The 72089-nt window shown below is 46.3% G+C and overlaps 2 protein-coding genes across 2 annotated transcripts; one reads left to right on the top strand and one right to left on the bottom strand.

Moving 5' to 3' along the window:
- Positions 1-33629: 33629 nt before the first annotated feature.
- On the bottom strand, positions 33630-53340 carry LOC130107762 (trypsin-like). The gene is made up of 5 exons (XM_056274499.1): positions 53286-53340; positions 46450-46609; positions 40915-41056; positions 34751-35017; positions 33630-33800 (listed from the first exon to the last, which is right to left on the bottom strand). Exons 1-5 carry the CDS (start codon positions 53338-53340, stop codon positions 33630-33632), a joined length of 795 nt encoding a protein of 264 aa, XP_056130474.1.
- A 5254-nt stretch (positions 53341-58594) lies between these two features.
- LOC130107845 (trypsin-3-like) lies at positions 58595-61116 on the top strand. The gene is made up of 5 exons (XM_056274622.1): positions 58595-58655; positions 58891-59041; positions 60005-60146; positions 60462-60719; positions 60964-61116. The coding sequence occupies exons 1-5, from the start codon at positions 58595-58597 to the stop codon at positions 61114-61116; spliced, it is 765 nt and encodes a 254-aa protein (XP_056130597.1).
- Positions 61117-72089: the final 10973 nt, after the last annotated feature.

The following is a 72089-nucleotide window of genomic DNA, read 5'->3' as shown; positions in this document are numbered from 1 at the left end:
GAAAGCTTCAGCACGTACGAGGATCGTTTTGCACAGTTTATCGAAGCCAACGGGATTGAGGAGGGGAAGCAACGGGCTGTGTTCCTATCCGTGGTGGGTGCAAAGATTTTCACTTTACTGACTGACTTGGTAGCGCCAAAGAAGCCATCGGAAACGCCATTAGCTGATATTTTTAAAGCATTGAGGGACTTTTATGTGCCAAAGAAGAATGTCCTGAGCGAACGTTATAGCTTCCATGCCCGCAAGCAACACAGTGGTGAGTCTCTAGCTGAGTATGTTGCCGCGCTAAAAGGGTTAGCAGCCTCTTGCGCATTTGGCGCGACGCTAGAAGAACAACTGAGGGATCAGCTAGTATATGGTATCAGTAGTAAAGAGCTGAGAACTAAGCTGTTGAGTGCTGCTTATGGACAAGAGGTAAACTGGGCTAAAGTGATGGACACGGTGAACAATTTTGAGTGCACATCCACGAGTCTTAGAGCGTTCCAGCAAGCTCCGCTGAGAACAGACATTGTGAGAGCCAGCAGCTACAAAGGAAGCGCCAGTGCGCGCGGAAACGCGGCACACGACATGAAAAAGGGCGCCAGGGACACGGCGTGCTACCGGTGCCTCGGAGAGGGACATCAAGCAGCGACATGCAGGTACAACGAGTTCCAGTGCAGAGCCTGCAACCGGAAGGGCCATCTGGAGAGGGCGTGCAGGTCCACTGCATCATCGGAGTCGGAGACGGCCAACCACGGCGGCAGCTCCAGACGGGGACCTAGGACGAGCAGGAGGGCCACTCCTGCAGAGAGGCAGACTCGCTACATCACCAGGGAGGAGTCTCCCCACGAGCAGCAAAGTGCATCGGAGGAAGAGACTGATTATGAGGACTACAGGGCCTCCAACAAAACCCACAAGCTGACCATCATCGAGGTAACAGGGACTGAAAAAGACTTGGGGTTGTTTTCCGTTACCGGTAGGCCTAAAAATGATAATGAATATGTCAGACCATTTATGGTCATGGTGAGATGTAATGGTGTAAAGATCAAAATGGAGGTGGATACAGGCGCAACCATGAGTATCATAAATGAGAAACTGTACAGACAGAGGTTTAGCAAGTGTCAACTAATGCCATGTGATGTAAGTTTAAAAACTTATTCTTCTGAACCGATTCCATTGTTGGGTAAATTCCAAGTGAAAGTACAGTGTGGGGAGCAAACAGAACAGCTATCTTTGTTAGTGTGTAAGGGACATGGGCCAACACTGATGGGTAGAAACTGGATCCAGTTCTTAAAGTTAGACTGGCCTAGAGTGAACCATGTACCAGTGGTAGTAGATCCACTGACTGAGATGTATCAGAAATACTTCCAGGTGTTTGAGAGAGACAGGGGGGTCATTTCAGGAGTAAAAGCAAGGTTACAGGTGGTTAGCGACGCCACGCCCAAGTTTTGCAAAGCAAGATCAGTGCCTTATGCACTGACTACAGCAGTAGAACAGCAGCTAGACAGACTGCAAGAAAAAGGAGTATGGACCCCGGTAGAATATAGTGAATGGGCTACTCCCATAGTATGTATCCCCAAAACAAATAGAGAAGTCAGAATATGCGGGGATTATAAAGTGACAATAAACCCATGGCTAGAGGTAGACAAATATCCTCTGCCAAAGACACAAGACCTGTTTGCTAAACTAGCAGGTGGCAGGTATTTCACCAAGTTAGACCTCACACAAGCATATCAGCAAGTAGAGCTGGATGATGAATCCAAGCAGTACCTAACTATAAACACACCTAAGGGGCTGTATCATCTAAACAGGTTGCCATATGGAGTAGCAAGCTCCCCAGCAATATTCCAACGCATCATGGATCAGGTATTACAGGGGCTGCCAAGGGTGGTGTGCTATTTAGATGATATACTCATCACAGGGACAACAAAAGCCAAACACTGGGAAAATGTAGAACGAGTGCTGGAGCGGTTACAAGATAGAGGTGTAAGGGTGAACAAAGACAAGTGTGCCTTCTGCCAGCCACGTGTTACATATTTAGGGCACAAAATAGACAAGGAAGGGTTACACCCCATAGAAGAGAAGGTAACAGCCATAGCAAATGCTCCCACCCCAAAGAATGTCACAGAACTGAGAGCATTCTTAGCCCTACTGACATATTATGGGAAGTTTATGGACAACTTATTCACTATCATAAAGCCTATGACTGAGTTGTTACAGAAAGACAAGCCATGGGTATGGTCTACTAAGTGCCAGGAAGCCTTTGAGAAGGCCAAGAGCCAGTTAACATCAGACACAGTGCTGACTCACTTTGACTCCCAGCTACCACTATTACTAGCGTGTGATGCAAGTGCTTATGGGTTAGGAGCAGTGATAGCACATAGAATGGCAGATGGTAGTGAACGTCCAATCGCATATGCCTCACGCACGCTTAGCAAGACTGAGATCAACTACACTCAAATTGAGAAAGAAGCACTAGGCATCATTTTTGGGATACAAAAATTTAGGGACTACTTATATGGAAGGAAATTCATATTAGTGACGGATCATAAGCCTTTAGTAAAGATTCTAGGGCCAACAACAGGGGTGCCAGCGTTAGCCGCTGCCCGCCTGCAGAGATGGGCATTACTCCTCTCTGCCTATCAGTATGACATAGTCTACAAACCCTCCTTACAGCATGCAAATGCAGATGGTCTGTTCAGGCTCCCAGTACAGAGAGAAGCACCAACGAGTAACCCAGAGTACAGAGTGTCTTGGTTAGAAGCAATGCCAGTCTCAGCCAAAGATATTAAAATCCAAACAGATAAAGACAGGGTGCTCACAAAAGTTAGGCATTTTATACAGACAGGATGGCCTAAACATGTAGCAGATGAAGAATTAAAGCCATACTGGAACAGACGTGACGAGCTCACAGTGGAAGCCGACTGTGTGTTATGGGGTTTACGGGTAATCATACCCATGATACTGAGACCTACACTCTTGAAAGAGTTGCATGCAGAGCATTTGGGCATTGTGAAGACAAAAGCAGTAGCCAGAAGCCATTTTTGGTGGCCACGCTTAGATCAGGAAATAGAAAATATGGTAAACAATTGTATTTTATGCCAAGCAAACAGACACCTGCCCACCAAAGCGCCCGTACGCCCATGGAAATGGCCAGAGCAGCCATGGGAACGAATCCGCATCGATTTTGCAGAAAAAGGGAAACAGCAGTTTCTTTTGATCAGTGATGCATACTCGCGCTGGCCAGAGGTCAAGCTTATGACCAGGACTACAGCTACAGCCCTAGTAGATGCAATGAGGGGCCTCTTTGCAGCGTGGGGGCTCCCCCAAGTGGTCGTTTCAGATAATGGCCCACAGCTAGTGTCAAGGGAGTTTGAAACCTTCTTAGAACAAAATGGTGTCAAACACATCAAGTCCGCTCCTTACAATCCAGCTTCCAATGGACAGGCAGAAAGGTTGGTCCAGACTTTTAAACAGTCTTTAGAGAAGCAGAAGGAATATGGGTATCCAGTGCAACAGTGCATTGATAGTTTTTTGTTTAGTTATAGGAACACTCCATCAACAACCACAGGGAAAACCCCAGCTGAGCTCTTTCTGAAAAGACAGGTTCGAACCAGGTTGTCGCTGATAAAGCCAAAATTCTCAGCACAGATGCAAGAGAAATACACAAAGGTTACAGGCAGTCCTAGAACCCTCCAGCCCAATCAGAAGGTGAAGGTTAGGGATTTTCGGGGAGGGGATGGGAAGAAATGGAAACCAGGGGTGATAGAGCGAGCTCTAGGGCCAGTAACTTACTTAGTCAAGGTAGAGGGGCAAACCCTCAAGAAACACATTGACCAGTTGATCACAGATAAGACCACAGACAACACAGGAGACCCAGAATTTGACATTGCAGAACATGTGTATGTCAGGGCTCCAGAAACAGAGGTGGTACCCAGTGGTGAACTGGAAAGAGACGAAGCATCTGCCGCTACGGAAGCACCACGCACCAGACCACAGCGAAACAGGCGAGCACCTGATAGGTTAACTTTATAATCTGCTTAGGAGAAACATTGATTGTAAACAACTGTTCATTGAGTGTTGACTGTAATAGGAAAAAGAATGTCACTGCTGTGGGTGGAAAACGGGTTTTATTTTTTTTGTTGTTGTTCAGATGAAAATATGAGAGGTTTAAAGTTTCTGGGGAGGAATGTGGTGTATTGATAAATGTTCTATCATTCACTGTGGATACGGAACTACTTATTGTTTACATGTTGTTGACCGGATGTAACCCCGCCCAGAAAGGATATAAATATTAGGTGCAAAAGCGCCAAAACCCAGAACTGCGCTCTCCAATGCCTTGACAGTCAGGTGGACATGTACAGCCGAGAGATATGAATAAAAGCTCCTTTACATAAAGTCATCTCCGGGTACTTTGTCCATAAGAACACAACAAATAATATTTTGTATCTGGGGGTGAGTAGCTGATTTGACGTTATACATGTTTTGTAATTCTTGTGGGATAAAACATTTGAAAATCAATAAAATATATTTACACACACACAAAAGATATCAGACGAAAAATAGGAAACAGCAAAGCGTCCAGTCACCTTCCACAGAGGCTACTCACCACCGGTCCCGGAGTGATAGTTGTTCAAGAAACAATCGGCGCAGGGGTTGTGTGTAGCAGACTTTTCTGAAGAAACGAAGATGCTTCAGCGGAAGAAAGAAAAATCAATTTCTGTCCATTCTTGCCGGTGACGTGGGGTTTGGCAGGGAAACACATTCTGTTTGTAAAGCCAGCATTTCTCTGCTGAGACTTGACGGTCGAGTTCGCGGCTCTTTTCTTCGAGACCTCCACGCTGTAGCCCGGGTAGATGTGTTTATCGGACCCACTGAAACTGAGGGATCCCGCCTCCCTCGCCATCTTCAGAATGTGGTAGTGGGGAATGTTGTATACCCCTACTTTTACTTGAGTATAACTTCTACTGAAGAGGCATGAGACGGAGGAGTATTATGTGAGCATATGTAACGCGTGAATGGGCAGATAGTGTGGGCAGATGTATTCTTGTCAGCACCCCTGAATCAGCATAACAAATAAACCCAATAAATCGGCTTCAAGGCACACAAGGGAAGCGTGATGGTATCTTAGAAGGGACAAACTTAATTGGCCAATACATAACATATCCCTCCCCCTTTACTTTTGATGTTCCCTTAACAAAAATAAAATATTTTACTCTGTATATACTTTCTTTGAAGTCTCTGCTTTAAATAAACTCTATTACAAACCCCAATTCCAATGAAGTTGGGACGTTGTGTAAAACGTAAATAAAAACAGAATACAATGATTTGCAAATCCTTTTCGACCTATATTCAATTGAATACACTACAAAGACAAAATATTTAATGTTCAAACTAATAAACTTTATTGTTTTTTTTGTTGTTGCAAATATTCACTCATTTTGAATTTGATGCCTGCAACACGTTCCAAAAAAGCTGGGACAGGGGCATGTTTACCACTGTGTTACATCACCTTTCTTTTTAACAACACTCAATAAGCGTTTGGGAACTGAGGACACTAATTGTTGAAGCTTTGTAGGTGGAATTCTTTCCCATTCTTGCTTGATGTACGACTTCAGTTGCTCAACAGTCCGGGGTCTCCATGGAATGTTCCAAACAGGTGTTTTTTTTAGCATTCCTCAACTTTCTCAGTCTTTTGTTGCCCCTGTCCCAGCTTTCTTGGAACGTGTTGTAGGCATCAAATTCAAAATGAGTGAATATTTGCAAAAAACAATTAACTTTATCAGTTTGAACATTAAATATCTTGTCTTTGTAGTGTATTCAATTGAATATAGGTCGAAAGGATTTGCAAATCATTGTATTCTGTTTTTATTCACGTTTTACACAACGTCCCATCTTCATTGGAATTGGGATTTGTACTATGTCACAGTCTCTATTGTTTAGTCTGCTTTCCTATACTTTATGTCATACTGGTGAGTGGACAATAACAGAGCCCATCTCTGCATGCGACTGGCTGCCAGTGACGGTATGCCAGTGTGGGGACCAAAGATAGAGGTGAGTGGTCGATGGTCAGTCAGTAGCATACATTTCCTGCCAAAAAGATACTGATGGAATTTCTGCACTCCAAATATTATAGACAGTGCTTCACGGTCAATCTGTGCATACCTGCTTTCTGCCTGGCTCAAGGTCCCCGATGTGAAGGCAATTGGTCGCTTCCCCTGATGGTAAGATGTGTGACACTACTGCACCCACACTATATGGCGAGGCGTCACACACCAACTGAAGTGGTAGTTTGGGGTCGAAATGAGTGAGCGTCTTTGATTCAGAGAGGGCCAACTTGACCTCTCTGAAAGCTGCCTCACATTTGTCTGTCCACTTCCATATCTTGCTTTTGTTTAAAAGCTCATGCAGTGGCTTCAACTTATTGGTTAGGTTAGGCACAAACTTTGCATAGTATGTCAGCAGGCCCAGGAATGATCTCAGTTGATTCACATTCTTCGGGGATGGTGCATCCACAATAGTCTTCACCTTTGATGATGCCTTGTGGAGTCCGTTACTGTCAATTACATGGCCCAGGTACTCAACAGAAAATCTGAAAAACTCACTCCTCAGACCATAATCTTCCAGTCTTTGTAGTGAATTGCATCCAGGTTCCTTAAGTGGGACTGCTCATCTGGACCTGTGATAATCCAGATAGCACTGGACCCCTGGTAGCCCACTCAGAATTTGGTCCATTGCTCTTTGGAACAGTGCAGGAGCAGAAGTAATCCCAAAAGGGAGCATTTGGTACCTGTACAGCCCTTTGTGTGTCACTATGGTCAACAGTTCCTGTGACTCTGGATACACATGCATCTGCAGATATGCCTGACATAAGTCTATCTTACTAAACGTCTGTCCTCCAGCCAAACCTGAAAAGAGGTCATCGGTGAGGGGTAAAGGCTACTGTTCAGCAGTCAAGACAGGGTTCACAGTGACTTTAAAATCGCTGCAGATCCTTAAAGACCCGTCCTTTTTCATGACTGGCACAATTGGTGTAGCCCATTCACTTGTCCTCACTGGTTCCGATACTCCACTCTTCACTAATCTGTCTAATTCTGCCTCTACCTTGGGTCTGGTGGCATACGGGACAGGTCTAGCTTTTAGACACTTTGGTGTGCTTCCTAGACTGACTGTCAGCTTAGCTGTAATGTCTTTCATGCTGCCGAGTTCTCTATCAAAAACCTTGGAGTGCTTCTTCAAGATCTCCTGTAGGGGGCCTGTGCCTTCGTCATTAACCAGGAACACATCCTGCCAGTTCAGTCTGAGCTTTTCCGGCCATCTGTGACCTAGCAGGGCTGGACAGTTTCCTTTAATGATTTAGAGTGGAAGAATCATTTTGTGTTTGTTGTGTTCCACTGTCACGTCCACAACTCCTAACACTGAACAGCCTCACCTGTGTGCATTCTTAATCTCAACTTTGTCATTCGTAGAGCAAGGTGCTGCAGCTTCTCCTTATAGACAGCTTCTGATACCATGGATACACGTGTACTGGTGTCTACTTGCATCCGCACTGCTTGGTTCTCCAGCAGTGAGGAGTATGTTGGGGGCTTGCACCAATACAGATGTTCTAGCATGTATTTCCGCTCTACTTCTATGACCTTCACTTGATCATACACCTGCATTCTAGCACGTGCTGCATATTGAGACCTTTCATTGCCTCCAAATGCTGTATCTTTCTCTGCTTTTCCGCCAGAGACTTTTGTAGAGCTGCGTGCTCTTCTTTCTGTTGAGCTTTAATTTTAGCTTCCTTTTCTTCTCTCCGTATTCTCTGTTTTACCTCTCTTCTGCTACTTGTTCTAAACAACACTTTACAACTGTTGCCTCTTGATGAGCTATCTTCCTTTTACCTTCTGCCTCTAGGTGCTGTATTTCCAATTGTTCTCTTTGTTGTTCTTGTAACAATTTCAGAACAGCTTGGCTTGCAGCAGCATCAGTGGCAGCTTCTTGTCCTTTTACAGAATCAGGAATTGGGAAGTGGTAACAATTTACTGTCATTTTCTCACATGTATTTGCATACACAAATGTGTTTCTCCCAGCCCACACCAGTGAGACACAAAAAAACACACATCCTAAATTTCCCAAAAATGACACCACCAAAAACATACAAAAAAAGAAAGCAAAAACACACACACACACACACAAACAGTTAAAAACACAGTCCACTCAGTGCAGTGCAGTGCAGTCCAAAAAAAATCCTCTGTCCAGAGAACAAACTTCAGCCAGGATGACTGTCGGAACTGCCGGTCTGCATGGGCTAGCAGTTAGCTTAGCCTGTCCCGCTTCCGCATCCTGTCAGACCGCCCTCGGTGTTTCCTCCCCATGCACAGCTTCCGCAGGGGCCGTGGTCCCTGGGCCCAACGTACGAAGCAGACCAGGCTCTCCCAGCCGATCCAACGCTAGCTCCTCCCCCGCACTCCACATGATGACACAGACGCAGACCAAAACACTATACAGTCGACACTAGGCGAGGCCGCCGCCAGACCATCTTGGTGTTTCCTCTTGGGTACAGCTCTGGGCAGGGCCATATAGCTCCAGAAAGAGCTGTAAACTCTATCAGCCAATCCAACGCCAGCTCTCTTAGCCACCAAACTAAAAAAAAAAAATCATGAACAAAATAAAAAACTTCACACAAAGACACAAACATAGATGCAGACGTGGATAAAAGATACTGCACAGGCTGGGTATATAACCTGGAGAGAGATGCCCAGCAGTGCCAGTGGGCCATTGTTGGCAGCCAGAGAGAGAGAGAGTTTCACCCTCCTTGAAACCTGTGCTATTGTTTTTCAGTTTCTTTTTTTCGGTCTAATCTGAGTTATTTTGTTGTTTGTTACCTAATCCTGGTTAGTTAAGAGCCAGCGTCTTCAGTTGATCTTTTGTTGCATATTTTGGCTTATGGTTACTATTGTTTTGTTAATAAACTCGTTTGTTTTTACACTTGGTTCCGCCTCCCACCTTTCTTATTTCCCCGGGATACTTCTGTTTGTTACTTCCCCTCACCCCCTGGACCTTTAATGGGGAAAATAACAAATTGGGGGCTCATCCGCGATTATTATTTTTTGAATGAGAGGGTTCGGAAGTGGATTATTTGGGTGTGTAAATCGTTGCTGTGTGCAGCTTGTCTCTGGTGGCGGGTGCAGTGAGTATTATAATTATTGTTTAGGCTTGGTTTGGTGTTTTAGACAGCTTCCCTGGTTAGAATAGGTGAATGTCCAGCTGGGCTGTGATCAGTCTTTCCATCGGACACTCTAATTGTTTTACCTTTCTTGTTTTAGGAGTAATCCTGGGCACGGACAAAGTTCCCTGACAGAGGTAAGCATTTTGGGGCTCAGGCCGCCGAAGTTCAACCTTTGAAGTAGTCCCAAGCCTGGCACACTAATCGTGCTTTGTTTCCAGCTGGCCGTATTTGCCACTGGTGGATGTGACTTTGTTGAAATTGTTGTGTGAGTTAATAAAGTGACTGGTCGAGTGGCTGTAGCTTTGATCATAGCAGAGGCTAATTTACATTTAGCCCGTGTATGGTAATAGTTTGTTCTTTTAGCTATGGTGACGTTTGATTTACACGTGTTTGCAGCTAATCCTACGCTATCTCAGCTGGATGACTGTAGGAAAAAAGATCTATGTGAGATTGCTGCACATTGTGGCGTCTCTGTCTCAGGAAAAGGGACCTGAAAGCAGTGCTTATAGAGGCATTAATTGTTAAAGGGGTTCTATGCTTACCGGTGTCTCTTGGTTAAGTAGCTGGTGAGGCCACACTGTTTTCGGCTGAAGACCGCTCTGTTTCTCCGGTGGAAGAGCCAGCCGAGCAAATGCCAGTTAGCTTTATTCCTGGCTCCCGTGGTGTGGCGGAGGACAAACCGGTTGCACTGCCACCCTTTGATCCTTTTTCTGTTGAGTCCACTCCTGGTTCTAAGCTGGATGAATCATCAGAATCAGAATACTTTATTTATCCCTGAGGGGACATTGTGTTCTATTACAGACACTCATGCTCTAACTAAAAACTAACAAGATACAAGATAAGAAAATATAAAATAGAAACAGAAACAAACAGAAATAAAAGATAAATAAGAAATAGAAATAAGAACAAAATATATCAACAAGCATGGTGCACATATCACCCTATCTATACCGCACTACCGCAGCACACAACAAGCAGCACAAACAAAACTTGACAGGGCCAATCCAATTACCATTAACTCAGAGTGTCTGACAGTCTGAGTCTAAGGGTGGAGTTGTAAAGTTTGATGGCCACAGGCAGGAATTACCTCCTGTGGCGCTCTGTGGTGCTTTTCAGCAGGATGAGTCTATTACTAAAAGTACTCCTGTGCCCAACCAGCATGTCATGGAGTGGGTGGGAGACATTGTCCATGATGGCACGTAATTTCAACAGCGTCCTCCTCTCAGAAACCGCTGCCAGAGAATCCAGTTCCACCCCCACAATGTCACCGGCCTTGCAGATCAGTTTATTGAGCCTGTTTGCATCCACTACCCTCAACCTGCTGCCCCAACACACAACAGCAAACAGGAGAGCACTGGCCACCACATACTCATACCATATCCTGAGCATTGTCTGGCAGATGTTGAAGGACCTCAGCCCCCTCAAAAAGTAGAGACGGCTCTGTCCCTTCTTGTAGAGGGCATCAGTGTTCTTAGCCCAGTCCAGTTTATTGTCTATGTACACCCCCAGGTACTTATAGTATTCCACAGTGTCCACACTGACCCCCTGGATGAAGACAGAGGTCACTGGTGTCATGTCTCTCCTCAGGTCAACAACCAGCTCCTTTGTCTTAGTCGCGTTGAACTGCAGATTGTTCTGCTCACACCACGTGACAAAGTTTCCCACCACAGCCCTGTACTCAGCCTCCTCACCATTACTGATGCATCCGACTATAGCAGAGTCATAAGAGAACTTCTGAAGATGGCAGAACTCTGTGTGGTAGTTGAAGTCCATGGTGTAGAGGGTGAAAAGGAAGGGAGACAGGACTGTCCCCTGCGGAGCCCCAGTGTTGCTGACCACTCCGTCTGACACACAGTGTTGCAAGTGTACATACTGTGGTGCGGGAGCACAGTTAAAAGTCCATCTTGCTCGCCTCCAGTTGGAAAGGGAGGAAAAGGGGAGGGAGAGGGAATTTCAGCTTTGCAGGGAGTTAGAATTGAAGAAATTAGAGGCAGAGAGAGCTATTAAAATGCGACAGTTAAGAGTTGCAGTCAGGTTCTGGCTTTGCTGTTGCTGGTAAGTTGCCGACGTCAAGCTCTAAGCAAACATATCCCTTTGGTCCCTTTGTTCCGTGAGGCTGAGGTTGAAACTTACTTCAGTGCATTTCAGCGCATAGCCACAGAATTAAGCTGGCCGCAGGATGTGTGGGCTATATTGCTGCACTGTAGATTAACTGGTAAAGCTCTGTAAGCTTCCTCCTCACTTTCTGCCAGAGATAGCATCATGTATGAAAAACTCAAGAGTGCTATTCTGCGAGCATATATGAGTTAGTGCCAGAGGCGTACCAACAGCGTTTCAGAGGTCTCAGGAAAAACCATAATCAGACATACACTGACTTTGCATGGGAAAAAAGCCTTCTTTTTGAGGGATGGTGTTCGGCTTGTAAGGCTAATGATATAGCTCCCTTAAAAGAGCTGGTGTTGTTGGAAGAATTTACAAACTGTGTGCCTAACCATATCATCACCTATTTAAATGTACTAAAACTGTCCATCCTGCATCAGGCTGCGGTGTTGGCAGATGAATTTGCGCTCACACAAAAACATCATTGTGCAGCGTAATATTTCCTCCCCCTGTGATTCCTCCTCACAGAATACTAACTTGCATGTTACCCAGGCTTCACGTGTCAGTACCCCTCCTCCAAATCCTAAGGTGGAGAAACAGTGTTTCTTTTGTCATACGCCTGGACATTTAGTTGCTGACTGTGAGGCCTTAAAATGTAAGCAGCAGGCGCAGTCTCAAAACAACCAAAAGGGGTGGGATTGCCTCTGATGCGAGCAGCTACTGTTTTCAGTAGCTGTTTGTGCCTCTTTACCAATCAAGGACGTTGATTTCATCATGGGGAATGACATAGCAGAAGGGAAAGTCTACCCCACACCTGAGGTCATGGATGTTCCCATGTCTGTGACAGAGCTTGATGACTTGGCACCGAAAAATCCTGATGTGTTTGGTGTCAGTGTATTAACTAGAGCTCAGGCCTGGAGACAGCCGGAAAAGATTGATCTGGCTGATTTGGTGTTTGTTTCAGCCTTGTCTGAGGACAAATTGTCAAAGTTGTCCTCTACTAGTGAGCCAGTGAGTGATCAGTCCGAAGCACCTGAGAATGCAAAGACCGACACTGCTCCAAATGTGACTGACACGTGAAGCACTTACCCAAGCCCAGAAGAGTGACCCTTCTCTGACAAAGTGTTTTGCTTCTGTTATCAAAGGTGTCGATAAGTGTAGTAGAAACCAGTCATACTCACTAGATGATGGTTTGCTGGTGCGCACGTGGTTTCCTCGGGGAGGGGGGGGGGCTGTTGCAGATGACATAGGAGAGGACTGGAGTTCAGTTCATCAGATTGTGGTTCCAGCTGGCTATAGGCAACATGTGCTAACATTAACACATCCTGAAGCATTTCTTTTGGCCAGGGATGAAAGCTGATGTTGCACGTTTTTGCAGAACATGTTACACCTGCCAGCTTGCAGGCAAACCAAATCAAATAATTCCCTCAGCCCCTTTGCATCCATTTCCAGCTGTTGGACCCCCTTTGAACATGTTATTGTAGACTTTGTTGGTCCCCTGCCCAGAACGAAGTCTGGTAACCAGTTCCTACTGACTGTGATGTGTGTTTCGATCCGGTTTCCTGAAGCAGTTCCCTTAAGGAAAATTACCACTTCAGCTGTTAATGGAGCTCTAACAAAGTTCTTTACCACCTTTGGGTTACCACGTGTTGTACAAACCGATCAAGGTACAAACCTTCTGTCTAAGACATTCAAACAAACACTGCAATCTTTGGGCATTTCACACGCAGTAAGTAGTGCTTACCATCCTGAGTCACAGGGTGTACTAGAGCGCTGGCACCAGACTCTAAAGTCTATGCTGCAGATGTACTCTTATGAGACAGGGAAAGATTGGGATAAAGGTTTGCCATTCATGCTCTTTGCCATCCGTGATGCAAAACAATAGTCTCTAGGGTTCAGTCCAGCTGAATTCGTTTTTGGCCATAATGTGTGTGGTCCATTAAAGGTGTTACAGGAGCAGTTCATGTCTAGTTCATGCCCCAAGCCTAATGTGTTGAATTTGGTTTCTCAGTACAGAGCATGATTGCATAATGTAACATTGCTGGCGAGAGAGGCCCTTTCCACCTCCCAGGATAACATGAAGAGGCGATTTGACCGTAAGGCAGTGGCATGTCAGTTCCATCCTGGTGACCAAGTACTCGTCTTGTTGCCAGTGCCTGGATCTGCCCTCACTGCACGATTTCTAGGTCCATATGGGGTGGAAAGAAAAGTGTCCGGTAAAGATTATGTTATTCTCACTCCTGAATGTAGGAGGAAAACACAGTTATGTCGTGTCAACATGCTTAAGCCTTACTTCCCCAGAGACACTCCTGGGGTGACACGGAAGAGTCCTGAAATGTTTGTTTCCATAGTGTATGTGGGTGACTTACCGGATGATGGACTCAACCTGCCCTCTGGTGGCCAACAGAGTGGAAGGCGTATCAACTCTGTGTTTCTGTCTGATGTTGACTCCCATCTGTCTTACCTTATCAAGCAGCATGCCTACTGTTGTTCTGCTGATAAACGTCAGGTAATGAAAGCAGAAGTTGATTATCTGATTAAAAATGGGTTAGCTATGCCTAGTCACAGCCCCTGGAGTTCTCCGTGTCTGTTGGCTCTTAAAGCTGGCGGGACACCCCGTTTCTGCACTTAATTTAGGAAGGTGAATGCAGTTACGGTGCCAGACTCTTTTCCACTGCCCCGCATGGAAGACTGTATTGATAACATCGGTCCCGCTACTGTCATCACCAAACTAGATCTCCTAAAACGGTATGGCAAGTTCGGTTAACCCCCAGCGCATCAGATATCTCAGCTTTTGTGACCCCGACCACTTCATGCAGTACACTGTAATGGCATTTGGCTTGAAAAACGCTCCTGCTACGTTCCAGCGTTTGACGCACAGAATGTTGGGTGATGCTCCCCATTGCAACGTTTATACCTTGATGATGTAGTCGTGTATTCGAATGACTGGTCAGACCATATTTCTAGTCTGAAAACAGAGTTTCAAAGGCTTAAGGACGCAAACCTGACTCTCAGTCTCTGAAAGTGTGAGTTTGGCAAAGCCACTGTTACGTACTTGGGTAAACACGTGGGTCCGTCCGCCCGGTGGATGCAAAACTCACTGCTGTATTAAACTACCCAGTTCCCACCACCAGACGTGAACTTCGCCGTTTTCTGGGCATGACTGGCGACTACCGGTGTTTTTGCAGTAACTTCTCTGTGGTAGTTGCCTCTCTCACCACTTTGTGTAGCCCGGCTGTTCCTTTTGTGTGGACTGCTGAGTGTCAGCACTCCTTTGAAGCCGTCAAGTCTCTCCTTTGCAGTGCCCCTGTTCTAGCTGCCCCTAACCTTCCCCTTCCCTTCAAGTTGGAGGCTGACGCCAGCGCCTCTGGGGCTGGTGCTGTATTGCTGCAGGATGATGCTGGCGGTGTACCTCACCCAGTGTTTCTTCTCTGCCAAGTTCAAACGGCATCAACTACACTCCTCTACTGTTGAGAAAGAAACCCTAGCCATGCTACTTGCTTTGCAGCATTTTGAAGCGTATGTTGGGTCCAGTTCACTTGCTGTGACTGTGTATACCGACCATAATCCTCTTGTCTTTTGACTCAAATGTACAACCACAACCAACGGTTGATGCGTTGGGCACTTTTGGTACAGGGGTACAACATTGAAATCAGGCACAAAAAAGGAGCTGACAATTTGGTGGCTGATGCTCTGTCCCATGTGTGAAATAGCTGCCCTGTTACCATGTGAAATGGTGAGTAAACATATAAAAAAATTGTCATTATGCAAACTTACCAGATAAATATAAACTATTTAATGGTAAGTAGTAATTATCCGTCGTTGTTTGAAGAGTACCCTGTTGTACACAAACCTAGGGTTTGTTTTTATGGGAGGGGGTGTTACGACCCTACTGCCGTGTGTTGTGTATACGTGTCATTTCCCTCTCCAGATAATGCCCCTCTTTCTGTGGAGCTGCTGGCTGAGCACAGGTGATTTCAACCCCTCATCAGCTGGGAGAGAGACGCCCAGCCGTGTCAATGGGCCGTTGTTGGCAGTCAGAGAGAGCTGTTGTGCTTACAGTCAATACTCCTTGAGGAGAGTGAAACCTGTGCTATTGTTTTTGTGTTTCTTTTCTTTCTTTTTTTTGGTTTGATCTGAGTTATTTTGTTGTTTGTTACTTAATCCTGGTTAGTTAAGAGCCAGCGTCTTTAGTTGATCTTTTATTGCATAATATTGGCTTATGGTTACGGTTAGTTTTGTTAATAAACTCATTTGTTTTTACACTTGGTTCCGCCTCCCACCTTTCTTTTCCCCCCGGGATACTTTTCTTTGTTACTTCCCCTCATCCCCTGGACCTTTAACGGGAAACGTAACGACCCTATTTACAGGTGCTCGAGTCGAAGGGAGAGCCTGCTTCCGGCCAATCATGCTCTTCTTTTGGAATCCTTTCGTCCAGTCGACTTACGGCTCTGGATACAACAAACTTAGAAATCTCTACACACCGATCCACTCTTCCACGCGTGACCTAGTCTGGAGTTACGATTTCACGTAGTTCATTACAAACACGCTGGACATCTGCAGAAAGACCCGTGACGTCATCAGTTATATCGTTAAGCAGATCATCATCAGATAAAGGCTCTGTTAATTGTGATAATGGCTGTTTATAAGATTTAACTTGTGTTCTCCATTTGTCGTAAATATAGTTAAACCTTTGTAGACGCGCTTTAATTTTTTCGACTTGCATCTCTCTACCCTTCTCTGTTAGAGTTCTGGTTCTTTGACTTCGTTTTGGCTGCTGCGCTTCCTCTTGCTGGGCTTCAGCACCACCCACTCGACCTTCTTCAGGTCGGCCTTGGGAACTTGCACTATCCCTAACACTGTCCCTTACCTGAATTGTAGGCTCACTTGGATCTTACATTGTCGAATCACGGGTTAAATTGACCAAATTTTGTAAACAGAAAATGTACACAGTAAATGAAACCTCTATATCAACTTTTAACACTAACTCAAATGTAAATGTCACTTAAATGTAAATATTTTCAAGCTTAAGCAAATCAAATGTTATGAATTTCAGTAACAGTATTTCAATAGAGTTCAAAAATGCACTTTATTGAAATAGTTATTGAAAATCATAACATTTGATTCATTGATTGAGTTAAAAAATGGAAATGGAAAATTGAAACGGCAAAAAAACAAAACTAAAAAAAATAATTTAATTTAATTCAACTTTGGATATTACCTTTCAAAATACACTTAATATATAACACACTTCAGAACTTCTTAGAAAACGTCAATATAAAATGGCAAATAGCCTCCACTTATTATTTCCAATATAGAAAGTTCAAGGAGAAAAATTATTTACCTTTTAACTCTGGCATCTTAAATGTGTCTATAAATGGCAAGCTTCAATTAAATTACATGAGCAAATGAGTCAAAACACCACACACACCACAGTAGCTATCATTCACAGTAAAAAAATCTTTTGGCAAACCTTTACAAAAGCCCTCTTCTTAGACCACTCTTGACTTGTTAGTGTCCAAGTTCTTTATGGCTTTGTCTTGAAAACGTTGCTCTTTAAGCTGTGTGCATCTTCTTACTTCGTTCTGTGCGTGTATGGTGCGCGCCCTCGGCTCATCCGTCAATCCTTCAATGACAGCTCCGTGCGCCGCAGACCCGTCTGGTCCTTTGAACTTGCCACATCGTCACTTAATGCCCACTCGCATCGATGAACAGTTCGAGTTTTCACTGTAATTCCCTCGATGCACAGGCAGACAGAAGTGGCTCTCTTCTTGCTACTGGTTTATTTGAAAGCTTCTCTCCAAATCCGCCGTGAAAACTAAACACACAGTATTGACGAAAAAAATATAGAGACCATGATTGTTTAGCACAGAACAAAAGCATGCACAGCATGTTGAATAACATTTTACCAAAGCAAAATACAGATAAAAGAAATACCTCGTTGGCTACATGCTACAAAAAGAGACAGTCTTCAGTTCTTCCTTATAACCGTTCACATAAAATTAAAGTCTGTTGTGACCAGCATAAACCTTTCATCGGGGCATATATGATATCCTTGCTTGCTTGCCGGTATTTCTTTAGCGCAGCGGTGGGCAAAGTACGGCCCGTTGGGCATTTAAATGACTGGTATTCTCTATCATTTTCCTTCAATACGGTACAGGTGGTTCCACTAGATGGCGCGCTGCAAATACAACTGGGCTTTTCTAATGTAGAGGCCGAGAGGCGCTCGTCTCTTCACCTGACTTCACCTTCGCTTTTGCCTCTTGCAGTAAGCATCAGAGCATGCAGCAATTGCCTACTTTCACAAAATGAGCGGACCAAAGAAGCAAAAAGCCAACAGCGAGTGCCGGGTTTTTAAGAAAGAGTAGACAGCAAAATATTTTTTCACTGAAGTCCGATCAAACGCCATATATCTAATTTGTCAAGAAAACGTTGCGGTATTCAAGGAATACAATATCAGCTGACACTTTTCCACCAAGCATGCTGTTATGTATTGAGGTTAATGTTATGTTGTGTCGATGGCAACCACTAGGTGGCGCCCACCAATTGATTGACTGGTTGTACCATGTTGAGTTCCTCAGTAAAGAAAGAAGGGAATTAATAAGCCACATGCGTCTGTGTAGCTCCGTGAGTGTGTGTGGAATTGTTTGCACATAGACATTTAGTGGGCAACATAATATAAATTGACTCTCCTCCTCACTAAAATGTCAATAAAACACAAAGGATATATTTTCTGTCTTTTACACAACATTGTTTTACATGAAATAAAGACTGGGGGTTATGCTACTTTCTGTATACAATTTGTATGTTGAAACCATATCTCTTAAAACTCAGAAACAGTCTTAAGGTCTTTGCGCAACTAGTTCAGTTTGTTCACTCGTCTCTGTAACATACTGGTGGTTTAGTCATCCTCACAGGATAGTGTCTAACAGTCTCTGTTACCTGAGTATCTCCAGCATGGGGTGGTTCATTGGAATGGTGTGTTTTGGATGGCACGGTAATCAAAGGAACTCGATTATCATTCTTTTCATAGTGAGGCGTACAGGGGTGAAGGGTGGTACTACCAGTACTATGTGGAGGTAACACAGGGGGGGGGTGATGGGGAGGTTCACTGCAGAGCCTGCAGTCTTCTGAAGTGCTGGCTCTGAGCATGTCAGCATCTGGTCCACATGGCGTTTCCATACTCCTTGTGTTCCTACATTTACCTTGTACGACACTGGTCCAGGTTGCTCCATTACGGCACCTTGCGTCCACTTTTCCTCTCCCTTCCAATAGTCACGAACAAGGACAGGCTCTCCAACATCAAACTGCCTGGCCTTGGCATATTGTTGGTGGCATTGCTGCTGGGAATCCTGGGATTGGTGCACTGCCCCAGCCACACTGGGCTTAAGGAAATCCAGCCGAGCGCAGCTTGCGCCTGAGGAACAACATGGCTGGTGGTTCTTTTGTTGTGGCATGGGGGGTGTTGCAGTAAGTCAACAGGAACCATAGCCGCGGGAAGTAGGGGTGGTGAAGGTGCTGCAGCCCCCCCTGGCGTGGAGCCCAAGAAACATTTCGGGGATAAATAAATAATGTTTTAACAAAAAAATAAAATAAATTTTATTCATTCGTCTAATCATTCAAATTCATTGGAAACATTAATGACTTGACTGTAAAAAGTAAGTGGCCTAAACCACAATGACAACAAGCAACAACTGTCTCATGACGGCACCCGTCAGTGACTCAGTCAGGTCAAGTGTCTGAACACCAGTCCAAATGGCACAAAAACGCATTTCTACGTTTTTTGGGAAGCCCAAAAAAGACAAAGAGACTGAGCCTTGAGTTGGCTGATCAAGCGGAGAAGGAGGAAGCAGACTTGGAGCCTAAGCCAAGTAGGCCTACCAGCAGCAGCTGCAGCACCTCCGAATCGACCGCCACACCTGCCCCGGGCCCAGGAGCTGTGCTAATTCAAGCTAACGTCGCAGCAGTACCTATCACAGGACAAAATGCTAGCGTTAACGTGGTTTCAGTCGAGGCAATCACTCCACACCAACCAACGAACTTCAGTTTTCCTGGAAGGCAGTTTGGAAAAGAGGCATTTTCTCATTCATCCAATGCAAACTGGTTCAACAAATGGAGGTGGCTGCATTATATTGAGGAAGGCGATCGCGTTCTGTTTTAGCTGTGTGAAAGCAGTGGAGAAACGTTTCATCAATGAAAGATAGTGTAAGGTTTGACAGCAGTTTTCTCAAAGGAGGCTTAACAAACTGGCGGAAAGCCATAGAAAAATTCAACGAGTATGAAAAGTCTAAACTTCATGGTGATGCCATTCAAAAAATTGCTGCTCTACAAAACACCCCAATTACTACCCTTTTATCTGACACTGTCCGCCAAACTCAAGACACAGCAAGGCATGTTTTGGAGCTGATGTTCAGGTCAGTGCTTTTCCTGGGAAAGAAGGGGATGGCTTTTCGGGGTGACAGCACCCGTGATGGCATTTTATATGAACTGATGCTTGAACATACCGACAACCTCCCAGGAGAGAGACAGTGGGTTGAGAGGAGAGATAACTGTCTCTCTGTTGTGGTTACACCGCCCGGAGCTGCCTCCCCGGCACGTTCAAGCCACTCTTCAGCTCGGACGTACCGGAAACATCCGAGCGCTCGGCTCGCGCTCTGAGGAGACGAGAGCTGCACTGCACCAGGTGTTTGCCATCATCCATCAGGCACACCTGTGGCAATCAGGCAGTCCTCTACAACAGCGTTTCTCAAACTTCTCCTGGAGGACCACTTGTCCTGCATGTTTTAGATCTCTCCCTGCTCCAACACAGCTGATTTAAATGATCAGTTTTGTTATTAGGCAGCTTCGGGAGCTCATAACGAGTTGATCATTTGAATCGGCTGTGTTGGAGCAGGGAGAGATCTAAAACATGCAGGACAAGTGGTCCTCCAGTTGAGGTTTGAGAAACGCTGCTCTACAAGAAGTCTCCCAGAACACCACTCCGTGCTTCGACGTACTGAACCCTGCGGTAAAGTTCTGACAAGCCCTCCAGCGGTCCTTGCAGTCTGTTTATTCCCCAGTGTCTTCGTGTTTCTGTTTCATACCAAGACTCTCTCTCCGCGACTTCCACGGCTCCCCTCGTCCGCAGCGACCTTCACGTTTTTCCCCGGACCTCTCTTGCGATCTCCCCCCTTGACCCTCTACGCGGTAAAGTTCTGACAAGCTCTCCAGCGGTCCTTGCATTCTGTTTATTCCCCAGTGTCTTATCTTCGTGTCTCTGTTTCCTCCCAAGACTCTCTCTCCGCGTCTCCCTCGTCCCCAGCGACCTTCACGTTTTTCCCCGGACCTCTCCTGCGATCTCCCCCCTTGTCACTCTACCTGGACCCCTCCTTTCGGACTCGACTTCTCGGACCCGGACTTCCTTGGACAATCCCTCTTGGATCACGGACTGGACTTTCTTGCCAGGTGCACGCACATTATTTAAACACCTCCTGGTCATTTACATACCGCACCACACATAGGCTAAAAACACTCACATAGTTATACACGCAAACCACGGGACACCACACATAGTTTATTCACACATCCCACTAACAGAACGTTTTTCGCACCATACATTCCCCTCCCACAATAAAACCACCTTTTTGGATTTTGAAGCCATCCTGTGTCTGTCTGTCTTGGGTTTCGCCACACAGGTCGGGTTCTGGTGCGTGAGCATAACACTCTGACACAATCCAGAAGGAAGTCATTCAACAGTATGCCTGCGCTATTCAATGTGAGATTGTATCCCGTGCCAGAAATAGTCCATACTATGGACTCGCAGCTGATGGTACCACCGACTACGGTACAATAGAGCAGTTCTCATTGATGCTGCAGTATGTGGATGAGAAATTGGAGATCCACTCGGAATTCATTGGATTGTACAAAACCCCCGACAGCAGCGGAGAGACCCTGTTCAAGTGCATCAAAGATGTACTTCTCGGGCTCAACATCCTAATTGAGCGTCTCCATGGATATTGTTTTGATGGAGCTTCTAACATGTCAGGACGGTTTTCGGGTGTTCAGGCGTGGCTAAAAGAAACATGCCCTGAGTCCCTCTTTGTCCACTGTGCCAACCATTCACTTGACCTAGTTCTTCAGGAGGCTGCGCGTGAGGTGGGTCTCATCACTGATTCAATGAACTTTGTTCAGGGCAAAGCTGTGGTAATCCGTGAATCAGCAAAACGCAAGGAGCTCTATGAGTCCATGTTTGGTTGCACTGGCCATATGTCCAACAAGACGATGCATACAAACAATAGCTATCAAACGTGTGTGTGTGTGTAGTGCCTACAGAGAAATCAAAACACTGGAGCAGCTTAAGGATGACAAAAGCGTGAGGGGAGAGACCAGCGCTAAGATCGGAGGCCTGCTCAAGCAAGCAATGAAGGCTAAAACCTACTATGGCCTCCTCTGTTGTGAAGCAATATTCGAGCCGTGAGAGTCAGTGGCCAGGAGTTTGCAGCATACCAAATCCAGCACACTGGGCACCCTTGAGTGTGCCGAACTGCTTGGAAGGTGCATGGTGGCCCTTCGGAATGATATAGTGGTGCATAACATGCTACAACAAACTATCCACAGCGGGACTTAAAATGCCAGTTGAGCACAGGGTGACAAAACCCCAGCCCATTATCGACAACAGCAGAGGCAGACGCACAAGTTGCACAACACTCATGGAGACGAGAGTTCTATGAAGCTGTGGCCTTGGTCACAGAAGAAGTAAAGAGGAGATTTGATCAAGATGGTATGAAAACAGCAGCTCCCAGAGGAAAGGCGCTTATTAAGGCAGTCAACAAAGAACAAATAGTGGATATAGATTCTCTTCACCTTCCCTTGCACTTTGACAAAGACCGACTGGCGATCCAGCTGAAAATTATGGGAGACCACTGCACTGATTCTCCCAAGACAGTAAAAGACATCGCAACAACCATGTCTAAACTCCATCCACAAACAAGGGCTCTTTTCAACGAAGTTGAAAACCTCATCAAACTCTTCCTAAGTCTCCCCATCTCAGCTGCTTCATCGGAGAGGACATTTTCCACTCTCGCCGTCTGAAGACATGGTTACACACAAGTATGACGCAAAAAAGACTCACCCACCTTGCTCTGATGCATGCTCATGGAGATATATTGGACAGTTTGGACATTGATGCCCTCATGAGGGACTTTATCGGTTATATTGGTTGATGGTGACCTTGAAATTGCCACAGAGTCTCACTATGCCATCCTTCTTGCTGACAGGCACCATGGGTGTGGCCCAGTCACTGTGCTCCACTGATGAGATCACACCGAGCTCAGTAAGGCGTGTCAGTTCGGCCTCCACTTTAGGTTGAAGAGCATAAGGCACATTACGTGGCGGGCAGAATTTGGACACACTGTCAGGTTTAAGGGTGTTTTCACTCTTGGTCCGTTTCAGCCCTCCAAACGAACTCAGAGCGATTAGTCAGCATTTTTTGCGCATATGTGAAGACTCCAAATGAACTCAAACCCCTCTGAATCGAACTCAGATCACTTCGGGAGGTGGTCTGAGTTCGATTCGATTTTGGTCCGCGAATCGGTTCGCTTAATCTGTGCATTGTGAACACAAAGCGCTTTCGGTTCACTTCGCCCTTTGCTATTGTATTTTCGCCCTCTAGGCTTGCCGTAGACAGAACTGGGACGCTCAAAAAAACCAATGACATGGAGTCATGGCCGCAAGCAAGACTACTGCACGAGGAGTCGTTTAGTCGGAACTACTGCACTACTCCAGATATGGAATGAAGAACAAATCAAACGACAACTGTCTACAGCGCACAGAAATGCCAAGGTTTTCCTCCAATTTGCAGTTCATATGAAAGTGAGGGGCTTCGATTGGACCGTACTGCAGTGCCGCGTCAAAGTAAAAAAAACTACGTCAAAACTTGACCACATGCAATAAAATGAGAAAAAGATCTGAGCTCCAGAGTCACTCTAGTAGTGTGAACAGAAAGAGGGCTGAGGCCCCATCAGCGCTAAAGTGGACCAGAAAGAGAACTGAGTCCTCTTTCCAATGAACTGACAGTGTGAACACAAGGAGAACTGAGTCCCTTTTCAGTTGGTCCACTTTTTGGTCCAGTTTTAAGAGGACGAGTTTGGTTCGTTTAAAGAGAACTATATGTGAAAACGCGCTGAGTCACTCTGGCTTTAATCCCTTTCATTGTGCCTAGCTTCTTGGAGAAAACAGCGGAATGCCTCTTTAACACACTCCCTAAGCTGTCTTTATTTCACTGCTCTACTGCATACGTGGTCTTTAGGTCCCCCCAGTTCAGCCTAATGGCTCTCAGCCACTCTACCAAACAGTGGGGGTGCGTCTACTTTCACTACATACAGGGGTAAATCAGCAGTCTGATTATTTAACCTTACTTGCATTTTAGTGACCCCTTCTGGTGCGAGGGGCTCTCCAGTGTATGTTTTCAGCTTGATATCCATGCGCTGCAGGGGGCACATGTCTCAGAGTGCTTTCATACTGTCCCCATGAAATCAAAGACACAGCAACAGCAGCCCGTGTCCAGTTCCATCTCCATTTTCTTTCCATTTACTGTAGGCAGCACAGAGATGTGTGTATATTTCCCTTTATGAGACAGCGAGTCCAGTCCCAGTTCATCATCAGTATCAGATTTTATTTCCTCACTTCCACTTCCATTCTCACTTGCCTCTACACGATGAACTCTCCTCTTTTTGTCTCTCACACTGCGCTTCGGAGTGAAATGGGCTTGTGTTGAGATATGACACCAGTGTATTTGTATGACTATGTGTTACTGTGTACTATTATTTTGTTTACGACTTTGTTTGTCCACAAGTGGGCGGTGTTGCGCTTGCATGCGCGGATTGATTACGTCACTGAGACGCTGTTCATTTTCTTCTTCTCCCAAAACGACCGAAAAAACGAAGGCTGCATTTCCCTCCAGCAGAAGTTCGGTAGTCAGTACGATTCTTTATAACGGTTTAATAATCCACTTCATCTGCGCAGAGATAGACATAAAGTATTAGTCTAGTCTTCTAACAGGTTATGGGCCCAGATAACGTTGGATTATTTAGTAGTTTGATAAAAGAAGTACACGAAGTGTGATAACCTCGGATGGCGGGATGCGCGCAGGTTAGCACGGAGTAGCAAGTTAGCAAGTGTGAAGCTAGTTAGCATCGAGAGAGGCTATCGGGAAGCTAACGGAACGCTAAGCTAACGCTACCTAGGGAGATGGAGCGGAAGAAGAGCAGGTGGCCCACATTCAACGGACAGGCCGATGAGTATGAACTGTGGGAAGAGCGAATGCTGTTACATGCATGGTGTGGGGCTGAAAACCACCATTCTTACCGAGCCCGTGGGACCTTTGACAGCGGAAGAGCAGGCCCTAGACGAGGAGCGGAATGCGGACGCCTACTGCGCATTGGCGCCTTTATTGGACAACACAAGCTTGGGACTGATCTTCAGAGAAACGAAGAACAAAGGTAGAGAGAGTCTACGGGTGTTGCGGGAACATTACATTGGTAAGGGCAGATCCCGGATTGTCACTCTGTATGTAACATTGACTGGGCTAAAGAAAGCTGATAATGAGACAATAACCGAATACATTATCCGAGCTGAACAAATCATTATGGCTCTCAAAGGGGCGGGAGAAGCACCGAGTGAGGGACTAATGATGGCCATGGTGATGAGGGGGTTACCCGAGAGATATAAGCCATTCACTCTAATGGTGACACATGGCGACAGTGAGTTGACATTGGGACAATTTAAGGCCAAATTGAGAAACTTTGAGGCGGCTGGAGATGTAGCTAATGCTACAGCATCGGACGAGACGTCCGAGAGGGTGATGAAGGCCCACGCAGCGCCTAAGAAAAAGCCAGTGAAACGCTGTGAGGGAGATGATGAACAAACGGTGTGCTGGCGATGCGGTGACAAAGGCCATCGGAAATCGGACTGTTCACGCAGCGTGTGGTGCAGCTTCTGCCGGGTCAAGGGTCACACGGACAAAGTGTGCAAGAAGAAGGACCGCGCTGATGGAGCCAGGTGTGCACGCGAGCAAGGTGGCGGCGGCGGCGGTGGTCACGGAGCAGGTCGAGGTCAGGGACCGGGGAATACTGCGGAAGAAGAGAACTACATCTTCAGAGTGCAGGCTGGAGAGACCAGCTCAGCAGGACCAGGACGACGGCAACAGTTCAAACCAGGATTGATTGTGGACTGTGGGACTTCTTCCCACATAGTCAATGATAAGAAGAAGTTCAAGAGCTTTGACAGCTCGTTCAAGCCAGAGAAACACTGCATGGAGCTGGCGGACGGTAAGCGCACCTTTGGTGTGGTGCAGGGCAGGGGAGATGCTACGGTATGTCTGCTCGACAGTGAGGGGCGACGGTGTAGAGTGACACTGCGGAACGCACTATATATTCCATCGTACCCCCAAGAGCTCTTCTCTGTGAAGTCTGCGACAGCACACGGAGCCAGTGTGTTCTTCGAAGAGGGCAGAGATGCCCTGATGTTACCGGATGGTACCAGGTTTGACATTTTTGTACAGGGGAAAATGTACTATTTGCAAACTGAATGTGTTGTTGAAAAGTGCCATGTGAGCCATGATATAGAAACTTGGCATGAGATAATGGGCCACTGCAACTATGACGATATCATAAAGCTACAGGATATCATTGATGGTATGCATATAAAGGGTAAAGTGTGTAAACCTGACAAAGAGTGTGCAGTATGCATAGAAGGGAAGTTTACCCAAAACAGGAACAGGAAATCTACAGACAAAGCCAAGACACCACTGGAGTTGGTAAACACTGATTTAGCCGGTCCTGTGGCAAACGAGTCCATTAATGGTTTCAGGTACATGCAATCATTTACAGATGTGTGCACAGGGGCTGTGTGTGTTTATTTCTTAAAAACAAAGAGTGACACAGTGCAAGCGACCGAGAAATTTCTGGCAGATGTTGCTCCCTATGGGACAGTGAAATGCATAAGGTCGGATAATGGAACTGAGTTTACAGGCAAGGAGTTTCAAACCCTGTTGAGACGGAACAAAATAAGACATGAGACGTCCTGCCCATACTCTCCCCATCAAAATGGCGTTGCAGAGAGAGAAGGACGCACACTATTCGAGATGGCAAGGTGTATGCTAATAGATAGTGGCCTACCAAAGAGCCTCTGGCATTATGCTGTACAGAAGGCAGCCCACTCCAGAAACAGATGCTTCAACAAGCACACAGGCACTACGCCATACACGGCAATGACAGGAAAAAAGTGCAACATGGCTAGAATGCAAAAGTTCGGGAAAGAATGCTATGCTTACCAGCAGGACAAGGGAAAGTTAGCTTCTAGATGTGAGAGGGGGCGTTTTGTAGGACACGACAAGAACAGCCCAGCCTACCTAGTCTACTACCCTGACCAAGAGAAAGTACAGAAACACAGACTAGTTAAGTTTGTACACAAGGCAACTAGGGAAAATGAGACTCAGACACCAGGTCTGCACCCAGAAGACTGGGTAAGAGAGATAAAGTCTGTTGAGACAGCTGCAACTCAGCCTAGAGTACAGAAAAATGTACAGACTGATGGTACACAGTCAGCACCCGAGGATGATGACGAGGAGCACCCAAGGGTGACGTCACAAGCCTCAGCCAGTGGGAGGTACCCCCAAAGGGAACGCAACCCTCCGAGATACCTGATTGACTATAGTCAGGGCGACAGTGATGACAGCTCACTCACTACTATAGATTATGCATACAGGGCAGTGTGCGGTGTCCCTCTGACCTTTAAAGAGACCATGGAATCGCCAGAGTCAGAAAAGTGGTCCAGGGCAATGGACGAGGAAATGGAGTCTCTAAGAGACAACAAAACATTCACCCTTACGAAATTGCTAGAGGGCAAGAAAACAGTGGGAGGAAGGTGGGTGTATGCGATAAAGACAGATATAGATGGACACGACAAGTACAAGGCTAGATTTGTAGCAAAGGGATATAGCCAGAGAGCTGGGGTGGGGGAGACATTTTCGCCGACAGCCAACCTAACAAGTGTTCAAGTGCTTCTACAGAAGGCGGCTCAATATGACTTGATTTTACACCAGATGGATGTAATGACGAAGCCCGCATCCAAGGTAAAACTGAAGACATTTGCTAAGGCAATGTTTGGTGTGTGAAATATGAGTGGTATGGGTTATACCAAGTTTTTTTTTATTTTGTTCTATGAATATGAAAAGGTATACAGTAAGCTCATGATTCATAAGTGGGAGTGCTGAGATATGACACCAGTGTATTTGTATGACTATGTGTTACCGTGTACTATTATTTTGTTTACGACTTTGTTTGTCCACAAGTGGGCGGTGTTGCGCTTGCATGCGCGGATTGATTACGTCACTGAGACGCTGTTCATTTTCTTCTTCTCCCAAAACGACCGAAAAAACGAAGGCTGCATTTTTCCCTCCAGCAGAAGTTCGGTAGTCAGTACGATTCTTTACAACGGTTTAATAATCCACTTCATCTGCGCAGAGATAGACATAAAGTATAAATCTAGTCTTCTAACACAAAACATCCACAATACGTTAATAGTCCATATCCCCAGGCTTTGCAGGGGCAATCAAACTGCGCAGTAATCCCTGTTTTCGGTCCCATCACACTAAACAACACTGGCACCTTTTTTGGTATCCCTGATCGCATTTGCCCGGATATAATGTTCAAAACGTTCAATATACGTTACCCATTGCTCACCGGATTCATCAAAGGAATCCATTTGTCCGATTATTCCAGCCATGGTGCGTCTGTCTTCAGTGACTTGCGCTCAAGAGTCGTCAGAGGAAGAGCGGCTCATTACTCACTGCTAACACAGCTAACATACTAGCTCACTAGCTAGCTTCCTCGCAGTGTGGTTGTTCTTTTCCGTCCAAACTTAACCAACATAGGTAATTCACGCACAGCGGATGAAGAAACGTTTCAGGACTTCACACCTCGTCGCCAATTTATATTATGTTGCCTACTAAATGTCTATGTGCAAACAATTTCACACACACTCACGGAGCTACACAGACACATGTGGCTTGTTCATTCACTTCTTTCTTTACTTAGGAACGCAACATGGTACAACCAGTGAATCAATTGCTGGGCGCCACCTAGTGGTTGCTTTCTACACAACATAACATTAACCTCGAGACATAACACATGGTAACTACGCTAGTAATTTGTCATCCCAAGAAAGGGCGAGTACAGCTTCGAGGTTAGCAGCCAATTTACAGGCTCAGGAAAATATTTGGTAACACTTTAGTATGGGGAACATATTCTAAGTAAAAAAACTTAATTACTAGTGAATTAGTAATGATCAAGATGTCACTTTAGTATGGGGAACATATTCTAAGTAACAAAAACTTAATTTAGAGTAATTTAACACTATGAACACTTGTAGTTTTGTGTTTTGTTATGTAAGAACAGACCATATTCATTAAGTGTTATTAAGGGAGAATAACTCTTCTTGTGGTACTACCACTTTATAAAGTCCATACTAAGCAAAGCATATTGAGATGGTACTACTAATAAGCAATAATTCTGAGGTTATAGAGGGAAAACTCATAGTTAATGGCTTACTGGTTGTATAATAAGGCCATGTAGAATAAGGCATTAATGAGTACGTAATAATGACCAATTAAGAGCCAATATGTTGCTAATGTGCATGCTAATACGCACCTAATTAATGGTGACTATGTTCCCCATACTAAAGTGTTACCAAATATTTTTACCCGACAGTTCAGGAGTCCAGCATAAAGGCAAGTTATCTACTGGCATATAAATTAGCAAAAGCTAGCAAGCCTTTCTCTGAAGGAGTTTTTGAAGGAATGTATGGTGGAGACAGCAAGTCTTCTGTGTCCAGAGAGCAAAAGCAAATTTGAAAACATAAGCTTATCGTGCAGAACAGTGACTCACCATATAGAACTAATTGACGAAGACGGCCTGTGGGTTAATCAAGAACGCAAAGTCCTTTAAGTTTTATTCGTTAGCACTAGATGAAAGCAGTGACATAAAGGACACTTCACACCTCTTGTTTTTTGTCAGAGGAATTGATGACAATTTTGAAATCGTGGAGGAGTTTTTATCCATGGAGTCCGTGAAAGGCACAACGAGAGGATCGGATTTATACGACAGGGTGTCTGGTTGCATTGAGAGGCTGAAGCTACCTTGGTGTAAACTGCCGGCGTAATTTGGTGTTTTTATGCCTCCTGGTTTCTGCAGCTCCAGGTTTACCTCCATGCCCGAAACTCGGCTTTTCCCACGGGCGGTGTGGTGCGAGGCGCAGAATAGCAGCCGATCTCTGAACCCCCAGCAGCGCCTAAGCATGGCTCTCCCATGGGTGTTGGCTCTCGTTTCACCTCGGCTCGGTGCCCCTCTGCCAATTATCCCCAGTCACACGTTTTCCTTCCAACTATTGAGCAGCACCATCATATGCATGCCCATTGTCTTCCTCCATCTTGATATGCACTGGAGGCTCCATCTCACAGCAGTAAAGATAGCCGATGCTAACAAGGCAAGTGTCCTGTCAACAGCTAGCATCACCTCTCCAGTTCATAGAATGTCAGTACAGTCCAATATAAAGTTTACTTCTGACACCAGTTGTAGCGTTCACTGCTATTAAACAACACACACTCCCGCACATAGTCCCGTCCCACTAACCTTTGACCCAGCAACAGTGTACCACCCCCCCACCCCCGAACTGCAAAACATCTCGCAACCACCTGTGTACAACTAGTACTTATACCACCTGAACACACTACAATATATAATAGGCAAATTTTAGTATGTGCAGTGTTAGTATGCAAATTTAGTATTTGAAAAATGTGTATACATACTGCATTGACAAAAATATTTAGTATGGAGCTTATTGTCACTAAACCATCTCATAATTCTTTTCACCTTTTTTGTTTCCATGAGGTAATTCCATTAGTAAATGATGTAGCAGACATGGAAGTTGAAGTCCCTAATCCCCACTCTTCTGACAAACATTCCTCCTGATGCCAAGTATTTCACAGTGATTGACCTATGCTCAGTGGCACAGTGGTGCAGTGGTTAGTGCGGTCGCCTCACAGCAAGAAGGTCCTGGGTCCGAACCCCGGGGTTGTCCAGCCCAGGGGTCATCCCAGGTCATTCTGTATGTGGAGTTTGCATGTTCTCCCGTGTCTGCGTGGGTTTCCTCTGGGTGCTCTGGTTTCCTCCCACAGTCCAAAGACATGTAGGTCAGGTGACTCAGCCGTACCAAATTGTCCCTATGAATGTGTCGGCCCTGTGATGGGCTGGCGGCCTGTGTAGGGTGTCTCCCTGCCTGCCGCCCAATGACTGCTAGGATAGGCTCCAGCATTCCGTGATCCCAATTGGGATAAGCAGCTTGGATGATGGATGGATGGATGTTTCCATGAAAACAACAAGCCAAGGCAAAATTTTTGAAGAGAATTACAGGATAACGAAGAGAAGAGAAGAGACAGGAGAAGGACAGCGAAGCAGGAGGAGTGGCAATCTGTGTCCAAATTTAAATGAAATTTTTTGACAATTTTATGGTGAAATGTTTTTAGCATGAAAAGTAGCTAAACCTAAATCAAATGGGCAAAGAAGTAAAAGTGACAAAAATCTTATTCTGCGTATGTTACAAACGGTCACTTCCACTTGTGAGTCCACCAAGTGTAACTTGTGAAGTAGGTGGTGTATACTGCGTTTATGCATATCGAATTTTGCATCTTGAAGGGTGTTGGATGTCAAAGATTTTTCCTTTCCCCCCCAAATGTTGAAAAGCTTTAGGGCTTCATAGAACATAACTAATGAAGGTAGCCTGGATAACATAAAGGATACTTGATAAAGTAGACTAGGGCAGATCTAGGAGGTGAGCAAGGGGAGACAAGGCCACCCTCAATAAATACCTGGCCACCCCTATTGCACCCCCACCTTTCTAAAGAAAACAAAATGCTGATTTTATGTTAATGTTCAGGTCACATGACAATAAACACTTTATGATAACCTTATTGGTCTTAGATCATCCATCCATCCATTATCTAAACCACTTATCCTGCTTTCAGGGTCGCAGGGATGCTGGAGCCTATTGGGAGGCAGGCAGGGAGACACCTTGGACAGACCACCAGGCCATCACAGGGCCAACACACACACACACACCCACCTAGGGACAATTTTAGTATAGCCAATTCACCTGACCTACATGTCTTTGGAATGTGGGAGGAAACAGGAGCACCTGGAGGAAACCCATGCAGACACGGGGAGAACATGCAAACTCCACAAAGAGGATGACCCGGAATGACCCCCAAGGTTGGACTACCCGGGGTTTGAACCCAGGACCTTCTTGCTATGAGGTGACCGCGCTAACCACTGTGCCACCGTGCCGCCCAGGCTTTGATCAGTATTTTTTAAATTATTGCAAGAGGACTCATGATAATATGGCCTGAGCTTGTAGCCATTTTATTTATCTGTCATGGAGCTGTCTGCAAATTCCACAGCTACTGTACAGTAAAGGAGACAGCAAAGATCTTAAGCAAAATATTTTAAATGCCCTATGACTTTCAACAGGATTATTTTATTATTTCCAAATTCTCATTTGCATCCATTTACCAAATAACGTCTCCTCCTTTTGACTGAATTGCTGTAAATAAGCTGCAGGTGTACTGAAAAGAATATACTCAAAATTTTAAGAACAGTTTGATTGCCACATCCCAAAAATCACTGGCTGCTCTTCAGCCACCACATTCACAAATTTTATGTAGGAGCCACCGAAAGTAGGCTGTGGAAATGTTCCTGGAAAGATCAGATACATGACCTTCTCTCTGTTTCATGGACAAGGCCCTCTGATGCAAAAATTTTTGAGTGAAAAACCTTTCAGTTTCAGCAGCTCTGTCTACAGCCTTAAGCCATATTGTGAATAAAATAAATGTACTTCATTCCTGATATCACTCCACTCTATTTTTTTTCAGTAAGGCAAGACATTTGAGATCAAGTATTGATTATGTCTTCAAAAGTGAACCTAAAACCTATTCTATTCCATTCTAGTGACCTTATCTAGGTGCAACTTGTTTTAATATAAAATTTGTGGCCAGATTTAACCTACTCATAGGATATCAGAATATGAACATTGCTTATCATCATTGTATGAGCACTGGTTAATTTTTTGTTTTGTTAAACAAATCCCCCTAAGATTTTCTTTAGGGCACATTCAAACCCGCTTGGATTCATCATTCATTAAAGCTATACTGCTGGTGTCCATGTCTGGAATATGAAAGTCTGCAGAATAAAAGGATGCTGTTGTAATACAGATATACAGCAGATAGCAATAGATGGATGGATTCTAAATCCTGACGCTATTATTTCTTGTATGGATTACATTTATAAAATGGATGGGTTTTGTTCTCTCATTTCACTCTCTCAGTAGCTATTCCTCATTTCACAGATAATGGAATGAATGGCGAGGAAACTAGACACCTGCAGCCTCGGCCAGCTCTCACAAGCTGTCAACTGTTCATAGAGGACACACTGTCATGACACTGACACACCTAACCACTTTGGACCACAAGAATCCATGATATAGCTCAAACATTTTAAATTAGACCCAGCTTTTGTTTGAGAACATTTAAATATTGCTACATTTCAATTCTGTATATGGTGCATTGAAATAAACTAACTGGGCACATGCAGCAGCATCTACCATTATGGACTCAACAGAACATACCTATTAAACAGGTGAACATATGTGAAAGTCTGACACAGGTAAACACCTCCTTTAAACGTTGCTATTTAATCATATTAAAGGACAGTTTTGTCATGAACACCGCCACAATGAGAATGTGCTAATGTATCTGATAAATTGGGCATTCCATACTGTAGTCCCCTAACCACACACACACACACACACACACACACACACACACACACACACACACACACACACACAAAGTACATTATGCTGCCACCATTAATTACACCTCTTCCCTACAGTCTAAAGCAGAAGGGTTGGATGTTGACCAGTCAGGGCAATTTAAACTAAACTAAAGTCAGAGTAATAATTTCACAAACGTAATCATCTAAAATGTGGTAGTCATCAGTTTTCACACTTTTGGTCCCTTGGATGGTGATGCAATTTGAATATTTTTCAACTATTATTATGGTATTCAAAGTATCACAGCATTCTCTACAGGGGATATAAACTGGGTGAACTTTTGGGAGTGTTTCAAAATGAACCTCGAGTACAATCTTGGATGTACTCTGTGACAAATTTGCACTTTACAGAAGATGTTCCTTTTAAGGCAAATTACAATATGAAACACTTTCACTGGGACATTTTGAAATCTTATTTAGTGCTTCACACAGCGTAGGTAGGACCCATAGATGGTCCTGTCTATCCACCGGCGGAACTTGGAAACCGCTGTGTAGACTCCTGGAAACTTGGCATCACCGCAGCCATTTCCCCAGGATACTATGCCATAGACATGGCCCTCACAGACCAGTGGCCCTCCGGAGTCTCCCTGAAAAGACGAGATCACACCCTCTCTCAGTTGTCATGAAATTACTGTACTGTATGTGCCCCCTGTAAAAAACATTGGCTTAAGCATGTCATTGTAGTTACTGTAAAGGGGTGTTAATGTCCTTAATCAGCATAAAATGACTAAATAAGAGAGTGTTTCTGAGCAATGATGGTTCATCTGCACTGGTTCTTAGAGGCCTTTTAAAGGTTTTGATGGTTTAGAAGCCCAATCTTGGCCAAGTTGGGTTATTTCTGTGGCTTGCATTTAGTTTAGAATATGACTTTAATTTATTTTGCAACCATTAGCGATCCTTGACCACATAAACTGGTATGTCAAGTACTGAGTCAGTTTTGTATCCCATTTCCAAAGGTAGAGGCTAAAGGTCATTGATCATACATTCCACTGAAGTACAGTATCATCTGAAATAGCCATACTACAAATGTACAACTACAAGGATTAAAGACTCAGCTCATGATATTCTATTGCATTATTTTCTGTTTACTCTCTTCTGTTGCCATCCCAACCTAATAAAATACCTAAGGGTGGAATTTCAGTTGTCCTTAATAAGACAGTAACCAAACTAAGGTTCACATTATAAAGTGAATGTGTGCATACTACTGTGGGAATGAGTTTCCAGAAAGGGTCTTTTAGCTTTAAACAATACAAGCCAATGGGGAAAAAAAAGATGATCCTGTGCTATTTGACAGATGTTGGGAGACCAGGCCAGTTCCCACACACCTTACAGGTATGTGTTGACTTTTTATATCAACACTGATTAAGCGACTTTTGTTGAACAGGTCGATCTAGTTTTTTCAGAACTGGACACATTATCGTAACACCAGTACGTGTATTTGCTCTGCCCCTATTGCACTTTAAACACGTTAAAGTGAATGCGGCAGCTGAATAAACTAAAACTAGAAACCGAAGTTGTTCCAGCCCTGTTTCTTTACCTTGCATGCATCCTTTCCCCCGGTACGATAGCCGGCGCAGATCATATTTGCAGTGATGTTTCCACTGAAATATTCACTGCTGTTACACCTTGCACTAGAGACAATGGGTACTTTGACTGTCCTGAGGGTGAAGGGGGCCTGGCTTCCACTCAGACCGGTGTAGCCCCACCCAGACACCCGACACAGCCGGCCCTCTGTTACACTCGTGCCCTGTCTGGGGAGGGGGGCCAGGGACACGTATTTGTTGGGTACCATGGGGGCTCGCAGCTGAATCAACATTCAGAAGACAGTGATGAGATGTCACGTGTATTCACATGTAATGTAAATACATATTTATTATGAGGATGTGACATAAAGCAGTAAACATGAAAAACACTAGAAGGGACAGAAAAATATAAAGGGTAAAGCATATTTAGTTATCTGTGCTGCACGTATTAAAGGAGCATTTCATTTTAGTAGAACCTTTTTCATTCTTGTTTGTAGGACATACTTGGTGTTGGCCCCGCTCAGTTATGTTCCTTCCTACAAACTTATTGAAAAAATTTCATACAAGTAAAATTGTATGAGCAAGATTGGAAAGGCAAATCAAACTGTACATCCCGTCCCCCCCTTTTTCTCCCCAATTGTACTTGGCCAATTACCCCATTCTTCCGAGCTGTCCCGGTCGCTGCTCGACCCCCTCTGCCGAGCCAGGAAGGGCTGCAGCCTACCACATGCCTCCTCCGATATATGTGGAGTCGCCATCCGCTACTTTTCACCTGACAGTGAGAAGTTTCACCAGGGGGGTGTAGCACATGGGAGATCACGCTATTCCCCACAGTCCCCCCCCCCCCGAACAGACAGACCACAGGAGGAGCTAGTGCAGCGACCAGGACACATACCTATATCCGCCTTCCCAGCCGCAGACACAGCCAATTGTGTCTGTAGGGATGCCCATCCAAGCCGGAGGTAACACGGGGATTCGAACCGGCGATCCCCGTGTTGGTAGGTAACTGTATGACTTTTTGTGTATCTTTCTGAACCTTTGTCTGCAGACATTTGTCTTCAGCAAGAGTTGGAAAAAATAGACAGCAGTAAATTTTGCAAGTGGATTGACAGAGATGTGTGTCAATAGAAAGCACAAATATGAAGTGAAATACTGCTGAACAATAAGCACAAAATGATATTGCTTTTGATTAATGTATTTTAAGAATACATGACCAACTCTAGAACAGAAAGTTGAATCAGTTCATCTGGACACAACGTTTTTTGAGAGAAACGTTTCATCGCTCATCTAAGTGACCTCTTCAGTCTCAACTGACTGCAGGTATCCCCACCCTTATAAACAATACAGTGGCATAACGACTGAAAACAATGCTCGGTTTCATATGCAAATTATTGTGACCATTAACTAGAGTTACAATGGCAATCACAGAGGATTGGGGAATAGTTTCAATCACAGCATCGTATCGTATAAGATGGCGATAGGTGTACTCTTAGCCCCTCCCCCCCTCGGCGCAGGGATGGTCATTCCCTCTTCACATAGATGGCCTCTTTGACTCCCCATTCAAACCAGTGTTCCTCCCTATCAAGGATGTGCACAGCCTCATCCTTGAAAGAGTGACCACTGGCCTGTAGATGGGTGCAGACTGCGGAGTCCTGGCCTGAAGCATTAGCTCTTCTATGTTGTGCTGTCCTCTTGGCCAGCATCTGTTTGTTTTCCCTGACATACAAGTCATGACAATCATTTACAGCGTACACTATATTGCTCTGTTTGTGCCGAGGAACCCTATCCTTGGGTGGAACAATTTCTGGCACAGTGTGTTTTTGGGTTTGAAAGCAACTGAGATGCGTTGTTTGGAAAATACGCGTCTCAAATGTTCCAACACTGCCGCCACATACGGAATCACCACTGGTTTATGCTTAAACAGCTGTTGTCCTTCTCTCTTTGATTGACTGATGCATTGGACATCTTCCTGGCTTTGACAAACACCCAGTTAGGATAATCACACTTAACCAGGGCCTGTTTAATGTGGGATTTCTCCCCTTCCCCCACTGCTATATCGATGGGGACATTGTCAGCTCGGTGGTAGTACAGCACCTTGATGTTTGCTTGTGCTCCAGTGGATGATAAGAGTCCAATCTTAAGTATCCCTTAAGTAAACCCTATCGGTTCCCAGCTGATGGTTTGTTTGTCTGTTGCTCTACTTGCTTTTAACTTTTTAACTTTGAGTTTTAACTTTAATAATTAACAACTTAACAACCCCTTGGTGGATTTTATTTGATCATCAGCTCCTGCACTGACTTGATCGCACTGAAGCCTCTGATTCTGTTGTGCTGGGGCCGTATGTGATTTGTTTCTAGCCTGTGGCTAAGCTAACCAAACAATTATGCCAACTTTGCCCTATGAGTACTGTATGCTACTAAAGATCGCTGACCTTGAAAAGGATGTTTGAAGGCTTTCTGATGAAGTCCATAAGAATGACTCCCTTTTGACCACCTACATGGACGTGGCTTCCGGGCAGTCCAAATGGATTGCCTCTCTCACTGCAACCATTCAGGATACAGTTATGTGGGGCCTTTCCACTTGTCCACAGCTTTCCTCCCTCCTGCATGACACCTAACCACCAAACGTCCTGGGCTGCAGTGATGGTCCACAGTTGCAAGAGAGACTCGGACAGGGTTGCCTCCTTCCCTCGCCTAGTCCTCTCCAAATCCTACGCAACCCTGTCTGACACTCCGGTCAACCCAGCTGATGTTCCTCCGGTTCTAACACATCTCGATTGGGGCCCTTCTGTGAAAATGGCACCTGCCAACACTGCAGCTACCCCACTGGTGGCTAGCGGTGTTCATGTGGCTCTCCATCCCACTGCGAAGCCAAAACAACAGCCCTCATCCTGGGTAATGACCTCCTAGTTTAATTTGAATTTTGCCCCGCCTGAGTCCACGGAACAATCAAAGTGTCAGTTTACCTAAATAAAAAAACACGGTCACATATAGATAATTTTGGCTTTACTTACCCAGGTTTCAAGACATCTCTGTTCGAGATTTGCCTCTACCCCAACAGGTGAACGGAATCCCAGGCTAGATTAAATGCTCCACCTGTGGCTAACTCATACTGTGCACTTACATTTCAATTGTTGTTTTCTTCAGATGCTGTGACAAAAAAGCAGCTGGGCCACAGCATCCGAGGTGGAAGCTGCCATCAAAAAGTGGCTCAGAAATGCCAGGGATGGAGATGGAGGAAGGAGCAGAATAAGCAAAAAATAAATAGATTTAATGTTTGGGTTTTTTTTTCTAGATTTAATGTTCTTATTGTGTTCAAATGTGGTTCCATGTTTGTTGTTCTGTTATATAAAAGCATTTAATTTGGTATATAGTTTTGTTTTTCAATTCCAATTGTTTCCAATTTTCAATAAATTCTTTCTTCGTATAATTTACATTTTCTTCATTTTTTTTGTTTGAGCTAGCTGACAATAAATGTCACTAGCATACCAGGTACACATGGGGCACTATGGGCCTGTGTGGGACCACTGCTCCCAGCCCAAATTGTGGGCATACTATAGGCATGCTGCGGACCCAAAATGGGTCCCACTGAGGGCCCACTCTGCTTAGTGTGGGCAGCCTACACTCAGCCCACACTCTGGGCTGAGTGTGGGCTGCCCATTGGGGCCCCACCAGGGGCCTTTAGTGTGGGGCCCACACGTGCCCAGCATTTCATGCCGGTAATGGGATGTTCCTGCCCGCAGTGGCCCCACATGGGCCCCAAAGAGGCATGTTTGCTGGGGGTGATCACAAACCCGAGTAAGTGTGTTCGGGAATCACATCCATTCGTCCTCCTTTTTCCGTTCTTCACGTCTCTTGGACATCTTAAAGCACACACGTGTCTTATTGCTAGCAAAACTTTTTGATATAAGCTAACAGTTACTGCTGTTGACGTTAGGAAACCTTCGTTTGGTTTTCTGTTCAATAATATAGTGCAAGCTTACTTTTTTATATTTAAGATGCAAATGCAATATGTTACTTCACAACTTAAGGTCGAATAAGTGTTAATAGATAATTTAAACCATCTGGTACTCGGTAAACGTGAAGAGCTGGTAGGCAACGGAATAGACCGCTACTCGCGGTAGCTCAGGAGGAGATTTTTCGTCATTTCCGTCCGTGGCTGTATCCCATCTAGCCACAACCCACTTCTGCTTGTGGTGGCACCTCATGGTACTGTTCTGCTCACTGTCTCCCTCCGCTGGCCTCATCTGTCATTGACCCTCTCCCCAGGCGTTTTCCCCATACAGACTATTATTAGGCATCGTGCCTCTCATCCTCTCATATCATTATCATCATGGTGGTTAAAGTGAGTTACCCCCTTCAATGTGAAGTGCTTTGGGTGTCTAGAAAAACGCTTTAAAATGTAATCTACAACTACTACTACTACTTTGCTGCTCCCGTTAGGGGTCGCCACAGCGGATTATGCGTTTCCATTTCTTCCTGTCCTTTGCATCGTCCTCTGTCACAGCAGCCACCTGCAGGTCCTCTCTCACCACCAGGGGCGAAAATCTGATATCAACTTTGGAGGGGACAATTACAAGAAATTTTCTCAAGCGCAATCCCCGAGGTGGACACCAAAAGTAGTGCTGTAACACATAGCCTACGCTGTAATATGCTAAATGTATATTGAGGAACCATAATTGCATTGCTAGTTTCTCTCAAATTCAAACAGCCACAAACACTGGTTGATGCTCTGTGATGTGCAGTCAGGGGAGGCAGGGGAAGGCACTACCTCACCCAGCCTACTAAGGGGAAAAAAAAGAAATATCATGATAGTTACAATTTTTTTAAACTTTAATTTGTTAAGATTGTTGTAAAAAATAATTTTAAAAAATCATGTAAAACTTGTTGTTTTATCAATAAAAGGCATGCCCTATTCAGGATGGCTTGCTCCCAATGCTAGCATTCGTGAATGCAGGCTGCTGAGGCAGAGTCTGCTTGTGCCTCTCTCTGGCGTGTGGAACGAAAGCGAACGGTTTCGGAGTTTTGCGCATGCGTAGTTTGTTCTTACCGTGTCTTCCAGTATCAACGATGAGGCACATTGCTAACCTGCCTCGCGTTTTGTGAACGGATGTATTTCTACTCCCTCCCACCCTCTGGCTCTCCCTCTTCTGCCTACCCAGCCATGAACCTCACTGCACGTTACTGTTGATGGTACTGTAACTTAGCTAAGTTAGCTAGCAAACGTCAGTTAACCACTAGTTAACATAAAGAGTGACCTGTAATTCAATGCAGAGAAAATGAAGACTGGCCAGGACCTTCTTGCTGTGAGGCAACAGTGCTACCCACTGGGGCACCATTGTTTTAGAAAAGTGAGATATAAAATAAAAGTTATTATTATTATTATTATTAGTAGTAGTAGTAGTAGTAGTAGTAGTAAGTACTGATCAGTATGTGCTGCTTTACAGTAAACATCAACAATCAGATGTCCCCCATCATCAATTGCAATTTCACAGTCAAAGAAGGCTAATCTGTCATTTTTCATATCCTCCTTGGTGAACTTGATGTGATTGTCCTCGGAGTTAATGTGGTCAGTGAAAGGTGGTATGTCCTGAGATTTAACTTTAAGCTAGGTGTCGTCCACAAATGTCAACCAATGGCTAGGTGGTGTCCCTGTACTTAAAACTGGGGAACCCATAGCACACCCATGCTTCTGCTTACAGTACTGTTCCCTATATGTGAAGTAGTAGACTGAATACACAGTTTCATGAGCAGACACAATTGGTCCATGTTAAGGGTGGTCCTATTGCTAAGGGTGGGGTCATTTTGTAATTTCATACAGACTACATCCACTGCTTCATGAACAGGAACGCATGTGAAGAGATATATAACATGATACGAGACCATTGTTTCATCCCCCTCCATAATGATGTCACTGTATTGTTTATAAGGGTGCGGATACCTACAGTCAGATGAGACTGATGAGGTCACTTAGATGAGTTATGAGTTTCTCTCAATAAACGTTGTGTCCAGATGAACAGATTAAACTCTGTGATTTCCTTACCTGATTATTGAACATACATAAAGATATGCCTAATTCTACCTAAAATTACTGGTTTTCTACTAGAATAGTGTTATATTAGACCTTTGACAACACTTTATAGATAAATGTCATAAATGTAGATATATTTCATCATCACCTTAATGAGCATGATGTCAGCATTGTTGATACTTTTGTTGTAGAGGGGATGGGGAACCAGCCTGAAGGGTTTTGAGTACTGCTCAGTCCCTTCATAGGTACTTGTGGTGTAGTCACCTGCCACTATCATCATGTGTTCTTCCCTAAGGAATCAGGGAAACAAAGTTACACTCACCATCAACCCAGCATCAACAAGACCAACTATGCCAAGAAAATAATATGACTCAGTTTGACCTTTATTTTATCTTCAGTTCAATCATTGCATTTTAAAAACCACAAATTGAGCAAACGTGCTCAACTTAATCTCGATTAGCTTGACTCTGACTTCATAACAGAGGATCAGAGGGTTAGGCTCCACATTCTTGGTTTCTCTTTCTGAATATCATAGTACCTCTCTTTTATCAGTATGCTGTTTGATGACAACAATAACAGAGAATGTCCTGTGTCTCAGGGTGAGTGCATGGATAGTGTCTCAGTCTACTTAATTGCCCCTGATTTACCTTTAAAATTATCAAAATGTGGTCAATTTAGACTGAATAATTAACATTAATACTCATTTGATACTTTCAGGCTCTGTAACAAGTGATTGTAATGCCTTCTAACACATGCGGCTTTATTTTCATGCTGGCGCAAGGCCAGCAAAGGCACAAACGCCTGTTTTTGTTGATTTAGAGGAAGTATATCACAGGGTGCCAAGAGAGGAGGTGTGGTATTTTATGAGGAAGTCAGGAGTGGCAGAGAAGTATGTAAAAGTGGTGCAGGATATGTATGGCGGTAGGAGTGACAGATGGGTTCAAGTTGGAGGCGGGATGACATCAAGGATCAGCTCTGAGCCCTTTCTTGTTTGCAATGGTGATGGACAGGTTGACGGATGGCATCAGACAGGAGTCTCCGTGGACTTTGATGTTCGGGGATAACACTGTGATCTGCAGTGAGAGTAAGGAGCAGGTTGAGGAAAGCCTGGAGAGGTGGAGGTATGCACTGGAGAGAAGAGGAATGAAAGTCAGTAGCAGCAAGACGGAATACATATGCATGAACGAGAGGGAGGACAGTGGAATGGTCAGGATGCAAGGAGTAGAGGTAGTGCAGGTGTATGAGTTTAAATACTTGGGGTCAACTGTTCAAAGTAATGGGGAGTGCGGAAGAGAGGAGAAGAAGAGAGTGCAGGCAGGGTGGAGTGGGTGGAGAAGAGTGTCAGAAGTGATTTGCAACAGAGGGGTGCCAGCAAGAGGGAAAGAGAAGGTTTACAAGATGGTCGTGAGACTAGCTATGTTATATGGTTTGGAGACAGTGGCACTGATGAAAGACAGGAGGCGGAGCTGGAGGTGGCAGAGTTGAAGATGCTAAGATTTTCATTGGGAGTGATGAAGAAGGACAGGATTAGGAACGAGTATATTAAAGGGACAGCTCAGGGTGGATGCTTTGGAGACAAAGCAAGAGAGGCGAGATTTAGATGGTTTGGACATGTGCAAAGGAGAGATGCTGGATATGTTGGGAGAAGGATGCTGAATATGGAGTTGCCAGGGAAGAGGAAAAGAGAAAGGCCAAAGAGGAGGTTTATGGATGTGGTGAGGGAGGACATGCAGGTGGTTGGTGTGACAGAGGATGATGCAAAGGACAGGAAGAAATGGAAACGGATCCGCTGTGGCGACCTCTAATGGGAGCAGCCAAAATATGAAGACGTGGCTGTTGAATTTGATGTAAATCAAAGACTTTTTTTATGGAAGCCCACTTCCGCCTGTGGGGGAAAAAATGCTCACGGCATTCCATGGGCTTCCACACTTTTTGCCCTTATCGTGATGCATGGAAATTCAACCTAACTTATTTGTCTGGAACAACAGGATGTATCAACTTGTACAAACTGTTTAATATGCTGGGGCCTAACATCCTGTCGGGAATCCCGTGGGTCAGGTCATTAACTTCACTATCAATAACGTGAACGGGATCTGGAAACGAATGAAATCCACTTACGCTCAAGACTAAACTATTATGTTCATTGTCATCTCTGTTAGCTTGTGGACGAACTGAGGGCAATTTGCAAGTTATGTCAGCCAGGCTGCCGAATCATGATGTTCTTGCATGGTGATTGCGATTATTTTATTTTGTCCCAATCTATAGGAATAGAGCATACTACTGGAAGAAGCCGGTGGTACAGGAAAAGAATTTACCGCTGCCAGATGTCATATAGCCAGCTAACTGAGGAGGAATACAAAGCTGTTCTGACTGGCTTCCCTCTTCATCTAACATGGAAATGACAATAAGTTGCCCCGTAGCACATCTAACGGGTATGAGAGGTTCTGATTTGATTGGCCAAGTTGAAGCCAGCCTCAACTCCACCTGCTTATAAACGTTTTCATCCTAATCCAACCCCTGTATCAACTGCTCCACGGTACCGCTTGTGGCTCTGGTCACCAAATTACCCAAAATGTATCGGACAAGCTACACCACCCGTGTTTGCGCATGTGCGGTCAAAGCCACCCCGACTAACCCTGCACGTGTGCTTCAGGATTGGAGGCAGGTGTGTGGCAGGCAGAGCAGAAGTCCACCACCTGCCTCTCATCTATTGCAATCAACCCTACTCTTTATATACCCAGCCTTGCCACAACCACCTTGCCGCATCGTAGTGCCTGCTTGTCCTTTCTGCTCTGCTCAGCCCCTGCTTCCGGTTGTTGATCTGTCTCCGGGGAGCCCCGCTTGTCTTCCCGCTTTGGTCGAGGGCCCCACCCCATGTGCGCTCTTGCCCTGGACCCAATGTTCCCTGACTGCTCCTCGCTCTGCCGGCTCCTCTTTTTGTCTGGCATTGTTGAGATATGACACCAGCGTATTTGTATGACTATGTGTTACTGTGTACTATTATTTTGTTTACGACTTTGTTTGTCCACAAGTGGGCGGTGTTGCGCTTGCATGCGCGGATTGATTACGTCACTGAGACGCCGTTCATTTTTCTTCTTCTCCCCAAACTACCGAATAAACGGAGGCTACATTTTTTCCCTCCAGCAGAAGTTCGGTAGTCAGTACGATTCTTTATAACGGTTTAATAATCCACTTCATCTGCGCGGAGATAGACAAAGTATTAGTCTAGTCTTCTAACAGGCATTAAAGCACTTGTTCGGCCCTGTGATGGCCTGACGGACTGTCCCGGGTGTCACCCCGCCTTCCGCCCAGTGACTACTGGAATAGGCTCCAGCATCCCCGCGACCCTGAGAGCAGGATAAGCGGTTCAGATAATGGATGGATGGGTGGATAAAGCACTTGTTCTATTGAAACCCTGCCTTGAGTCTGTGTCAGCATATTGGGTCCAGCCTTGCATACCCGGTTAACATGTGCCCAGTTCGACGAAAATGGAGCCTGTGCTGTTTAACGAGGAGTGCATTTGTTTCAAGAAACGACTCTTGGCCTTACTTCCTGCATTCAGGCAAGATCACGCCTCACCATATAGGAGGAGTGCGCATGCTCGTGTGCATCGAAACATGCATGTGTATAAGCACCAACAACATGGCAAGTTTGGCTAATTTGTTCCTGTCTGTGTGCTCTTCAACTTACACTGTTAGGTTACATCATGACTATGCAACTCTACTTTGCTGTTGCCAAACCCACACAGAATGGATGTGTGCTTCTAAATGTATGTTCGATCTTATGCTGACACGATAAATTAGTGCCATTATACTTTCTACACGAGTTTGACAGATTGAATTGTGTAAAAAAAAAAATTTTTTTTAAATGCCCTGTAAAAAAACACTCAAGCACAGTCAATGTTAGCTTTTTTCTTTTTTCTTTTTTTTGATAAAGGAATGCAAAAGCCTTTACAGGTGTTCCAAGACCAAAAAAAAGTTCAGAGCCCCAAGTAAACAAATACAGTTGAGGTCAAAATTATTAGCCCCCTTTATGAAATCACACAAAACCTTTAACTTTTCCATGGAAATTACCATAACCGATAGTGTTTATAGTTTAATTGCTTGCAAAAGAACAAAGACAAAATCGCCACTAAGCTTGATTAAGATGTTTTACTGATGCGCTGAGTTGAAACAAGAAAAAACACAAATGACAAGGCCAAAATTATTAGCCCACTGACAATTAATAGCCAATAGTGTAACCTTTCTGACTCACCTTTCTGACTCAAAAACCTCTTATGGTAGTTCCTAACTAGGTTGGCACATGTCTCTTGGGGGATCTTAGCCCATTCTTCCATGGCAAATTGTTCCAGCTCACCCAAATTGTGTGGTTTTCGAGCATGGACATTAACCTTGAGCTCCCGCCACAGATTCTCAATAGGATTGAGATCTGGGCTCTGAGAGGGCCACTCCAGGACCTTGATTTAGTGTCTTTCAAAAAGTTTTGGAATGACTTAGATGTATGCTTTGGGTCATTGTCTTGCTGGAAGACCCAGCAGTGACCTAAAGCTAGACTGGTAGCAGATTTCGTCACATTATCCTTCAAACTGTCAACATAATCTTCTTTCTTCATGATCCCATGCACCCAAACAAGGTTCCCTGTGCCTGAAGCAGCAAAACAGCCCCACAGCATTATGCTCCCACCACCATGTTTAACTGTGGCAACTGTGTTTTTAGGGTTGAAGGCCTCTCCCTTCCTTCGCCAAACAAAAGCAACATCCATGTGCCCAAACAGCTCAAGTTTAGTCTCATCAGACCAAAGGACAGACTTCTAAAACTCATGTCCATGTTTCAAATGTTCACGGGCAAACTTCAGTCTGGCTCTGATGTGCCACTGTGTGAGCAATGGAGTTTTTCTTGGACGATGACCTCGAAGCCCACCACGATGAAGAGCCCTCACAACAGTCTTCCTTGAAACATCCAAGTCCAGAAGAAGCCGGTTCTGCAACAATCATCTTGGCAGAGATCCAGGGATTGTTGTTGACATCTCTGACTATTTTCCTCTCCAAAATTTTTGAAATCTTGCACTTTCCACCACTCCCAGGTTTGTTTCTAACAGAGTTTGTCTCCTTGTGCATGGTAATGATGCAACGCACAGCTGTTCTAGACGCTGTGAAACACTTGGAAATGGCAGTATAGCCTTCCCCCTTAAGATGAGCATCCACTATCTTCTTTCTGAGTTCCAGACTGATTTCTTTACTTTTTGGCATGATGGAATTACTTCTTACCAAGAATTTAAGAGTAGTCCCTCTCAATCAAGTGTTCAAGTGCCACTAGCCCTGTTCATTGGAGTCCCTTAAGTAAAGTGCAATGATGATTGATTACTCAGGTGTGGTTTGAAAGTAAAAAATCACATGGGGGCTAATAATTTGGACCACCTCAATTTTCACTACATTTGGTATAAAGCAAACCTGAAGATTTATTTTAAATTCTAAAATGTACCAAATAGGGGCCTTAACATTGATGAATGTTTTACAATTGTCAAGTTTTATGAATGATGCAAATGTTGGGCAGAATTTTAGGGAAATGTGCCATAGTTCCTTGGGGGCTAATAAGTTTGACCTTAAATGTACATGTAGTCAGTTACAGGCTTTTCATCAGTCTCAGAAGAACTGCACTCGGTAGCAATGATCGAACAGGCTTACCCAATGTTACAGTGTGCTGCAGTCAGCACCCAGTACTTGTGAACCAATGATCCACCACAGAAGTGTTGGCCTTTGGTGCTTTGCAGTGAAACAATGTATTTGAGGGAGTTTGGGGCAGATATATAACCGCCGACAATACGCTCCTGCATGAGCACCTTGCCTGTATGAAAACAAAAACATAGTGCTTTACATGATGAAAGAGAAAAGGGCAGTAGCAGTTGAAAATGTAGAATAAACCCTTACTTGTCATTGAAACATACTTATGAAGCTATTGGTGGAGTGGAATCGAAACAGCTCCATTTAAACAAGATTGTTAGGGTTTGCACCCGACCCCAAGAGCACAAACACAGAAGGCACAATATAGCGGGACCAACAGGCTAATTTATTGAAGAGAAAACTCAGGAAGTCCACTCTCACCAGGAAACGCGAAGTCCACCTTTAAGCCGGGAACCGTGGAGTCGCCCTTTAATCCGGGAACAGTGGAGTCGGCCCTTAATCCAGGCAGGAGGGGGGGGGGGTAAACAGGAGGATACCAAAGGAGAACGGAAAATCACAGCAACGCTGGAGTGAAGAAATCCTCTTCGTAAACGGAAAGCAGCGCACAGGGGAAGGGGAGCAACGAGGAAGGTCCAACAGAGAAATCTCCAGGGAAGTAAACAAACTTCGATGAGCAGGACAAGCACAAGTACTCTCCCAGGGAACGGCACGAACTGGCAACAAGCTGAGAGTGACACAGCCAGATATAGGGAGGTGATTGCCAACAGGTGAGTGGAGGGGTAACGAGGAAACAGGCATCAGGTGGAGTTGGCAGAGCTCCGGGTACGCTTACACTGCAGAGCGGGGAGACGTTGAGCCTTGGCCAAGGTTACACTGCAGAGCGGGTGTGGAGCGGCGAGACGTAACAGTACCCCCCCCTCTACGGGAGCCACCTGGCGACTGACCTGGCGCCCCCGGGTGGGCACGGTAGAAGTCGGCGAGGAGAGAGGGATCCATAATGAGCTTCCGCGAAATCCAACTGCGCTCCTCAGGTCCATAACCTGCCCAGTCCGCGAGATACTGGAACCCGCGGCCGCAGCGCCGGACTTTAAGCAGCCGGCGGACCTTCCATTGAGGATGACCATCTACAAATTCCGGAGGCGGAGGCTCAGGAACCGGGGGCATAAGAGGACTGCTGGAGACGGGCTTAACTCGAGAGACGTGGAAGACAGGATGAATGTGCATGGAGGAAGGCAGCTTCAGCCGAACAGCTGCCGGGCTCAGGACTTTCTGGACTTCAAAAGGACCAATGAAGCGGGGCGAGAGTTTCTTGTCGGTTGTCTGGAGGGGAACGTCCTTCGTGGACAGCCAGACCCTCTGTCCCTTCTTGTACTCCGGCGCAGGGGTACGTCGCCGGTCAGCCCCTCTGCGAGCGCGCTCCCCAGCCTTGAGCAGTGCTGTCCGGATGGTCCTCCAGACACGCTGACAGCGTCGCAAGTGGAGCTGTACGGAGGGAACGGCCACTTCATCCTGCTGTGGGTCGAACAGGGGAGGTTGATACCCCAGGGATGCCTCGAATGGAGAAAGTCCAGATGCAGAGCTGACCAGGGAATTGGTGGCGTACTCTACCCACGGTAGGTAGTCACTCCAGGTGGAGGGCTTGCTGTTACATACACAACGCAACGCTGTCTCCATGCTCTGGTTTGCCCTCTCGGTCTGACCATTTGTTTGGGGGTGGTAGCCCGAAGACAGACTTACTGTGGCTCCGATGCCTTTACAAAATGCACGCCACACTTGTGAGGTGAACTGAGGACCTCTATCGGAGACTACATCTGATGGCAGGCCATGAAGCCGGAAGACATGTTGCATCAAGAGGTCCGCGGTCTCAGCAGCCGAAGGAAGTTTGGGAAGGGCTATCAGATGGACGCCCTTGCTGAAACGGTCTATGACGGTGAGAACCAGTGTTTCCCCGAGAAGGTGGTAGTCCGGAAACGAAATCCAAAGCCACGTGAGACCAGGGGCGGCTAGGAATAGGGAGTGGCTGCAACAGACCAGATGGCGCCTGGTGAGAGGCCTTGCTGCGGGCGCAAACAGTGCAGGCCGCTACAAAGCTCTTGACATCCTCCCGCATAGTTGGCCACCAGAAGCGCCGAACGACTAACTCCTGGGTGACAGGAGAAACGACTGCTATGACCCCACTGAAGAACTCTAGACCGAACAGCATCTGGGACGAAGAGGCGACGGGGTGGCACGTTACTCGGAGCGGGTTGAGCACGTTGGGCAGTGCGAACAGCCGACTCAAGACCAAAAGTGACCACACCGACCACTCTAGCCGCAGGGAGGATGGGTTCAGGCTCTTCAAACGCGCCTTCCTTCGGGTGTAGCCGAGACAGGATGTCAGCCTTTACGTTGCGTGTCCCAGGACGGTAAGTCAGAACATAGTTGAAACGACTAAGGAAGCCAGCCCACCGAGCCTGACGACTGTTGAGACGTTTGGCTGCCCTCAGGTGAGTCAAGTTCTTGTGGTCCGTCCAGATGAGAAACGGGTGCTCAGCGCCCTCGAGCCATTCCTCCAGAGCAGCCACTACAGCCAGTAACTCCCGGTTTCCAACGTCATAATTCTGCTCGGCCGGCAGAAAAAGGCGCAAGGATGGAGTTTCTGGTCCTCAGCCGACCGCTGGGAGAGCACCCCCCCCTACGCCTGAATCCGAGGCATCAACCTCTACCACGAATTGTCTCTTGGGGTCAGGATGGAGCAGCACTGGGGCCGAGGTGAACCTTGTCTTGAGGACTTGGAAAGCAGAGCTGGCAGCAGGAGACCAGATGAAGGGTTTGGCTGGGGAGGTCAACGCAGTAAGCGGTTCTGCCAGCTGGCTGTAGTTGCGAATGAATCTCCGGTAGAAATTTGCGAACCCTAGAAAACTCTGCAGCTCCTTACGGTTGGTAGGTTCCGGCCAGTCCACCACTGTCTGGACCTTGCGGGGATCTGCTCTGGTCCGTCCCTTCTCTACGATGAATCCCAAGTAATCCACAGAGGGGGAGTGAAACAGGCACTTCTCCGCCTTGACGTAGAGTTGGTTCTGGAGGAGGCGCTCCAGTACCCTGCGAACATGCTGGACGTGTTCCTCAAGAGACTGGGAGAAAATGAGGATGTCGTCCAGGTAAACGACGACAAACACATCCAACATGTCACGGAGTACGTCGTTCATAAACGCCTGAAACACTGCTGGTGCGTTTGTGAGTCCGAACGGCATCACCAAGTACTCATAGTGGCCTCGGGGTGTTTTGAAGGCGGTCTTCCACTCATCGCCTTCCCTGATTCGCACGAGGTGGTAAGCACTCCTCAGGTCTAGCTTGGTGAAGATGGTCGCCTGTGAGAGAGGCTCAAAAGTCGAACTCATAAGTGGAAGCGGGTACTTGTTCTTAATGGTGATTGCGTTCAGTTGCCGGTAGTCAATACAAGGTCGAAGTCCCCCGTCCTTCTTCACAAAAAAGAACCCTGCAGCAACAGAGGAAGACGAGGGCTTGATGAGACCTGCAGCAAGGGACTCGGTGATGTACTCATCCATGGCCGCCTTCTCAGGGAGTGACAAGTTGTAGAGGCGGCTACTGGGAAGAGTAGCCCCAGGACGGAGATCAATGGCGCAATCATACGGGCGGTGAGGCGGGAGTGACTTAGCACGGGTCTTGCTAAATACCTCACCAAGGTCATGATACACAGGGGGCACGGAGGAGAGATCAGGAGGCAGGGGAGTAGGCGAGCTCAAAGGCGTAGCACTAGGAGCTGCACGAAGGCATTGGGCATGGCAAGTAGAGCCCCATCCAAGGACTGTGCCTGTGGACCAAGAGATGTGGGGTTCATGGTGTCTGAGCCAGGGGCGTCCCAAGATAACTGGATTAAGCGGGGAACGTATGATGTAAAATTGCATTGTCTGTGTGGTTACCTGCAACGGTGAGAGTAACGGGGACGGTCCGCTGTGTGATACAGGCTAATCTCCGGTCATCCAAGGCAAACGCATCAATGGGGGTCCCAAGAGACTCAAGGGGAATCTCTGCCTGCGAGGCAAAGTCAAGGTCCATAAAACTATCATCTGCTCCGGAATCAATCAGGGCTCCAAGGGAAAGTCTCTGGCCCGCCCAGACTAAAGCAATAGGAACAAGATGGCCGCGAGATTCGGACCCACGGGAGAAGGAAAGGCGGCTTACTAGGATCTCCCTTGGTCCTGGTAAGCCTAATCTTTTGGCCGTGAGGGACAGTCGCGGAGTCGGTGCCCCTTAAGACCACAGTACAGGCAAAGACCTGCCTTGAATCGGCTCTCCCGTTCAGCAGGAGTAAGTCTAGCACGTCCTACCTCCATCCGCTCTTCTACATCCCCAGGTGGCGTTGTCGCGAAAGAGTCAGAGGAGGGATTGGCAGGGGAAACGGGAACAGCGGTTCGGTCTGACGCAGAGGTAGTTCTGGGATTGAAGGAAGTTCCACGCAAGGCCTTCTCACGCTTTCTCTCCCGGATACGTCCATCAATGCGGATAGCGAGAGCAATGAGGTCATCCAGAGATGAGGGTTCTTCTCGGGTAGCAAGTTGATCCTTCACCGCCTCGCTCAATCCTCTACGAAAAGTGGCACGCAGGGCCTGGTCATTCCATCCGCTCTCAGCGGCAGCCAGGCGGAAGTTGACGGAGTAATCTGTGACGCTGGCGCCGCCCTGCTGGATGTTATTCAGTCGTGAGTCAGAATCCCGACCGCTTACCGGATGGTGGAAAACCTTACGTAGCTCTGCGACAAAGTCTCTATAAGAGTTACAGTAGCTGGCCCCCATGGACCAAGAAGACGTAGCCCACTGCGCTGCTCGACCACTGAGCAGGTTGGTCACGTAAGCGATCTTAACAGCATCACTGGAGAACACGGTGGGCTGGTGTGTGAAAACAAGCTCACACTGCATAATGAAGGTAGAGCAAGTTTCAAAGTTACCGTCAAATGGGCGTGGACTGGTAATGATGGTTCCACGGGGTAAATAAACAGGAACCGGAGGATCTACTGGAGCGGCGGCCACAGGGGGCGCACTTGCTGGCGGTACAGGCTGGTTCAGCTGCTGGTTGGCAAGAGCTGCTGAAATGGTCTGCAGTTGTTGCATGATCTCTGCCTGCTGACTCGCCATCGCCGCCTGCTGGACAGCTAAAGCTTCCACAGAAGCTTGCAGGGGTTGAACTTGAGATCCTGCACAGCAACCGAAGCCTCTTGTAATTGCTGGGAATGGGCGTTGGTAATCTGAATTTGTTTTACTAGGGCTGCTTGCACCGGATTGGCTGTGGGTGTGCCGTCTGTGCTGGCTGGGGTCGTCATGGCCAGTTCGTACTGTTAGGGTTTGCACCCGACCCCAAGAGCACAAACACAGAAGGCACAATATAGCGGGACCAACAGGCTAATTTATTGAAGAGAAAACTCAGGAAGTCCACTCTCACCAGGAAACGCGAAGTCCACCTTTAAGCCGGGAACCGTGGAGTCGCCCTTTAATCCGGGAACAGTGGAGTCGGCCCTTAATCCAGGCAGGAGGGGGGGGGGTAAACAGGAGGATACCAAAGGAGAACGGAAAATCACAGCAACGCTGGAGTGAAGAAATCCTCTTCGTAAACGGAAAGCAGCGCACAGGGGAAGGGGAGCAACGAGGAAGGTCCAACAGAGAAATCTCCAGGGAAGATCCAGGTAAGTAAACAAACTTCGATGAGCAGGACAAGCACAAGTACTCTCCCAGGGAACGGCACGAACTGGCAACAAGCTGAGAGTGACACAGCCAGATATAGGGAGGTGATTGCCAACAGGTGAGTGGAGGGGTAACGAGGAAACAGGCATCAGGTGGAGTTGGCAGAGCTCCGGGTACGCTTACACTGCAGAGCGGGTGTGGAGCGGGGAGACGTTGAGCCTTGGCCAAGGTTACACTGCAGAGCGGGTGTGGAGCGGCGAGACGTAACAAAGATACAGTCTTGTGGTAATTCAAAGATAAAATGGTTTTCCTATTATTTTAAAGTGCTCAAAACATCCAGTTCATCTTCTCTTTGCAGGAATGGCTCCACAGGTATGGATTTCACTTAAGGTTTAAAACATGTTTCAGATTTATCAAGTGAGCGCCAAGGGAGAATGGCAGATGTAAAATGTAAGGTGCTCCAATGCCCCCCCAGAAAAAAACCTATTGACTTGGGGCAACAATTAGTGGTTTTCTGTCACCTGGGAGGCCACTGCATAATGAAGGTAATCCAATATGGCCTGACCTTCTTGTGTCATCACCTCACCCAAGGCTTTGAAACATTAGAGAGGGCTTGCCCTTGCACTTGTTATGCAACAACTCAACTACAGTACATTGGCCTGAAGCTAGGAGACATGATAGGAGCAGTAATGGTCATTTACTAGGAATATCCATAAGATCATCCTGTAATGGTGGGTGGAAGCTTGCCACACATAGAAATCCATTTAAATCTTGAATCAGCATAATTAAAGTGTGTAATCAACACACACACACACACACACACCCCAACACACAGAGATACACACAATGCAAAATGCATTTTAAAAAGGAGAATAGAGGACATAATCTCTACAAATTTAGCAAACAGAGAAATAATAGGCAAACACCTGAGAAGGAACATGCAGTACCTGTGGTTATGTAAGCGAAACTATCCCAGAACATTTCCGGAAAAAAAATATTGCTTATTTTGATCAGATACCATCTATAGCTGTTTTATAACTGATAATATTGATATTGGTCTGGCCAGAGGAAGTAAAGACAATTTCAAGTGTAACTTAAATTCAGGATTTAAAAATTAAGCATTGTATATCCTCTTCAAATAACTGCAAAACATGAACTCACAGTTGACTGCCAAGAGCTCCATCAGCAAACAGTAGAGTCCCAGCAGCAGGTTCATGGTGGCCTGGTAGGTTAAGCGTGAGCCACTTCCCGGTGTTGTGTCCTACACCATACCAACAGTTGAACTGGACATACTATCGCTGTCGTACAGACCCGTCTGCTGGCCCATTCACACCATGTCCTCCAATTCCTGGAGCAGAAGGATTCAATCTCATCAGTCTCCATCTGCGCGTTTCCCCCCTTTGAAAAAAATTAATAAATTAAAGTTTTGAGTTTCTTTGTCCCTGGACCATGCAGAGCCTGTGTTGGGTCATAAAGGATTGAGAGATAGAGAAAGTGAGACAAGGTTCACCATCATATCACTGTCGTACCCCCCCACACACACACACACACATACACTCTGCATCTATCCCACCACCATCACAACTCTTTCCTGACCCTCCTGACTTGCTGAAAGGCCTCACCTCGTTGCCATGGCAACCCAGGGGTTCATCCATACGCTTTCAGCACGCTGCCGTCTGTGTCATCGTCGCAGCTTATCCGCGCTGAAATGTTTCAATGGCCCCACTGTGTGTGTGTGTGTGTGTGTGTGTGTGTGTGTGTGTGTGTGTGTGTGTGTGTGTGTGTGTGTGTGTGTGTGTGTGTGTGTCTCGGGTGCAACTAGCCTTTAAAACAGCCGCACTGGCAGTGTATAGTCGACTAAGGAAAGGACATGACACCTTCTGTTAATGTAAAAAAAAAACTATGCGCATCCAGCTGAATGTTCACTTTTGTGTTTGATTTGCAAACATTACCCAGAAGCCAAAGCAACGCTGTAACTGTAAGTTGTACACAAAGTTGACATTCGAGATACTGTCTGGCAAAAAGTAACTGAAGATGAAGACAGCATCCGATCAAAAGTAATTCAACAAAAAGATGCTGTCTGGGTGTCCAAGTGGCGTAGCGGTCTATTCCGTTGCCTACCAACACGGGGATCGCCTGTTCGAATCCCCGTGTTATCTCCGGCTTGGTCGGGCGTCCCTACAGACAATTGACCACGTCTGCGGGTGGGAAGCCAGATGTGAGTATGTGTCCTGGTCGCTGCACTGGCGCCTCCTCTGGTCGGTCGGGGCGCTTGTTTGGTGGTAGGGGGAACTGGGGGGAATAGTGTGATCCTCTCACGCGCTACGTTCCCCTGGTGAAAGTCCTCACTGTCAGGTCAAAAGAAGTGGCTGGCGACCCCTCATGTACCGGAGTGGACATGTGATAGTCTGCAGACCTCCCGGGATCGGCAGAGAGGGTAGAGCAGCGACTGGGACGGCTCGGAAGAGTGGAGTAATTGACCAGATACAACTGGGGAGAAAAAGCGGAATAAGTTTCCAAAAATAAAAAATAAAAAAAATAGAAGATGCTGTCTGACAAAAAGAAACGGCCAGCTTGGCATTTCACTGGCCACATTCAGAATTTTTTTATCAAGTTACCAGTTTATAAATAAAAATAAGTAAAGTCTACCTGTGAGGCAAGGTTAGTTCTGGGCCAGGGAATACCTGTCAGTAGGAGGCTACATAGAGCAATCTCTTTTTGTCGACTGGGTGAAGCATACATGTTTCAGCTTCTTCTCAATGTGACACAAGAAGAATCCAGGGGAGGTACTGCTCCCATGCTATGGATAACGCTGACTTGCCAGACAGCTAATGCGGTCGATGATCATAGTGCATGATAATTGTGGTAATGATAAAGTGTCAGATTGATTATGGATATTTGATAATTGATGGGAGATGATTGATTCTCATGAAGAAAGACACTTTTGCAGCGCATCCAATAGCACAGTGTGGCCCCAGTCTCCATGTTCAAGTGTTTTGTCACACATCCGTCTGTGCAAACATATGGCTGCGCGGGTAATGCACACACACACACACACACACACACACACACACACACACACACACACACACACACACACACGGGAATCCTGTTAGTCATGTCAGATTGGCACCCTGAGGGAGAGAGGAGCAAGCTATCACCTTTCATCCTCATGGTTGGCATGACACCAACGGGAGAAGAGACCATATGGATGCTAGGAGCGATATCATGACCCACCCACCGCTGTGTATCCCGCAAGTCATGGGAACTCAAACATGAGAAAAAAAGTAAGTTCTGGGAAACAAACATGACAGAGGCAGCTGGGGAGGTTCAAGAGGAACAGACAAAGGTAGTGAAAGAGTATGCCCTTCTTGGTTAAAAACTATGAGACTGGAACACATGTTATCCTGGGACAGGGTTTTGAGGCCTTGGCACTTTCTGGATGTTTGTACCTCTGCAGTCCCCTCTGGTTGACAACAGAGATGCAACAGATATCCATAAAACCAAGTCATTAAGAATCTAAAGCATGGCGGCACGGTGGCCCAGTGGTTAGCACTGTTGCTTCACACCAAGAAGGTCCTGGGTTCGAACTTCAGGCCATCCCAGATCCTTTCTGTGTGGAGTTTGCATATTCTCCCCGTGTCTGCGTGGGTTTCCTCTGGGAGCTCCGGTTTCCTCCCACCATCAAACAGACATGCATCTCTCATCTCATCTCATCATCAGCCGCTTCTCCGGGGTTGGGTCGCGGTGGCAGCAAGCTAAGTAGGGCACTCCAGACATCTCTCTCCCCAGCAACACCCTCCAGCTCCTCCTGGGGAATCCCAACGCGTTCCCAGGCCAGATTGGATATGTATCCCTCCAGCGAGTTCTGGGTCTACCCCAAGGTCTCCTCCCAGTTGGACGTGCCCAGAAAACCTCCAAAGGAAGGCACACAGGAGGCAACCTAATCAGATGCCCGAAACACCTCAACTGGCTCCTTTAGACGTAAAGGAGCAGCGGCTCTACTCCGAGCTCCCTCCGGGTGTCCGAGCTCCTCATCTTATCTCTAAGCCTGAGCCCAGACACCCTACGGAGGAAACTCATTTCAGCTGTTTGTATCCGCTTAAAGCACTGGGCTTAGCCTCTACATCACCTTTCGGTCGAAACCAAAGCTGATGACCATAGGTGAGGGTTGGAATGAAGATTGACTGGTAAGGGGGTCCGCGGTGGTGTAGCGGTCTAAGCATCGGCTTTGTGTCGATGCAGTTGCTCACTGGGGACTGGGGTTCGCTCCCCGGTCTCGTCAGATCCGACTTTGGCCGGACTCGACGAAGCAGCAATAATTGACAATGCTGTTTTCGAGAGGGGGGCGGAGTCGGCTTGTGTTCGTCACATGAATGCACCTCTGTGTGTGGGAAAAAGCAGTGGTTCGGCCTGGATTCGCCTTGTCACGAAAGTGGCGAGGCGACTCCTTCGAGACTGCCGGCCGGAGAGATGCAGTTTGCGAACGCATTCGGTACGAGGGTGGGTGTTTGAACTAAAATAGGGATCGATTGGCCACTAAATTGGGAGAAAAGGGGAAAAATCAGAAATACATTTTAAGAAAAGAAAAAAAAAGATTGACTGGTAAATTGAGAGCTTTGTCTTGCGGCTCAGCGTCCGCTTCACCACAACGGTCCGGTACAGCATCCACATTACTGCTGATGCCGCACCAATCCGCCTGTCAATCTCCCGCTCCACCCTACCCTCACTCGTGAACAAGACCCCGAGATACTTGCACTCCTTCACTTGAGGCAACAACTCATCCCCAACCTGGAGGGAAATATCCACCATTTTCCGATAGAGAACCATGGCCTCAGACTTGGAGGTGCTGACTCTCATCCCCGTCATTTCACACTCAGCTGCAAAGACATGCGCATTAGGGTTAACACTCCTGTCTGTGCCCCTGACCAAGGCAATGGAAATAAGAACTAGAGTTGGTCCTCGGGTGCTGCAGCTGCTCACTGCTGCTACACAATATGATGGGTTAAATGCAGAGAACAAATTCATTGTAAGGTTACAATTAGTTGTAAGAATACAATATGAAATAAACTGGCTTTTCTTCTTTCATTTGTGTACTACATATTGCATACACAAAGTACATGTTGATCCACTGTTGCATTCTTTACTCTGTCCCAGAGATTGTGAACCATTGGATCAGTTTGATACTGTGATAGAAAGGCTGAAAACCAGACAATCACGCAAACCTATTGTCCTGCCCCCTCCAAACATCACAGGCCACAACAACAACATGTCTAGATGAGTATATTCTATCATTTCTTTGGCTTGTCAGATTTCAACTCCCTAAAGATTTACCCCCCCCCTCCGATTAGTAGACAATAGGATGAAAAAAATGAATACAAAGGCCTTAGAGGGAGAGGCTGGATAAAGGAGAAGACTGTTGCTTTTGTCATATACTAGGTCAATCTCCCTGCTTTGTGCAGATTTGTGTATGTATTTGTTGGTGTGTGTGTGTGTGTGTGCGTGTGCGTGTGCGTGTGCGTGTGCGTGTGCGTGTGCGTGTGCGTGTGCGTGTGCGTGTGTGTGTGTGTGTGTGTGTGTGTGTGAAAGGGAGAGACAGAAGGTTACCTTGCTACATGACACAGAGATATATGGTGGACAATACCAGTAGACAATGAGAGTGAGAGGCTTCAGTGACAGTATAAAAAGGGCGAAGGAGTTCTCAAGCTTCAGGTGTAGGTGTGAAAGAAATGTGTTTGAAAGCGTGTATGTGTGTGTGTGAATGTGTGTATGTGAAAGAGTGCTCAGATACGCAATTTGGATTACCCATCTGCTGTTGTTGTTTCTTTACTTAGCTTTTGATAAGGTGAGACAGTCTATGGAAATTTTTACTGTAAGGGTAACTTTGGATCAGTATTTCAGTTTGATTAAATACCATTGATTTAATGTTAACTGGAAGGCTTGCATGTAAAAAGTTAAGTGCAGAATGCGTAACACTATCTCGTGTATGTTGTTCTGCATGCAAAAGACTGTTTTTTCTCCATACTGACAAATTTGCACTCACCAGGATTGCAACAAAATGTGTAAGTAGGAGCTGATATTGATAAAGAGAATGGAATGTAGGCAACAACAACAAATAAGCATATTTGATTTCAGTGTGGCTGACTACGTGGTAAACTTTGTGTGATGTAATCAGAAAGAGAAATAATGGGCAATAACATCAATGTTAAGCATCTAAAAACAACTGCTGCTACTTATATTCTCTACTTACATTGCACTTTAAACTATTAGACGTCTAAGATGCTTTCGAATGGTAACATCTGGCTTCTGTGGTTCATGATGGCATACCCAAATCTCTGATGGGTTTCATGGTCATCCATCTATCAGTATGTTAATTGGAAATGGTTAGGTTTTCATTAATTTTTTTTTTTGCATCAATGATTTTGATTACTTTTGGTCTTTCTTGTTCATTCTTGTTTGTTCCAAGCAAGATGACCCTTACACTGTCCTGTCATCTCTCACGATTCTTTGTGGTCCTCCTTAACATCGCAGGTAAAAAAAGGGTGGCATCAATATTTATTTGTTTTGTAAATCCTCCGATAAAAGGTAATTCACTGTCTTGTTAGTTTTTAGATACTAATTTAGAATAGAATAGAATAGAAAAGAGCCTTGCGCCATCACCAATTTTGTCCTATTTCTCTCGAAATCATTCTCTTTCCTCAAATCTGTCATCCCTCTCTTTCCTCATCCTCCATCTCCGTCCTTCTGCCACATCCTCTGCTCTCAGGTGTTTATGGGATGAGGATCATCGGGGGCCAGGAGGTGCAGCCCTACTCCATTAAGTATCAAGCCTCCCTCCAATACAACAAACACCACTTCTGCGGGGGCACCCTCATCCACCCGCAGTGGGTGCTAACTGCCGCCCACTGCTGGAGACCGTGAGTTAACTGCGTTGTCAAACTGTGGCGCCGGGCGTCCGGGTAGCGTAGCGGTCTGTTCCGTTGCCGAACAACACGGGGATCGCCAGTTCGAATTCCCGTGTTACCTCCGGCTTGGTCGGGCGTCCCAACAGACACAATTGGCCGTGTCTGCAAGTGGGAAGCCGGATGTGGTCCTGCTCACTGTATTAGCGCCTCCTCTGGTCGGTTGGAGCGCCTGTTCGGAGGGGGGGGACTATGGGGAATAGCTTGATCCTCCCATGCGCTACGTCCCACTGGCGTAACTCCTCACTGTCAGGTGAAAAGAAGCGGCTGGCGACTCCACATGTATTGGAGGAGGCATGTGGTAGTCTGCAGCCCTCCACGGACCAGCAGAGGGGGTGGAGCAGCAACCGGGACGGTCCGGAAAATAGGCTAATTGGCCAAATACAATTGGGGAGAAAAAGAGGGTGGGGGCCACCCCCCCAAAAAAAACAACAAAAAAAACAAAAACAAAACTGTTGCATCAACACTGTAGATAGGCAACATCTCAACAGTGCCCCCTGTCTTGAGTGCTCACGTTCAAAGTATGGGCAAGAGTGTCTTGCGCTCCTGTCTGCAGTTTACTTTTGCTTTCAGAAATCCGTGTGCCATAAGACACTGGGTATTTACTATCGTCGATCACGACAGGAAAGGGATGAGAAATGTTGACTTAGTGAACTGAACCTGTATGAGGGGATTTTCACCGTGAATGACACCAGCATCCTGATGAATTTGATGCCTACAATTGCCTAAAGATGGTCAGCTGTTGCATTGCTGACCAATTTTAGGCAAACCATTCAATTCACATGTTTAAGCTGTAGCAATGCCAACAAAGAGTGGTAGAGGTATATATTTTTACTGGCAGATAACATAATTCAACAGTGTAAGTGTCTGAAAAAAAGTGCTGATGTTGCTCATTGACCCTTTACTTTGCCCTAGTAGAAGTCACCTCATCAAAGTGATCCTGACTGAGCACAGCTTCTCTATAATTGAGGGCTTTGAGCAGGAGTTCAATGTCTCCAGAGTCATTGTCTACTACATGTACAACTACAGAACGTTCGACAATGATATCATGCTGATCAAGGTATGAAATGACCAGAGAATACCTGGCACAAAATGTCTGATCAGAACAACCTCAGTTTTGATCTATCTATCTTTGATATTTTCCCTGTCTTTTTATCCACAACAGTTTTCTTGCATTTTTTTTGTGTGTGAGTACATCAGTTGCTGTAATGCATAAGTAGAGGATTACCATTTGCGAAAAAGAATTAACCCCCTCGTAACATCCTGTAGAATTGCAATGTGTCACTCACACTTGGACCACATATAACCTTTTTAAATTATTGCTTGCTTTGCTTGCAAACCGTTTGACTGATCAACTCTGTCTTCTCTGGGTCAGCTGGAACGGCCAGTTACTCTGAGTGCCGTGGTCCAGCTGGCTAGCCTGCCAGACGCAGACACTCCCCCACTGACCAGTAGCACTAGGTGTACAGTCAGTGGGTGGGGGGTGACACAGATATACAGCTATTACCTATCCCCTGTGCTGAGGGCCGTGGATGTGGACATAATCCCCAGCTGCCAATACTACTACTACTTCAGGATCACCAACAACATGCTCTGTGCCGGCTCACGCTTTGGAGGCAAAGACTCCTGTCAGGTAAGGGGCGAAAAACACATCTAGGTTAGGAAGACAAGGTAATTCAGAGGGGTTTTTGAGAGGTGGGTTTGGTGCAGCCAAGGCTGTTCGTTTAAGGGAGTTTATCCAGAAGTTGTTGAGTCAAGACAGGCTATCGGGTGAATTTTTACATTGGTTTTAAAGTAGTATATATATAGTATACATAACATGTTACAACAAATAGAGTGCTTTATGACAATGATGTTTTGCTTTTTCCTGTCTTAAGGGCGATTCTGGAGGGCCTCTCATCTGTAATGGTAAAATTGAGGGCATTGTGTCTTGGGGCATCAGCTGTGCCAACCCATACTTCCCTGGTGTCTACACCAAGGTCAGAAAATACCTCCGGTGGATCAACTGGATCATCCAAAATGACAGCTAGTGAGATTCTCAACAACTGCCATCATTGACTGAAAGATGCACCAAACACGACTCTCCAGTACGACAGAAAGATATTAATGGGATCAGATATAGGACCTCATGGAAATGAAAAAGATTTTTTGTATTATTTTATGTAAAAACTTAAAAGTCCACTTTTTATGCAATTAACTTCGACTTATATTCAGATGTTTTAAACAAAACATGAGTATTATATGTTTACTGTTCTGTAAAAAAAAAGAAAAGCTTCCTAGGTACATGCTGCTTGGGCATTTCCTGGAATTAATCAAAGCATTTCATGAAACTTATCTAGCTTGTCTCTCCTGTGCTGTTTCTCCAACGAGTCAGAGCAAGGCAAAGGATGGTGAAATAGCAAAGATGGATGCTTTCTCAGACCAGTTCGTTTTGCTTATCCGTGTCCCTAGGTTCCCAGATGGTGTGCCGCGGCACACCGGTGCGCCGTGAGGCAAGTCCAGGTGTGCCGTGGGATTTTGTGAAACCATATATTATTGCAATATACAACTAAAAAGTTATTAGTGCGTTTTTAATGTTCTGTCAGTATTTTGTACAGACTCATTTCACAATACAGAGACAAATTATCCGCCTAAAAAAAATTCTTTAAAAACCTTCCGTCAAAGGGAACCCCACTTTTCGCCGTTTGCGCAGTAGATGCGGGAATTATTGTACTATACAATATATTGCACATGTTGACATGCCTAATGGTGTGTTCAGTCCAAACCTGTAGCAGATTTTCCATGTAGCACGATGACATACAAAGTCACTGCAAAGACGCGAATAGGCGCGAACGCGCGTTCGCGAGAGTTGAAAATGTTTCAACTTGAGCAAAAAAATTTGCGTGACGCTGTGTCGTGAAAGCCTAGCAGCTTTGAGATACTCCTGACGTCACCGGTAAACCCTTCCTCCTTTCTGTAAGGAGTACCCACGTTGGCTGTTAAGGTTTGCGAAATATTCCACATTACACTCCAGCGGCCGTATTCACGCAAGTAAAGTTAGGCGAAAATTCGATTTGCGTTTGGTCTGAACACACCATAACAAACCCTCACTCTGTGAACTTAGACAAATGACTTACACAGATTTGATTTGCACGGACCTGCTGAGCTCTGCTAATCCTGTAGATCATCCTTCTTGAGACTAGGGACAAAATGTATTGAGATTTTTTTTTCAGTACTAATTGAATTTAAAAAGTATATAATGGTAGATATATGTGGGGAAGCCTAGCCTGAGAGGCTAAATGTAGGAGGCAGACTTGGAACTGTTTCCATTCAACCAATGTGATTTATTTACAGGGTGTAGCTACATGTGAAACAACAAACAAATATGGACAAAGCAAAGTGCGGGGGAAATGGTCTCTAGGAGTCATCCAAAGGAGTTGAATCAAGTGCAACTGGACTTGGTATATATCCGTGAAGACGTTTCGCCTCTCATCCAAGAGGCTGGTCTAGTCAGAAAGACACGAACTGAGGAAGCCTCTTGGATGAGAGGCGAAACGTCTTCACGGATATATACCAAGTCCAGTTGCACTTGATTGAACTCCTTTGGATAACCATGACCTGGGTGAATGAAAACATTCACAGACAGGTCTCTAGGAGCTTGGATAGTATCGGGTCCAGGGGCGAGGTAGTGGGAAAAACAGAAGGAAAAAGTCAGTGACATGGTTACTCTGTTATTTCATCCCGTACTCAAGACATTTTATTTGAAACATTCAGAACATTTCCAACAATGAAACCATACCCTTTTGTATTCTAATATAATGTTAAGCTACAGTGTTTTAAAATGCGACTGTAATGCTATTGTAATGAACGGATAGGTTAATTTGTTGTTTGACCTGGATAACTTGGGTTTTGGGAAACAGATGATGGGCATGCACTATGAAGAACATTACTTTAGAATCTATGCTTTAAAGCGCTCTTGTGTGGCTGGATTGAAGGGGGGCTGACTTTCCCTAAAGCATTATTAGAATGTCTGAAACTGGGCAGAAACAGATATCCTGCTTTGGGTGAAAATGTGCTGTTGGGCCATGGAGGTGCAGAAACTCTACTTTGATGTCTTGGAGCTCGTCCTTAACAGCAATGGCCTCTTCCAGCTACCAGTGCTCATCATGCACAACGACCGGCCAGTCTCTACTTTTAATGCTGTCAACAGTTAAATCTGTGATAGTGCCTTCAGTACCTTTCGGGGGCTCCTGCTTCATCTCTCCCATTAACAATGCCAGAGGACTTATCTAGAATTATGACACAATGCGTTCATCAGAACTGACCTCTGTGCTATTCCTCTTCTGTTCTTCTGAGTAGCTATAGAAATCAAAAGCACTGGGTTGAAGCGCTGGCAAATAAATTGATTGCTGCAAAAATACATCGTCACTCTGTAGCGAATATTATTCTGACTGAAAGGGATGGCCTGGTGTATTTTTCGTGCCAGTGGAACTTGTACTGTCCTTCTTGAGGTGTAGCAACCAAAATTAGACGGTCAAGTCAATTTTATCTGTATAGCCCATTATCACAAATTACAAATTTGCCTCAGTGGGCTTTATAACAATACAACATCTTGTCCTTAGACCCTTGCACCGGATAAAGAACAACTACCTAAAAAAAAAAACACATTTAACAGGGAGAAAAAATAGGACGAAACCTCAGGGAGAGCAACAGAGGAGGGATCTCTCTCCCAAGAGGGACAGATGTGCAATGGATGTTGTGTGTACACAATTTACAGAATACAACATTGAAAGAGGATAACAGAAGTGCTATAATGGAATTATAAAATATATGAAGGATATGATGATGAGGATGCCAAGCAGTGTCCAGATGCCACCGGAACAGCCTAGGACCTGAGCCACGCAACCACCTTCACCATGTAGACCTGACTGGAGGACAGACTACACATGCACACAAGAGACTCACATCATACCACTCAAATACGTGGAGAAGAGACAAGAAAAAAAAACGTTAGTCCCATGTCTGGGTGAGAGAAGGATATAACATTGAAATAGGATAACAAAGTTATATGGATTTATAAGATATATAAAAAGAAAATGTGATGAGGGTGATGCCAAGCAGTGTCCAGTTGGTGACCACCATCACCATGTAGACCTGGGAGGAGGACAGACTGCACATGCACACAAGGGAGAATCAAATCGCACCATTCACATACACAGAAGAAGAGAAAGGAGAAGATATCATTCAGAGAGAGAGAAAAGACATGTGAGAGAAGAGAACAGTTTGCAATGGTCAATAATCTATACTCTATAAACTCGTCGGCAGAACAGTGCTTGGTAAATTCATTGACCGACCTGCCATGCAATACAGGTTGTGAAGCATTCAACTTAAAGGCAACTAATTGTAGGCTAAAGCAAAAAGATGAGTTTTAAGTTTGGATTTAAAGGACTCAACAGCCTCTGATTGTCTGATGGCAGCAGACAAGTTATTATTTACAGCTTTATTTGGACATTGGCTAACATGCGGCCACACCTTTGGGCCCCAACTCTGTTGCAACGTGGGACATTCCCTTATTGGAGCTTTGACTTTACAAAGCCCCGTAAGGCTCTACTGAAACCAGCCTCAACATCGGAAACAATGGTTCATAACTGTTTCGGTGGTGCTTTGTAACTGTTTTGACTTGGTTCTTGTTTTATGTTTGTTCCCTGGGACAGATATTTTTGTTGTACAAATCTAATGCCAGTAGAGACATCAGGAGAGGTTTGTGGTAATCGATGTAGGAGACTATGAATAAGCAAGTCCTTAAAGTTATTTCATTTAACGAGAATGGGATTTTAAACCCAGCTAAAAGAAGTCAAATACTGTCAAAAATGAAAGGGGGAAAATGCACAGATAGTGCTCCTGCAAGAGAGGCATCCCACTTCATCAGAACATGAAAAACTGAAGAGAATTGGGTTTTCAAGGGTGTATTATCATCCTATAAATCAGGTCATAGAAGACGCGTAGCAATTTTAATATCACAAAAAGTACCATTTGAGCAATTTTCAGAGGTCTCGGACAAGGAAGGGAGATATATATATTAGTCTCAGGAAAAATAGATGGCATTGTCATAACACTGGGTAGCATCTATGCCCCCCCCCCCGAAGTGATTTTGCTTTTTAGAGAAAAATATCTGATTTGACGATAGGGGCCACAGGAATTGTCATATGCGGTGGAGACTGGAACATACGTCTCAACCCAAAACTAGATTCATCAAAAAAGCTCGACCGCTACATTATTACATAGGAAAATTAATGTTACATTTCACGTACTCCAAAATGGCTGAGAGGGTTATTGCATTGTTTTGTTTTTTTTATAAATTTATTTCTGATTTTTCCCTTTTTTCTCCCAATTTAGTGGCCAATCGATCCCTATTTTAATTCAAACACCCACCCTCGCTTGGAGTCAAGGCGACTCCAAGCCGAACCACTGTTTTTCCGACACACACAGAGACGCATTCAAGTGACGAACACAAGCCGACTCCGCCCCCCTCCCGAAGACAGCGTTGCCAATGATCGCTGCTTCGTCGAGTCCGGCCATAGTCGGATCTGACGAGACCGGGGCGCGAACCCCAGTCCCCAGTGGGCAACTGCATCGACACAGAGCCGATGCTTAGACCGCTACACCACCGCGGACCGGGTTATTGCATTGTGACATCATCCACAATAGCTCGCTGGAAAAAAGAAAAACGATGGAGGCGCATTCCCCGTGCCAATCCCGGACAATATGACCCCCTGTGGTCATATGTCCTCCCACCGACCCCGTATTCGCACGCCCACCGGAAGCGCTATTCCTCTTTCCATCTCCAACTAAATGAGATCGGTCGATGGCTGTTTCTCTCTCGCTGGGACTAAGAGGAAAACTGCAAATACGCAAGTAATCTAGTGATATACTGGTATATTACATACTAACTTATAGTTAGCTTACCTTTTATCGCCAAGATGTTCGTTAATCCGGTCGATGTGGCCGGATTCTACGCTTGGTGCGGGTGTGTTAAACCGGCGACGCTCCGATGGGACCCCCATCCGGACTGTGTCTCCCATGTCCCGCATGTTCACTACACGGGCTACTTGAGGGATGTAGACAGTAATGAGATCGACTGCAATTTCTGTAAAACCATCAGAGGATCGGGGCGCCAAAGGTGGGCTGCCCTGTACCGTCAAAGATGGGGACTTGCAGATCCCTTCGCACCTGCTAACGAGGCGGCTAGCATGGTGCTACCTAGCTATAGCCATGGGGCGGAGGCTAGCAACATCCCTCCGATGCTTCCTAGCTACAGTCACGGGACGGCGGCTAGCATTAGCATCCCTCCGGAGCCAGAGGCTATCCCACCATCCGGGATAGTTAGAGAGGACTGGATCAATGAGATCCTATCTCTCCCTGGTGAATCCGTGGCATGTTATTCGGCGGGTGCGGAACCCGAGGATTCACTGCCTGAGGAAGTAGACGATCAGGGCGTGGAAGACGACCAGCCAAGTTCGTCTCAACCAAACAAAGATGGCGACGCCATGCAACGTGGGTCCGAAACATTCCTCGCCAGTTTCCGCGATCTGTTCGCGCGAGCGGTCAAGTCTGCCGACATCGTTACCGAGCCGGGCAATCCTCAAGCTCCGGTGGTAGCCGATTTTCCACGAATGGCAGAGAGGGTCAGGGACTCCACTCTACCACCTTATCCTCACATCGAACGAGCGTTTAAGCGGGCGGAGGCGGATCCGCTACTTAAATCGTCCTCAAAGTTCAGTCAGAAGGGGGTTGACGTCTTAGCAGTCGAGGTTAGGAACCTGAACTACAAAGACTGGAAAATTCCGCAACCAGAGAGGGACGTTTTATCGTTCAACCCTAACACCAAGTTGGGGTCTCGCGATACTCCCAAACACCCTTCGCAGTGGGGCCAACAGGTGGATCGTTACGCGTGTGATGCATGGCACGCCAGTACACGCGCAGCTGGACTCGTCTCAACGGCTGGGATGATAACGGCGTACATGCGCAAGCTCTGCAGCCTATCAAACGTCGAGCAAAGCAAAGCCGCCATCGCTACAGCAGGTATCGACGGGGCCGAGTTCGGTGACGTAGTGGCCAGCGAAGCAGGTTGTGAGTACATCTTGGAAATGGAACGCATAGCTGACTCCCTGGGATCGCTGCTGTATTCCATCGCTCTAGAGTGCGGTTCTAGCGCAGCTGCCTCCACCGTTTCGCGCAGACGTCTCTGGCTAGAGACAGCCGGGGTAAAAGAGGAATTCTGCAAGGAGGGGATGGCCCACTCCTGCGCAGGGAACCAGGGCCTGTTTGGAACGACCCCGGACATTATCAGCAAATACAAGGCCGCCCAGGCCGAGCGCGAAACCTTGCACAAGGAGCTTCTCCCGATGATGAAGAACCCGCCTACCCCTAAGCCCGCGGTGGGCACAGGGCAGGGGGACAAGCCTGCGCGCAAGCAGAAATGGAGAGAGACTTATCCAAAAAGAGGTGGTAAAGTGGGGCGCGGGCGTGGACAGGGCTCACGTCCAAACTCCCAGTCTTCCACAGATCCAGCGGCCAAGGCGGCCAAGCCGGACAGCACAGACACTTCCAAGAAGGGAGCTGCCAAGTGACGTGTTTCGGCAGGATGTTACGACCCACACCAACAGACTGATTCCAGAGCCGTCTCCGGCGATATAGACGCTTGTTCAGGGGACACAGCGTGCGCAGGGCTAAACACTGCGCCTTTTATTTTGGTTTCTGATGCACAGTCTACTTGTTCTATTCCAAAGGTTGTGAATGTGAATAAAAGTTTTTATGTTGGTGATGATGGTGATTGCGTTTTAAAAGGTTTGAAACGCAAGTCTGATTGTCTGTCTGAATCTTTAGGTAAAGATGATGATAACAATGCAATAACATCCCTGCTGGAAATATTGGATAATAATGACATGAGCGCAAATGAGCCCCTGGGAGGGGACTATGATGCGACAATGTTTAGTCTCTCTGATGGGTCAAATGGTAATTTGGAAAGGTTCAAAACGCCAATTCCCCCATCTGGGTCTCCTTTACAAGGACGAAGCCCCCCCATGGATGCAGGGCATGGCGGGCGGGGCTTCCCCAGACCCTTTACGCGCAACTTACGCGCGCTACCTGAACAGCAAGGTACATGAGGCAACGGGACCTCTGTCACGCATGTTACACAGGTGGAAGGAATTGGTCCCGTCGGCTTCTGTTTTGGATCAGATAGCCCACGGACACCAAATCCTTTTCGAGAACGGTATTGTACCCCCGTACTTGGGAATAGTGCATACGGAACCGGGGTCGGTGGCCGAAGCACAAGTCCTAGACAACGAACTCACAGAGTTACTCTCGAAAGGGGCAATCACGGTGGTTCCTCCCCTAGAAAGAGAAGACGGGTTTTACAGCCGTTACTTTCTGGTCCCGAAGAAGGATGGGGGCATGCGCCCAATCCTAGATTTGAAACCCTTCAACAAGTATGTAGAGAAGGTCAGTTTCAAAATGCTACGCACACCGGTTCCGCTGTCAATGGTGACACAGTCCGATTGGCTAACTTCGGTCGACCTAAAAGATGCTTTCTATCATTGTCCGATTGCGGAAAGACACAGAAAGTATCTTGGGTTCTGTTACCGGGGTCAGTGTTACCAGTACACATGCCTCCCGTTCGGATATCGCCTCTCTCCTCTGACATTCACAAGGTGTGTGAAAGCCGCGCTCGGAGTGTTGATGCGCAAAGGTATGCGCTTGGCATGGTTCCTAGACGACCTGTTGGTGTTGGCCCAGTCGCCGGAATAAGCAATACTCCATACTCAGGAGTTGATGGAATTCATGGAGTACATGGGTTTCACTATCAACATAAAGACGAGCGCGCCATGGCCTTCGTGCCAGGCAAGGTATCTGGGTCTGAGTTTGGATACGGTATCCATGCGCGCAACCCTTACGCAAGAGAGATGGCATTCCACCAGGACCACGTTAGCACATTTCGTCCCGGGGACATATGTCACTTATCGGATGATCAGGAGGCTGCTGGGCCTTCTGGCATCGGCTCACCAAGTTGTTCCTTTAGGTCTGTTGTTCATGAGGAGACTGCAATTGTGGTTCGCAGTTCACTTCTTGAAATACGGCAACGAACGCCGGTACAACAACCATCTTATCCTGGTCCCGCGCGTGGTAGCGCATGACCTAGACCACTGGAACAGAGCCTGCATGGACATGTCTGGGGTCCCTATGGGCCCCAGGGGACCCGAGGTAACGATTTATACGGATGCGTCCCTCTCGGGTTGGGGGGCCATCCTTGGCTACAAAACAGCGCGAGGAGTGTGGCCGTCTGGGGAGAAGGTCCACATCAACGCGCGCGAGACAGAGACGATTTGGCTGGCTATCCAGCATTTCGCTCAGGATCTCGTAGGCCGTCACATACTGATAATGACAGACAGCATGACGGCCAAGGCCTACATCAACCGCCAAGGCGGTATGAAGTCCAAGCGTTGCAGAGAGTTGGCCATGCAAATTTGGATTTGGGTCAACAGCAACGCGCTATCAATCAGGGCGCTTCATGTTCCTGGGAAGGACAACGAAGCAGCGGACATCCTCTCGAGAGGCAGCCCGCATGCGGACAATTGGAGCCTCAACCCAGCCATAGTGGCTATGATCTGGGAGAGGTTCGGGGTAGCTCAAGTGGATCTGTTCGCATCGAAACTCAATTACAAGTGCCCTCGTTGGTACTCGATGCTCCCGTCCGACCTAGCGCCGTTGGGGGTCAACGCGCTTGGACTAGATCCATGGCCCGAGGAGATGCTTTACGCATTCCCCCCGCGCAGGTGCCTCCTAGACCTGGTGGTCAAGTTCAAGCGCACAGGGGGTCGGTTAGTTCTCGTGGCCCCGTACGAACCGAGCACCCCGTGGTTTCTGCGAATAGTGCCCTGGATAGTAGGCGAGCGGTTCGACGTCCCGGAGTGGGCGGACGCGCTCACGCAAGCAGGAGGGCTGCTACGGGAGGGCCCCTGGATAGGAGGCTCCCGATTAGCGGCGTGGATGCTTACAAAGCCAGGCTCTTAGCTATGGGACTTAGTGCGCAAGTGATTCGTGTCATCTTAGCGGGGCGTAAAGACTCCACGTATTCCAGGTACCAGGGGTACTGGAATCGATTTGACCAATTTTGCACTGAACGCGACATGGACCCTTTGTCAGTAGGGATTGGCCCTATACTGACTTTTGTGGAGGTCTGTAGGAGTGATAGACTATGGTCTTTCTCCTCGGTCAAAGTCTGTGTATCGGCTCTCACGTTCTTCCGGGGGGAAGATCGAGGGTAGCACGGTTTTCACGCACCCGCTCATGACGCAGTACCTGTTGGGTGCTAAGAAGCTCTCAGCTAAGGAGCTTACGAGAGCTGAAACTTGGGATGCTTCCCTTGTTCTGCGCGCACTAGAGAAAGATCCCTTTGAACCCATGTCTACGGCAGACATGCGTTATGTCTCGGCTAAGCTGGCTGTGCTCTTGGCACTTACCACCGCAGCGAGGGGTTGTGAGCTCACTGCACTCACCATCAAGGGGATGGTGTTTTCTGGTGATCTGATGGTCACGCTCTTTACAGACCCCAGCTTCGTGCCCAAAACTGTGTCTGTCCTGACGAGTAGGGCCCCGGTGGTGATACACGCGTTTCATCCGTCACCGGTGACTAGGGATGAGAAACGCTTGCACCTCTCGTGTCCTGTACGGGCTTTACGCATTTACATGCGGCGCACAGCAGATATTCGTAGGTCTGACAGGCTGCTGTTGACCTACAGAGTGAGCAAACCAGGTTATGCCCTTTCCACCCAGAGGCTAGCACACTGGCTGGTGGATGGTATTACGGAGGCGTATACCAAAGCGGGTAAAACAGCTCCTAAGCTGAAGGCGCATTCTACCCGAGGGACTGCTACGTCGATAGCCGTGTTGGTTGCCGACGCTGTTCTGGAGCAGGCCTCTTAGGATGCTCTCATCAGAACGCGTACCCCTTCCCACCAGGGGTTTGAAGGGTTCATTGGACGGCTAGGGAACGGAGGCACGAATCCTGTCGTTGTTCAATGCAATAACCCTCTCAGCCATTTTGGAGTACGTGAAATGTAACTTTGGGTTCGCGAAGCGAACCCTAGTTATATGAACAACGACAAAATGGCTGAGAATAGAGCCGTTCTCCTCCTACCCGGGCCACAGGTGTGGTGCTCATTTAGTTGGAGATGGTTCGACTTACAAAGAGGAATAGCGCTTCCGGTGGGCGTGCCAATACGGGGTCGGTGGGAGGACATATGACCACAGGGGGTCATATTGTCCGGGATTGGCACGGGGAATGCACCTCCATCGTTTTTCTTTTTTCCAGCGAGCTATTGTGGATGATGTCACAATGCAATAACCCTCTCAGCCATTTTGTCGTTGTTCATATAACTAGGGTTCGCTTCGCGAACCCAAAGTTCTAATGGCAGAATTTGGCATATTAGATCTTTGGAGAGTTTTTTTACCATTTACCGTTTTTTTACACATCCCGCATTTCCCTTCCCTGAACAGAAATAAACGTGCCTACGGGCTTGACCCTGCCGGACCCCTGCACTGGTTCCTTTCCGACCCTCAACAGAAAAGATCCTTCCCCAGCTTATACATAACGACCAGACTGGGTTTATCCCACAAATACAAGCTCACGATAACATTAGACCATCGTTGCACATATTAAACCATATCCAACAGAATAAATTGGAAGCCTTCTTAGTCTGAATGCTGAGAAGGCTTTTGAGTCAGTGAGTTGGCCGTTCTTATACAATGTTTTTGAAAGATTTGGCATGCACAAAAACTTTGTAAAGGGCATCCGTACACTATATAATAAACCATTAGCCCGAACAAAAATAAATGGGTACCTTTCATAGTGTGGTTCGAGACAAAGGTGCCTAATCTCACCGTTACTATTTGCGTTTTATACTGAGCCTCTCGCACAGTGGATAGGGCAGACTGAAAGCATCACAGGCATCTGCATAAATGC

Source organism: Lampris incognitus, chromosome 2 (genome assembly GCF_029633865.1).
Source record: "Lampris incognitus isolate fLamInc1 chromosome 2, fLamInc1.hap2, whole genome shotgun sequence".
NCBI lineage: Eukaryota > Metazoa > Chordata > Actinopteri > Lampriformes > Lampridae > Lampris > Lampris incognitus.
This window is presented reverse-complemented; position numbering and strand designations above follow the sequence as displayed.

Coding starts and splice junctions, on each gene's coding strand:
- LOC130107762 (XM_056274499.1), bottom strand. CDS start 53,340: ATGAACCTGCTGCTGGGACTCTACTGTTTGCTGATGGAGCTCTTGGCA. Junction 35,018..40,914: donor CTGACATCATGCTCATTAAG/GTGATGATGAAA, acceptor ATGTTGATTCAG/CTGCGAGCCCCCATGGTACC. Junction 33,801..34,750: donor GGGGAAAGGATGCATGCAAG/GTAAAGAAACAG, acceptor TCGTCTTTTCAG/GGAGACTCCGGAGGGCCACT.
- LOC130107845 (XM_056274622.1), top strand. CDS start 58,595: ATGACCCTTACACTGTCCTGTCATCTCTCACGATTCTTTGTGGTCCTC. Junction 58,656..58,890: donor GGTCCTCCTTAACATCGCAG/GTAAAAAAAGGG, acceptor CTCTGCTCTCAG/GTGTTTATGGGATGAGGATC. Junction 60,147..60,461: donor ATGATATCATGCTGATCAAG/GTATGAAATGAC, acceptor TCTCTGGGTCAG/CTGGAACGGCCAGTTACTCT.